At 67.1% G+C, this 67,493-nt stretch overlaps 6 protein-coding genes across 7 annotated transcripts in view; 3 read left to right on the top strand and 3 right to left on the bottom strand.

Moving 5' to 3' along the window:
* The window catches only part of LOC148594144 (vasodilator-stimulated phosphoprotein-like), a 9,474-nt gene extending 7,543 nt beyond the window's left edge, over positions 1-1,931 (bottom strand). Inside the window, 1 exon segment of the mRNA XM_088527713.1 lies at positions 1,833-1,931. Within this exon segment, the coding sequence (XP_088383839.1) occupies positions 1,833-1,837 (5 nt within the window). The 5' untranslated portion in view covers positions 1,838-1,931.
* A 731-nt stretch (positions 1,932-2,662) lies between these two features.
* On the top strand, positions 2,663-12,335 carry LOC148594143 (reticulon-1-A-like). The gene is made up of 9 exons (XM_088527712.1): positions 2,663-2,723; positions 3,760-3,804; positions 3,903-4,283; positions 7,150-7,357; positions 9,280-9,418; positions 10,951-11,020; positions 11,610-11,656; positions 11,738-11,796; positions 12,269-12,335. Exons 1-9 carry the CDS (start codon positions 2,693-2,695, stop codon positions 12,309-12,311), a joined length of 1,023 nt encoding a protein of 340 aa, XP_088383838.1. The 5' UTR covers positions 2,663-2,692; the 3' UTR covers positions 12,312-12,335.
* A 3,323-nt stretch (positions 12,336-15,658) lies between these two features.
* On the top strand, positions 15,659-20,326 carry LOC104577288 (protein FosB-like). Its single transcript, XM_088527710.1, is given in 6 exon segments — positions 15,659-15,834; positions 17,340-17,488; positions 17,490-17,548; positions 17,551-17,648; positions 17,877-17,984; positions 19,874-20,326. Coding segments are annotated over 6 exon segments (993 nt in total). The 5' UTR covers positions 15,659-15,708.
* A 6,158-nt stretch (positions 20,327-26,484) lies between these two features.
* Positions 26,485-35,931, bottom strand: LOC148594142 (exocyst complex component 3-like protein 2). The gene is made up of 11 exons (XM_088527721.1): positions 35,448-35,931; positions 34,036-34,606; positions 32,237-32,351; positions 31,148-31,258; positions 30,033-30,133; positions 29,749-29,856; positions 29,531-29,666; positions 29,038-29,160; positions 28,093-28,248; positions 27,888-28,009; positions 26,485-26,746 (listed from the first exon to the last, which is right to left on the bottom strand). The coding sequence occupies exons 1-11, from the start codon at positions 35,929-35,931 to the stop codon at positions 26,485-26,487; spliced, it is 2,289 nt and encodes a 762-aa protein (XP_088383847.1).
* Positions 35,932-39,290: 3,359 nt separating this feature from the next.
* LOC148594141 (MAP/microtubule affinity-regulating kinase 4-like) lies at positions 39,291-54,758 on the top strand. 2 transcript variants are annotated; one of them, XM_088527707.1, is made up of 17 exons: positions 39,291-39,341; positions 42,871-43,068; positions 44,164-44,217; positions 44,364-44,412; positions 44,635-44,700; positions 44,799-44,869; positions 45,970-46,026; positions 46,110-46,346; positions 47,254-47,373; positions 48,486-48,585; positions 48,659-48,768; positions 48,848-49,004; positions 50,003-50,217; positions 51,339-51,442; positions 51,511-51,777; positions 52,773-52,817; positions 54,425-54,758. In XM_088527707.1, the coding sequence occupies exons 1-17, from the start codon at positions 39,291-39,293 to the stop codon at positions 54,756-54,758; spliced, it is 2,235 nt and encodes a 744-aa protein (XP_088383833.1). The 2 variants fall into 2 exon arrangements, with proteins under 2 accessions (XP_088383833.1, XP_088383834.1); XM_088527708.1 differs by having other exon boundaries at positions 39,291-39,364; positions 42,891-43,068; positions 48,854-49,004.
* Positions 54,759-56,720: 1,962 nt separating this feature from the next.
* LOC104572615 (creatine kinase M-type) lies at positions 56,721-62,965 on the bottom strand. Its single transcript, XM_088527709.1, has 7 exons — positions 62,769-62,965; positions 60,716-60,870; positions 60,268-60,400; positions 59,568-59,739; positions 58,690-58,813; positions 57,673-57,862; positions 56,721-56,908 (listed from the first exon to the last, which is right to left on the bottom strand). Exons 1-7 carry the CDS (start codon positions 62,959-62,961, stop codon positions 56,730-56,732), a joined length of 1,146 nt encoding a protein of 381 aa, XP_088383835.1. The 5' UTR covers positions 62,962-62,965; the 3' UTR covers positions 56,721-56,729.
* Between the last annotated feature and the right edge of the window lie 4,528 nt (positions 62,966-67,493).

The following is a 67,493-nucleotide window of genomic DNA, read 5'->3' as shown; positions in this document are numbered from 1 at the left end:
GCAGCCCTGGGTCATGGGGCACCCCCAAAGTCAAGCACAGGGCACCCTAGGGTATGGGGCACCCTGGGCATGGGGCACCCTCAAAGTCAAGCACAGGGCACCCTCGGGCATGGGGCGGTTTGGGCACCCCTGGGTCATGGGGCACCCCCAAAGTCAAGCACAGGGCACCCTAGGGCATGGGGTCACCCCAGGACACAGGGTCACCCCCGGACACCAGGTCAACCCACTTCTAGACATGGGGGGACACCAGGATGCGAGGGACCCCCAACGCTTCAGGGCATGGGAGGGACCCCCAAATCTGGGCAGGGGGCACCCCAGGACACGGAGTCACCACAGGACATCGGTTACCCCCTCCTCTAGATGCAGGGGGACACTGGGACTTGGGGGACCCCCAAAGCCAGGCATGGGACACCCCAAGGTGCTGCCCCCCCCCATTGCAAGCACCTAGTCCCCATCCCCTGCCCCTCTTCCCCTTTCCCTTATCAGCAGGGGGCCCAGGCGTCCGGGCTCCGCCCCCCCCCATTTCCTCAGGGTGCGCAGAGGGCCCAGGCGTCCGAGCGCAGCCGGCCCCTCCCCCTTCCCTAGGGCAGGACCTGGGACATCCGGGTTGGGCAAGGAAGGGCCGGGGGGGGGGGACGGGGACAAAACGAAACCCGGGTTTGTGCAGACCCCCCCCACAGCCCCCCCCCCCGCCCCATGGAGAGCGCCCGGCCCCGCACCCATGGGTGCCCTCCATGGGGCGGGGGGGGGGCTGTGGGTGCCGGTAACCGGACATGGCGGGGGGAGGGAGCGGGGGGGGCCGCGCCGGCGGTGACCAAATAAGGGCAGGTTTGGTGCCGCCGTGGGGCCGGGCCTGCACCCATGGGTGCCCCCCCCCACCGAACCCCGTTATTTCCCCTAACGCGGTGCTGGGGGGGGGGGGGGGGGGCGGGAAAGATCCCACCCGGACGCCTGGGCCCCCTGGGGTGGGCAATGGTGGGAGCTGCCCCACGTGCTTTGGTGCAGGGTGCCGGGGGGGGCAGTGGGTGCCCCCTTCACCTGCTGTGGGTGCCCCCCCCACACACACACCCGTCGTGGGGCGGGGAAGGAAGCCGAGGGCAAAGAGCACCCGTGGGTGCTGCCACCGGGGTGACGCCCGGCGGGGATGCCGAGGCCGGGGGCACCCAAGGGTGGGGACCCCCCCCCACGGACCGGGTGACACCCACCCTGGGGACCCTACGGGCAGGGTGACACCCACCCTGGGGACCCCCCCACTCCGGTGACCCTAGGGGCCCCCAGGACCCCCCTGCTCACCTGCACCTGGGGGACCTGGTGACCTGGGGTGACCCCCCCCTCCCCACCTTGGGGACCCCCTAGGGCAGGGTGACCCTGGGAACCTCCTTGTCCCCCCTACACCCAATGGGAGCCTCAGGGACCCCCCGCCTTGGGGACACTGAGGACCGGGGGACACTGAGGACCGGGGGACACCGGGGCTGGGTGACCCCCACCTTGGGGACCCCCAGGAGCCCCCCCAGCACCTCGCACCCACGGCGGGGGAGTGAGGGGGGGACTCGGACGGGTCCGTTCCCGGTGTCCCCCGGGAGGCGACAACCCCCCCGTCCCTCCGGTTCCCAACACCGGGACCCCCCGCTCCGGTCACGGAGCCGCTTCGCAGTCCCAGTGTCCCCTCCCGGTATCGGACGCCGCAACCCGGTACCAGGACCGGCCTCGGTTCCGGACCCCGCACCCGGTTCCGGGACACCCGCCGCCTCCGGGACACCTCCCCCCTCCCGCCCGGTTCCGGTCCTGTTCCGCTTTCCCGGTGCCGGTCCCGGTGCTCCCTCCCCGCTCACCTCATGCTGGCGGCGGGTGCGCTCGGCCCGGCCGGGCCCTTCCGGTAGCGGCGGCGGCGGGCGGGGCGGGGCGGGACCGGCCCCGGGGTCGGAGTGGGGGGGGGGGGGGGGGGGGAGGACCGGGAAAGGGGGGGGGGAGCGGAGCCCGCGAGGCTCCGCCCCTTCCCCGCGCGCGCTCGCGACCCCCCCGCCCTTCCCGGTACCGGCGCGCGCCCGCCGGCCACCGCCCTCTTAAAAGGGCGACGCGGCCGGAGTAGGGGGGCCCACCGTGGGGGGGGGGGGGGCAGGAGTGGGAGGGGCCTGGTGGGAGACACGCCCCCTCCCTGACCACGCCCACCTCAGGAGGGGAGGGGGAGGCACCCACGGGGGCACCCGCGGAGACCCCCGGGGCCGGTGGCACCCACGGGGACACCGGGGCTCGTTGCACCCGCCGGGACCCCCGGGACCGATTTCACCTACGGGGATTCGGGGATCCCCGGGGCCGGTCGCACCCGCCGGGACTGCCGGGGCCGGTTGCACCTCGTGTTGCTCGGGGACCCCCGGGACCGGCTGTACCCACGGGATCCCCGGGGCCGGTTGCACCCACCGGGGACCCCCGGGGCTCGTTGCACTCGCGGGACCCCGCAGCGCCGGTCGCCGCCGCGGGCCCCCCAGCGCCTTCCCGCGGCGCTGCCACCGGAGCCGGTGCCGCGTCCGCCCCGCCCCGGCCCCGCCCCGCCGCCGCCGCCGCCGCCGCCCTTTGTCCGCCGCCGCCGCCGGGCCCCGCCATGGCGCCGCCGTGATGCGCGGCCGCACCGGCCCCGGGGGCAGCGGGGGCCGAGAGCGACCGGGAGCCTCATGCGGGCGCCGCCGCCGCCGCCATGGGGCAGCTCCTGGGCTTCGCCCACTGCAGTACGGAGCGGCACCGGGAACCGGGAACGGGGAAGCGGGAGCCGGGGCGGCGCCGGCATTGGGGCGCGGGTACCGGGATGGAGGGGTCTGGGCCGGCGGTACCGGGAAGGGGGGGGTCCGGGATTGGGTACCAGCTGGGGCCGGGATGGATGCACCGGGGATGGGGACACCGGGATGGATGCACCGAGGATGGGGACACCGGGATGGATGCACCGAGGATGGGGGAGCCGGGAGGGGCCGGGATGGATGCGCCGGGGTGGGGGTTCCGGGAGGGACGAGGCGTGGATGCACCTTGGGGGTTGGAACCGGGAGTGGGGGGCACCGGGATTGGGTACCGGGAGGGGCTGGGGATGGAGGCACCGGGATGGAGGTATTGGGTGGAGCCGGGGATGCAGGAACACGGGAGGGGGGAACGGGATGGGGATACCGGGAGGGGGGTCCGGGATGGGGATAGCGGGAGGGGCGTCCGGGAATGGGGGGGGTCCAGGAGGGGAGTATCGGGATGGGAGTACTGGGAATGGGGGGGGGGGGGGGTCCGGGAGGGGGATTCCGGGTGGGAGATGAAGCACCGGGATGGGGACACTGGGTGGAGCCGAAGATGGAGGGACCTGGGATGGGGACACCAAGGATGGGGACACCAGGAATGGGCGGAGGGAGGCACCGGGGATGGAGGCACTGGGAGTACCGGGACTTGGGGCACCAGGGCTGGTAGCACCGGGGATGGGGACACTGGGAGTACCGGGATTTGGGGCACCAGGGCTGGTAGCACCGGGGATGGGGACACTGGGAGTACTGGGACCGGGGCCACTGGGTTGGTGGCACCGGCGACGGGGACAGTGGGGGGAGGAGGGGATGGGGACACCCCCGTGGGACACTGGCAATAAGGGGTCGTTTTGGGGAGGGGGAACAAGTGATGGGGGGGTCCAAGCCCCAGGGATGGGAGCGGGGGGTGTCCCAGCAGGGGACGGAGCAGGTGGCACTTGGTGGCGGCGGGGAGGGGACACCAGGACCCCGCTGACCCCCCCGCCCTTCCCAGAAGAGTCTCCATCCACGGCCTCCACCACGCCGGACTCCACGGAGGGTGAGTGGGGCCGAGCGCGAGTTTCGGCGGGGCGGGGGGGGGACACCGGGTGCTCCGACCCCCCCTCACCCTCCCCTTCGGTGTCCCCCCCCCCGCAGGTGGCACCGAGGACTCGGACTTCCCCGAGCTGCCGCTGGCGCCGGAGCCCCCCGAGGAGGAGGAGGAGGAGGCGGATGAAGGCGGGGGGGCCCGGGGGGACGGGCGGGAACTCACCTTCTCCTACATCGCTTTCGGCGGGGGGGGCGGCGGCGGCGAGGCCCCCCCCCGGCCCCGCCGCGAGCCCCGCCGCCCCCGCGCCCCCCCGCGCCTGAGCCCCGGGCCCGGCGCCGAGCGGGGGGGGCTCCCCCGAGGGCCGGACCCCCGCGCCCCCCCCGCGCCCGCGTCCCCCCCCGCTGCCCCCGGTCCCCCCGAGGGGCCTCCGCGGGTGGGGGGAGCCCAGACGGGACCTCCCGGGGACGGGGAGCAGCCGCCCAGGCCAGGTATTGCGGGGGGGAGGGTTCGGGGGGGGCTTTGGGGTCCTTTTGGGGGGCCTTGAGGGTCCTTTTGGGGGCCTAGGGGCTATTGGGGTCCTCCAATACTATTTGGGGGGGCAATTGGGGTCTCAAGGCACTTCTGGGGGAGCTGGGGCAATTGGGGGGGGACTTGGAGCCCCTTTGGGGGGGTCTGGGGCTGGGTGTGGGGGGTCTCAGGGTCCCTTTTGGGGACTCGGGTTTATTGGGGGGTCATGGAGCCCTTTTGGGGGGAGGTTGGGGCAGTTGGGGGGTCTTGGAGCTCCCTTGGGGGGGGATGGGCTTATTGGGGGTCCATTTTGGGGGGCGTAGGGGGCCACCGTGGATCTCAGGGTCCCTTTTGGGTCAGCCTGTGGAAATCGAGGGGGGGTCACTGTGCCTTTGGGGAGGGCTGGGGGCAACTGGGGGGTCTCAGGAGCCCTTTTTAGGGGGTCTGGGGGCAATTTGGGGTCTCAGAGCTCCTTTGGGAGGGAGGTAGGGGCAACTCAGCGGGTCTTGGGACCCCTTTCTGGGGGTCTTGGAGCCATTGGGGGTCTCAGGGCACCATTGGGGGTCTCAGGGCACCATTTGGGTGGGTTTGGGGTCTTTGGGGGGTCCTGGCACTCCATTCTGGGGGATTTGGTGGCAAATTTACCCCCGTTTTGGGGAGGGGGGTGATTGGGGTCCCGTTTGGGGGGCTCCTTCACCGCCCCCCCCCGCCCCCAACAGCGCCGCCGCCGCTCCCCGCCCGGCCCGCAGGGGGCGCCGCGGCGCCGCCCGCCGCCGCCCGCCCCGCCCCCGCCGGCCCGCCGCCAATCCCCGAGCGCCCCCCGGAGGGCGCCGACCAATCGGCGAGCCCGCTGCCAGCCCAGGTCACAGGTGAGCGGCCAATCGGGGCCTCCCCGCGGCGGGGGGGGGGGGGGAGCGCGCGGGGGGGGGGAGCTCCCGGAGGGGCCCAGGCGTCCGGGCGCCGGGGTGGGCCCAGGCGTCCGGGCGGGATTGGCGACTATAAATAGCCCCCCCCGCACCCCCCCGGGCCCAGCAGCCCCCGCGGCGCCATGGGGAGCCTAGGTGGGTGCGGGGCCCCCCCGGGGGGGGGGGGGGACACCCCCGGTCCCCATTGTCCTGGGAGGGCTGGGGACACTGGGGGACACTGGGGACACTGGGAGGGAGTGGGGACACTAGGAGGGACTGGGGATATTGGGGGGGGGGGCAGTGAGAGGCCATAGGGGACAGTGCAGGGACATGGGGACACTGGTCGGAGGGAGTGGGTGGGTCCTGGGAGGGCTGGGGACCCTGGGGACACACTGGGAGGACCCTGGGGACACTGGGAGGGACTGGGGACACTGGGAGGGACTGGGGTGACAGTGGTGGGGGGAACTGGGGACACTGGGGGGGACAGTGAAAGGCCCTGTGGGACAGTGCAGGGGACATGGGGACACTGGTCAGAGGGACTAGGGGGTCCTGAACGGGACAGGAAGGCCTGGGGACATTGGGAGGAGCAACTTGGGTTCTCTGGGGGGACAGTGAGAGGCATTGGGGGGACTGGGAGGCACTGGGAATACTGGGTGGAAATGGGTTGGGGTGACACTGGGTGGCCCTGGGGGACACTGAGCGGGACTGGACAGCACTGGGGGACACGGGGTGGCCCTGTGGAACACTGGGGTGACATTAAGGGGCCCTGGGAGAACACTGGGTGGCCCTGGGGGACACTGGGGGGACATTGGATGCCACTAGGAGGACATTGCATGGCCCTAGGGAACTTTGGGGGGACATTGAGTAACCCTGTGGGACACTGGGGGGACATGAAGTGGCCCTGGGGGGTCACTAGGGGGACATTGGGTGGCCCTGGGGGACACTGGGAGGACATTAAAGGGCCCTAGGGGACACAGGGTGGCCCTGGGGGACACTGGGGGGACATTGGGTGTCCTTTGGGGCACAAGGAGTCGCCCTGGGGGACACTGGGGGACATTGGGTGGCCCTGGGGGACACTGGGAGGACATTAAAGGGCCCTGGGGGGACATTGGGTGGCCCTGGGGAACTCTGGGGGTACATTGGGTGTCCCTTGGGGCACACGGAGTCACCCTGGGGGACACTGGGAGGACATTAAAGGGCCCTGGGGGACATGGGGTGACCCTGGGGGGCACCGGGGGGACATTGGGTGTCCCTGGGGGACATGGGGTGACCCTGGGCAACACTGGGGGGACATTGGGTGTCCCTTGGGGCACACGGGGTGGCCCTGGGGGACACCGGGGGGACATTAAGTGGCCATGGGGGACATGGGGTGGCCCTGGGGGACAGCGGGGGGACATTGGGTGGCCGTGGGGGATACTGGGAGGACATTAAAGGGCCCTGGGGGACATTGGGTGGCCCTGGGGGACACTGAGGGGACACTAAAGAGCCCTGGGGGACACGGGGTGGCCCTGGGGGACACCGAGGGGACATTAAGTGGCCCTGGGGGACATGGGGTGGCCCTGGGGGACACTAGGGGGACACTGGGTGGCCCTGGAGGACACTGGGGGGACATTAAGTGGCCTTGGGGGACACGGGGTGGCTCTGTGGGACACTAGGGGGACATTGGGTGTCCCTTGGGGCACACAGGGTGGCCCTGGGGGACACTGGGAGGACATTAAAGGGCCCTGGGGGACACTGGGATGACATTGAGTGTCCCTTGGGGCACACGGAGTCGCCCTGGGGGACACTGGGAGGACATTAAAGGGCCCTGGGGGACATGGGGTGGTCCTGGGGGACACCGGGGGGACATTGGGTGGCCCTGGGGGACATGGGGTGGCCCTGGGGGACACCGGGGGGACATTGGGTGGCCGTGGGGCGCGCTGGCAGCCTGTGTCACCCGCAGTGTGGGAGCTGCTGCACTGGCGGGCGCCGGGGCGCTCGGCGCTGGCGCTGGCGCTGGCCCTGGGGACGCTGCTGGCCCTGGCGCGCTGCAGCGCCGTCAGCGTGGGCGCCTACGGCGCGCTGGCCGTGCTGGCCGTCACCGTCCCCCTGCGGCTGCACCGCGACGCGCTGCGGGCGCTGCGCCGCGGCGACGCCGAGCACCCGTTCCGGTGAGCGCCCGCGGCCGGCTCCGTGACGTCCCTGTCCCTGTGTCCAGCTCGGTGCCATCCCTGTCCCCGCGGCCGGCTCCGTGACGTCCCTGTGCCTGTGTCCGGCTTGGTGCCATCCCTGTCCCTGTGTCCGTGTTGGTGCCATCCCTGTCCCTGCATCCGTCTCAGTGCCGTCCCTGTCCCTGTGTCCATCTTGGTGCCGACCCTGTCCCTGTGTCCATCTCGGTGCTGTCACTGTCCCTGTGTCCATCTTGGTGCCATCCCTGTCCCCGTGTCTGTCTTGGTGCCAGCCCTGTCCTTGTGTCCATCTCGGTGCCGTCCCTGTCCCCGCGGCCGGCTCAGTGCCGTCCCTGTCCCTGTGTTTGTCTCGGCGCCGTCCCTGTCCCCGTGTCTGTCTTGGTGCCATCCCTGTCCCCGTGTCCATCTTGGTGCCGTCCCTGTCCCCGCGGCCGGCCCTATCCCTGCGTCCATCTCAGTGCCATCCCTGTCCCCGTGTCTGTCTTGGTGCCATCCCTGTCCCTGTGTCCATCTCAGTGCCATCTCTGTCCCCGCAGCCGTCTCGGTGCCATCCCTGTCCTTGTGTCTATCTTGGTGCCGTCCCTGTCCCCGTGTCCATCTCGGTGCCATCCCTGTCCCCATGTCCATCTTGGTGCTCTCCCTGTCCCTGTGTCCATCTCGGTGCCATCCCTGTGTCCCTGCGGGTGCCATCCCTGTCCTCGTGCCCATCCTGGGGCTCATTTCCATCCCGTTCCTCTCTTGGTGGCATTTCTGGGTCTGTCCCCGTGCTTGTCCTGTGCCATTTCCGTCCCCGTGTCCCCCATGCTGTCTCCACATCCCACATGTCCCCAGTGCCATCTCCATGTCCCCATGCCATTCTCATGTCCCCCGTGTCCCCATGCCGTCCCTGTGTCTGCCATATCCCTCTGTTGTCCCTGTGTCCCCCATCCCATCATCCCCCATGTCCCTGTGTCCCCATGCCGTCCCCGTGTCCCCATGTTGTCCCCGTGTCCACCGTGTGCCCATGCCATCTCCATGTCCCCCGTGTCTCCATGCTGTCCCCGTGTCCTCCCCATGTCCCCATGCCTGCCGTGTCCCCATGCCATCCCCACACCGTCTCCATGCCCCCATGCCGTCCCTGTGTCCCCATACGGTCCCCATGTCCCCACACCGTCTCCGTGTCCCCTGTGTCCCTGTATCCCCCCTGTCCCCATGTCCCCCACGCCGTCCCCATGTCCCCACACCGTCCCCGTGTCCCCATGCTGTCCTCACACCGTTCCTGTGTCCCGTGTGTCCCTATATCCCCCGTGTCCCCGTGTCCCCCATGTCCCCCATGCCCCATGCCATCCTTGTGTCCCCATACGGTCCCCGTGTCCCCACACCGTCCCCATGCCCCCTGTGTCCCTATATCCCCCGTGTCCCCATGTCCCCATGCCGTCCCCATGTCCCCCTGCCCCCCGTGTCCCCACACCGTCCCCGTGTCCTCATGCTCCCATGTCCCCACACCATCCCCATGTCCCCATGCCATCCCTGTGTCCCCATGTCCCCATGTCCCCGTGCCGTCCCCATGTCCCTGTGCCCCCCATGTCCCCACGCCGTCCCCGTGTCCCCACACCGTCCCCATGTCCCCACGCCGTCCCCATGTCCCCACACCGTCCCCGTGTCCCCACACAGTGCCCGTGCTGTCCCCATGCCATCCCCATGTCCCCGTGTCCCCACACGGTCCCCGTGCCGTCCCCATGTCCCCATGTCCCCACACCGTCCCCGTGTCCCCACACGGTCCCCGTGTCCCCACGCGGTCCCCATGCTCCCATGTCCCCACACCGTCCCCATGTCCCCATGCCGTCCCCATGTCCCCGTGTCCCCACGCCGTCCCCATGTCCCCACGCGGTCCCCATCCCCCCACACGGTCCCTGTGTCCCCAGGGCGCAGCTGGCAGCGCCGGCGGGGCTCAGCGCGGAGCAGCGGCTGCGCTGCGCCCGCAGCCTGGGCCGCCACGGCGCCGCGGCCGCCCGCACGCTGGCACGGCTCTTCCTCGTGGACAGCCTGCCCCGCTCCATCAAGGTGACACCGCGGGGGGACAACGGGGACACCGGGGGGGGATGAGGACACCGGGGGGGACAGGGACACTGGGGAGGGACGGGGACACCGGGGGGGACAGGGACATCAGGGGCACAGGGGCACCGGGGGGGACGGGGGCACCGGGGGGGATGAGGACACCGGGAGGCGGGGGGACATCGGGGGGGACGGGGACACCGGGGGGACAGGGACACCGGGGAACAATGGGGGCATCGGGGGGGACGGGCGGCACCAGGGGGAACAGGGACACCGGGGGGGACGGGAACACCAGGGGACAACAGGGGCACCGGAGGGGATGGGGGCACCGGGGGGGACGGGGACACCGGGGGACAACGGGGGCACGGGGGGGACATCGGGGCTATGGGGGGACACTGGGGACAGGGGGGACATTGGGGACAGGGGAGACATTGGGGCTATGGGGGGACATTCCGTTGGGGGGGCACCGGGGGCTATGAGGGGACACTGGGGATAGGGGGGACAGCGGGGCTATGGGGGGACACTGGGGACAGGGGGGACACTAGGAGATACAGAGGACACTGGGGGACATGCGGGCACTGTTGGGGCATTGGGTTATAGGGGGGCGCCAGGGGTACAAGGGGACACTGGAGACAGGGGACACTAGGGGATACAGGGGACATCGGGGGACACGGGGGCACTGTTGGGCACTGGGTTATAGGGGGGCACCAGGGGCTATGAGGGGACACTGGGGACGGGGGGACATTGGGGTTATGGGGGGATATTCCGTTATGGGGGACACCGGGGCTATGAGGGGACACTGGGGACAGGGGGGACACCGGGGTTATGGGGGACACAGGGACACTGTTGGGGCATTGGGGTATAGGGGGGCACCAGGGGCTACGAGGGGACAGTGGAGACAGGGGGGACATTGGGGTTATGGGAGGACATTCCATTATGGGGGGCACCGGGGGCTATGAGGGGACACTGGGACCATAGGGGACACTAGGGGTTATGGGGGCCACGGGGGCACCGTTGGGGCACTGGGTTATAGTGGGGCACCAGGGGCTATGAGGGGACACTGGGGACAGGGGGGACATTGGGGCTAGGGGGGACATTGGGGCTATGGGTGGACATTCCCTTACGAGGGGCATCGGGGGCTATGAGGGGACACTGGGACCATGGGGGACACTAGGGGATATGGGGGACATCGGGGGACACGGGGGCACTGTTGGGGCATTGGGTTATAGGGGGGCACCAGGTGCTACGAGGGGACACTGGGGACAGGGGGGACATTGGGGTTATGGGGGGACATTCCATTATGGGGGGCACCGGGGGCTACGAGGGGACACTGGGGACAGGGGGGACATTGGGTTATGGGGGAAATCCGGGCAGTGGGGCCCAGGGGGGTTTTGGAGGACACTGGGGCTATGGGGGGGCAATGGGGGCATTGGGGGCAGCAGGGACGTGCGCAGCGGGTGCCGGGGGGCAGCGGGGGGCGGTGGCAGCGGTGACAGCGGTGACAGTGGTGACCGCGGGACGGTGACGGGCTCTGGCCGCAGTTCGCCTTCCTGTTCTACCTGCTCACCTACGTGGGCGCCGTCTTCAACGGGCTGACGCTGCTCGGCATCGGTACGGGGACGCGGGGGACACGGGGACACCACGGGGGACACGGGGGACATGGGGACACAAGGCACACGGGGACAGCGTGGGGGACACAGGGACACCGCGGGGACTGCGGGATGGGGGGAAGGAGACAGGAACTTGGGGCTGTGGGGATACCGGGATGGATACAGGGATGTGGGGACATGGGGACACAGAGGACTTGGGGACGTGAGGATGGACACAGGGACATGGAGATGCGGACGCAGAGATGGGGGGAGTGGGGATGGGGGCATGGGGACACAGGGACAGGCCATAGGAACAGCCCCTGTGGGGATGGGGCCATGGGGACACAGGGACAGGCCATGGGGACACAGGGACAGGCCATAGGAACAGCCCCTGCGGGGATGGGGCCATGGGGACACAGGGACAGGCCATGGGGACACAGGGACAGGCCATAGGAACAGCCCCTGCGGGGATGGGGACATGGGGATAAGACACAGTGAGGACACAGGGACAGGGGCGGGGGACAGTTTTGGGGGACGAAGAGTGGAGGGGGTTTGGGGATGGGGACAAAGGGACAGGGGACGTCATGGGGACACTCCTGCTCTCCGTCCAGGTGTCATCTGTGCGTTCACCTTCCCCGTGCTCTACGAGCACCACCAGGTACGGGGGACACGGGACGGGGGACGCGGGCGGGGGACACCAGGGAATGTCCCCAACGGCCCCTCCGTGTCCCCTCCTCAGGCACAGATCGACCAGTACGTGGGGCTGGTGAGGAACCACCTGAGTCACCTCCGAGCCAGGTGAGAGCTGCCCCGAAACTGTCCCCAAAACCACCCTGTCTGTCCCCAAAACCACCCCGTCTGTCCCCAAAATCACCCCATCTGTCCCCAAAATTGTCCCTACTGCCCTCAAATTGTCCCCAGCGCCTGAAAACTGCCCCCAAACCTTGGGGCACCCCTCACTGGCCACGGGACACCTTGTTGTCCCCTATGGGACACCCCACGTCTCAGGACACCCTGGCCCTGCTTGGGGCTGTCCCCTATGGGGCACCCCGGACCATGGGACCCCCTGATGTTCCCCATGGGGCACCCGAAACCCCCAATCTCCCCCCCTCCGCCAGACCCCCAGGGGCCATAGGGACCCACAGGGAGCACCGAGACCCCCCTTTCTGCACCCATGGGGGCACCCACCATCCCGGGGGGGTGGTCAGGGGTGCCCAGCCCCCCCCATGTCACCCCTGTCCCCCCCCATGTCACCCCTGTCCCCCTCCAGGATTCAAGCCAAGCTCCCAAGTGCCAAAGCGAAGCCGCAGTGACGCCCCCCCCCGGCACCCCAGGGTGCCCCTGCCAGGGCTGGGGGGGCAGCGGGTGCCCCCCACCCTCACCCGGGGGCCCCCCCGCGCGGGGCATTTACACTTTAATAAAAACTCTTGTGACAAGCGGGGCTCGTGTGCCTGGGGGGACATGTGGGGACATGGGGACACTGAGAGGACATGGGGGGACATGTCGGGGATATGGGGGGGGATGAGTGGTTGTGGGATGAGGGGACCTTAGGGGCATGTAGGGACATGGTGGGGGGGGTGAGGGGACATCGGGGGCAAAAGGGGGCGCATGGGACAGTGGGGACAGGAGGGACACAAGGATCATGGACATCGGGGGGATATGAGGGGACATGGGGGGGACACAAGGACTACAGGTGCAAGGGGAGACCTGGGACAGAAGGGGACATGGGGGCACGCGGAGAGGATATGGGGACACCAGGGGACATGGAGGACGCCACGATGGGGATAGGGGGGGAGATGACATGGGGACACCAGGGGACATATGGGACAAGGAGGCGCTTGTGGACAACGAGGGGGCGCCGGGACACAGGCACAAGGAGGGGACATTGCGGCGGGGGGGGGACACGAGCCCTGTCCCCTCTTTGTCCCCCGGGTCCTCCCCGCCGGCTCGGCGACCGCGCTGCTGCTCTGGCCCCGCCCCCTTTCCCCGGCCCCGCCTCCTCTCCCCGGCCCCGCCCCCGTTGCCCGGGCCACGGCGGTTGCCGCGCGACGTAAACACTGGGACGCCGGACGTGGTGACGTCAGGGGCATGGAACGCCGTCGCCATGGCGACACGCGCCGTGTTTACTCCGCGCCGCGGGGCGGAGCACGTGGGGCCCGAGCGGCGGCGGGAGCGGCGGGCCCGGGAATGCGGCCTGGGAACAGCGGGAATGGGGCCTGGGAACGCCGAGAACGGCGCGGGACAGCGGGGCTGGGAGCACTGGGAATGGGGACCGGGGGAACACCGGGTCTGGGAACGCCGGGAATGGGGCGGGGGGGACAGCGGGGCTGGGAACACCGGCAGTGGAAACCCAGGGAACACCGGTCCGAGGCCGAGGTGATGGGCACAACACAGTCAGCAACACTGTGTCCCCGGTGTCCGTTAATGCCAGTTATTTCCCTTCCCAAAGAAAAGGAATCAGCCCGAGTCCACGGTGATGGGCTCGGCACGGCCAGCCGGTGCTGGACGTGCGTCCCGTGCCACGGTGTTGGGCACAGGGCACCCGAGAGCCTGGGAATCTCTCAAAACGGAACTGTCCCAAGACCACGGTGATGGGCACGGGGCAGCCGGCAGCCTGGGAATGCCCTGAAACAGACCCGATCCGAGGCCACGGTGAGGGGCTCAGCACGGCCGGTGATGCCGAGCACCTGCCCTGTGCCACAGTGATGGACACGGGGCAGGCGGCGGTCTGGAAATGCCCCCGGAATGGAACCGCACCGAGGCCACAGTGACGGGCTCACGGGGCCGGCAGTGCCGACCGCCTGCCCTGTGCCACGGTGATGGGCACGGGGCGGCAGTGCCGGGGCAGCCAGAATAACCTCCGGGACCGCGGCTGCTCCCGGTTCCGTCCGCAGTTCCCGGCGGCTCGGCCCGGCCCGGCGCCACCGCAGCATCGGGACGGGGACGGCTGTAGTAACTCTCCCCCGTGTCGCCCCCCGTGTACTCCCTCCCCGTGTCATCACGGGGTCATCAGGGTCCCGGTATCTCCCGGCGTCGGCACTCGGGATCCTCCGGGTCTCGGTCCCCCCTCCCCGCGTGCCGGTCTCGCTCCTGGGGTCCCTCGCGCTGCTGCAGCCACCTGCGAAGGGACCAGCGCGGGGGACCGGGACCCTCCGTGGGCTCAGACTCCCGCCGCTCCCCGTGCGGGACCTCCCGCGGGATCCCACTGCTCAATCCCATGTTACCCGGAGGAGATTCCCCGGCCCGGGACATTCCGGTGAGCCGTAACACCCCGCCGGGGGTCCCGGGGGTCCCCCTCGCGCCGGTCCTGCCTCCCTGGTGCTCTGCCGCCCGATCCCGGTAACAGTCCGGTGGGGAGAGCCCGGCCGCGGCGCCACGTGCGCGGCAGCACCGGAGCGGGGGACAATGCCGGTCTGGTGGGGAGGGGGGCGCTACGAGGAGGGGAATTCCCGATGGGGGCCCGGGGGGATCCCGGTATGGGGCAGGGTGACGAGTTACCGCAGGGGGGTCCCGAATGGGGCGGGGGGCAGGTCACCGGAGGGAAAGGGGTGCGGGGGGGAATTACCGATGCGGGCGGAATTACCGGGGGGGGGGGGGGAGGGGTGTCCCGATGTGGGGTGCCCGGTGCCGCGTTGGGGGCGGCGCCGTCCCGGAGGGCTCGGGCCGTTTCTAGAACCGTTGTGCCCATTTCTATTAATACGCGGCGCTCGCGGCGGCGGCGGCAGCGGCCGCGGCGGCGGCGCAGCGAGGAAGGGATTCCCTCTGACGTCATTGCTAGGATACCAAACAAACACAGCCGAGACAAGCCCATATATGGCCATCTGCGTCACAGGAACTCCGGCGGCGCAGGCAAAGGGATCCCCTCCTCTCCCGCCGCCGCCGCGGCGCCTTTTAACGGCGGCCACGGGCAGAGGGGCCGCAGAGCGCGGCGGGCAACGGGCGGCGGCGGCGGCGGCGCCCGGGGCGGCTCGTGGGGGCTCGGGGGCCCGGGGCGGCGGGGCCCGGCCGCCGCGTGACGTCAGCAGGGGGCGGGGCGCCGCCGTATAAATCGGGCGCGCGGTGGCGAAGCGGTTCATTCATAAAAGCGCGTGCGGCGGCGGAGACCGGAGGATACCGGAGAACGGAGATATCGCCGCGGCCTGCGGGACTTTGCAAGAGGAGCCTTAGGGCGGGGGGAAGCGGAGCCCGGTACCGGCGGACGCGGGACTTTGCAAGCGGAGCCGCCAAGAGGAGGGGGAGGAAGAGGAGGGGGCGCCCCGAGGAGTTTACCGGCGCCCCGGGACTTGCACCGGCGCCGCGGGACGTTCCGAGAGGAGCTTTTATTGCACCGGAGACTTGCACCGAGGGGCACTTTCCAAAGAGGAGCTTTTGCACCAGCGGCGAACGGGAGCTTTGCACCGGCGGCGCCGGGACTCGCTGCCGCAGCCTGGGACAGCCGTTACCGGCGTTTTGATCGGCACATTTCCAGCGGGACTTGGTACCGGCGGACCGGGGACTTGGAAGCGGGCGCGCCGCTGCACCGGGACGGGGCTCGGGCACTTGGAGCGACTTTGAACAGCGGCACCGGGCACCGGAGAGGAGCGCAGCAGCAGCGGCGGCCGCGGCCCGGGACAGCGATGCCGCTCGCCTGACGCACCCGCTGCCCGCCGCCCCTCCCGCGCTCCCGGTGCAGCCTTGGCGTGGCCCCGCCGCCCCCGGTTCCCCGGGGCCATGTACCAGGGCTTCCCCGGTGACTACGACTCCGCGTCGCGCTGCAGCTCGTCGCCCTCGGCCGAGTCGCAGTACCTGTCCTCGGTGGACTCCTTCGGGAGCCCCACGGCGGCGGCCGCCGCGCAGGTGAGCGCCGGGGGCGGCGGCGGCGGCGGCGCGCGCGCGGTGGGCGGGGTCGTGCGTAACGCGTGACGTGCTGGAACCCTCCGTGATGACGCAGCGCACGTTCGGCGCGCGCGCGGGTTTTCCTCCCCCCCCCCCCCCCCCCCCCCCGCCCCGCGCCGCGGCGCGCGCTATTTCGGAACGCCGCCGCCGCCCCCGGGGCGCGGGGGCGCGCTCATTGGCCCGCGCGCGCGCTGGGCCCGCCCACTGCTCTGCGCCTCGCGCGCTCATTGGCTGCGCCGCGCGGGGCGGCCAAACCCACTCCTGTCCTCGCCCCCCCCATTTGCGGGGGAGAAGCCGCGTGCGGGCGGGGGGAGCAGCGGGACCCCCCTCTTTTTTGTGAGGGGGGGGGTCACAATGCCCCCCCCCCCCCCCCCACGCACCCGTTTTCGGTGCAACCCGGGCTGGGGGTCCCGGTGCCCGATCGGTTCTGTTACCCCTCAGAAGCCCCCTCGGAGTAGCCCTTTGGGGGGGCTTCTTCCACTGCTCTGGGTGCCCCCCACCCTTGTGGGGTGCTTGGTGCAAATTGAGGGTCCCTGGGGTGCAAGAGCTGTTGGAGCTGAAATGGGGGGGGGGAGCGATGTGACACCCTTTGGGCACCCGAGCTGCTCCCGTGCACCCTTGGGTGCTGCGGAGGCCTCGCATGTTGGTGCCAGGGGGACAGGGACCTCGTGGGTGCAGGTGCCACCTTGTGCTTGGACAGCAGGGGCATCAAGGGGTGCAGGCCAGGTCTTGTGCATTGGTGCTAGGGTGACAGGGACATTGTGTGTGGGTGCTAGCAAGGTCCTGTGTGTGGGTGCAAGTACCATGTCATGCATCAATCCTGGCGCCCTAGGGACATCCTGCATGGGTGCTAGTGAGGTCCTGTGCATGGGTGCAAATACCATGTCATGCATCAGTCCTGGGGTGCCAATGACACCTTGTGCATCAGTCCTGGTGCCCTAGGGACACCATGCATGGGTGCTAGCAAGGTCCCTGTGCATGGGTGCGAGTAGCACCTAATGCATCAGTCCTGGGGTGCCAATGACACCTTGTGCATCAGTACTGGTGCCCTAGGGACCCCTTGCATGGGTGCTAGTGAGGTCCTGTGCATGGGTGCAAGTAGCACCTAATGCATCAGTCCTGGTGCCCTAGGGACACCATGCATGGGTGCTAGTTATGTCCCATGCATGGGTGCAAGTGACACCTTGCACCTCACTTCTGAGGTGCCTGGCACCTTGTGCATGGGTGCAAGGGACACCACATGCCTCAGGTTTGAGGTGACAAAGACTTTGCACACAGGTGCAAGGGCTTGTTGCATGGGTGCCAGGGACCTCATGCCCAGGTACAAGTGACCCCTCCTGTGTGTGGCTTCTGGGGTGACAGGGACCTCGTGCTTGGGCGCAAACCGGGTCTCGCGCATGGGCGCCGGTTACCGCCGCGGCGTCACCCCCGTGCCCGCCCCCCGTGCTGACCCGCTGTCCCCGCAGGAGTGCAGCGGCCTGGGGGACATGCCCGGCTCCTTCGTGCCCACGGTGACGGCCATCACGACGAGCCAGGACCTGCAGTGGCTGGTGCAGCCCACGCTCATCTCCTCCGTGGCCCAGTCGCAGCCGCCGGGGGGGCCCCCCATGGCCCACCCGCCGCCCCCCCCCACCCACCGCGGGCCCCTCCGTGGACCCCTACGACCTGCCCGGTCCAGCTACTCGACGCCGGGCATGGGCGCCTTCGGCTCGGGCCCCTCGCCAGGGGCCACCCGCCCCGCACGCGCCCGGCCCCGTCGCAGCCGCGAGGAGACGGTGAGTGGCGCCCCGGGGGCGTTGGGGTGAATCCGTGGGGTTCGGGGGCTGGTGGCAGCGTTCGGGCTGGAGCAATGGGGTTTTGGGGGTTGCCCGTGGAGTTTAGTGGTGGGACGCTGGGCTCTTAGGTGATGGGTTTTGGTGTCAAATGATGGGTTTTGGGGTGTGAGGGTTTTGGGGTGAAACGCTGGGTTTTTGGGGGTGCTGAAGGTGCCGTTGTCCCAGCAGCTGACGCCTGAGGAGGAGGAGAAGCGGCGGGTGCGCCGGGAGAGGAACAAACTGGCGGCCGCCAAGTGCCGCAACCGGCGCCGGGAGCTCACGGACCGGCTGCAGGCGGTGAGTGCCGGGGACGGCCCCGGGAACGGGGTGACACCGGGGAACGGGGTGACACCGGGGGAACGGGTCTCGCACGGGGTGTCCCTGTGGGTGCAGGTTGTGGACGTGTTGGAGGGGACAGTTGTGTCCCCATGGTCCGGAGACATCGGAGGGGGGCAGATGGCTCCTATGACCACCTTGAAGGCACTGAAGGGAAGGATGTCCCCATCATTTTGGATGATAATGAGGGGACAGCGGTGTCCTCAAGTGTGAGGACATTAGAGGGGGACAGATGGTCCCTATTGGTGCAGATCTTGGAGATGTCAGAGGGGGTGGCTGTCTCCATGGCTTGGTGACACTGAGGGGGACAGATGGCTCTTACGGGTGCAGATCTTGGACATGCTGGAGGGGATGGTGGTGTCCCCAGGTCTTGGGGACAGATGGCTCTGGGCGCAGATCCTTGGGATGGTGTGATGGGACTGCCTGGGTGCAGATCCCAGGGATGGGTGTTTGGAGAGGATGGCAGTGTCCCCAGGACTTGGATGCTGGAAGGGCATGGATGGCTCCTGTGGGGCAGATCCTGCAGATATTGGAGCAGAAGATGTCCCAAAGTCTTGGGGACATTGGAGGGACTACAGTGTCCCATGACCTGGAGATGTTGGAGGGGGACAGGTGGCTCCTATGGATGCAGATCCTGGGGGCACTGGGCAGGGACCTTATGGGTGCTACTGGAGGGGACACTGTTGTCCCCTGGAATGCTGGAAGGGGACAGGTTGCACCTATGGATCAGATTCTGGCAGTGCTGGAGAAGGCAGTGGTGTCCCCTGGTCTTTGGAGGGGGACAGGTGACCCTTAAGGGTGCAGATTCTGGGAACACTGCAGGGACAAAGGGGACAGGGAGACATCGATCCCTGTAAATGTTGATCCTGGGGATGCTGGAGGGGACAAATGTCCCCAGAAATTCATCCATAGGGATTGGGGTGGTGGAGGGGACAGACAATGATGTCCCAGGAGCTGGGGACATTGAAAGGACCATTATCATCTCCAGGGGGCATCGGATGGGGACACAGATGTCCGTGGGATCTGGTGGCACCAAAAGGAACTGGTGATGCCCAAAGCTATTACAGAAAGATGAGGATGTCCCCTTGATGTGTGGACAGCAGAGGGGGACACCTCCATGCCTAGGGACACTGGAGCAGGGTGATAGTGTCCCCAGGAGATGGGGACACTGGGGGGACAGGTCCATGCCTGAGGAGGTTGAATGGGGACAAGAGTACTAAGGGGACACTGCAGGGTTATGCTGATGTCCCTAGGAGCTGATGCCATCAGAGAGGGACAAACCCATGCTTGGGGCCATTGGAGAGGGACAGTGATGTCCCCAGGAGCTGGTGCCATCAGGAGCTGGTGCCATCAGAGACACAGATCTGTGCTTGGCAGTGTTGGATGGGGACGATGATGTCCTCGAGTGCTAGGGGACATCGGAGGACGATCTGCCATCCCCAGGAGCTGACGCCATCGGAGTCAGCTCCATGCTTGGGAATGTTGGGTGAGGACAAGGATGTCTCCAGCAGTTGGGGACATCAGAGGGGGATGCCAATGTCCCCAGGTAGTATTAGAGAAACAGAGCCATGCGTGGCAATGTGTGTTGGGGTCAATGATGTCCCCAGGAGCCACTGGAGGGCCATGCTGGCATCTCAAGGAACTGGTGCCACCAGAGAGGGACAGATCCATGCTTGGAGATGTCTGATGGGGACAATGATGTCCCTGGGAGTTGGGGACACCAGAGGGAATGCCCGTGTCACCAAGAGCTGGTGCCTTCAGCAAGGGAGGGCGGATGGCGTCATCAGACCGGGGCTTCCGCCGCCGGTGGCGCCTTCCTCCCCTCCTCACCATCCTCTTCCCCCCGCCAGGAGACGGACCAGCTGGAGGAGGAGAAAGCGGAGCTGGAGTCGGAGATCGCGGAGCTGCAGAAGGAGAAGGAGCGCCTGGAGTTCGTGCTGGTGGCCCACGCGCCGGGCTGCAAGCTGCCCTTCGAGGACGTCGCCGAGCTGGCCGCCAGCGCCAGCGTCACGGTGCCCAGCGCCCAGGAGGTGAGCTCTATGGGGCTGCCGGGCAAAGAGGAGCCGTTCGGGCCCGCCGCCTTCCTGCCCACGGTGGTGGCCTTCCAGCAGAGCCAGGCCCCCGGCGCCCCGTCCTGCCCCAGCTGCTGCTTCGCGCCCGGGCCGCCGCCTAACCCCTCCTCTACGTCTCCGTTTGTGTTCACCCACCCAGAGGGAGCCTCCTGCGGAGCCTCGCACCAGCGGAGCAGCGGCAGCGACCAGTCCTCGGACTCCTTGAATTCTCCCTCGCTCCTCGCGTTGTAAAAGCCCCCTCCGCGTCCCCCCTCCTGCCCCCTTTTTCTGCCACCGCCGCGTCCACCGAAAGCTCAGGGGGCTGCTGCCCTGGGGAGGGGGGTTGGTTGGTTGTTCTGGTGATGATCCCACCGCTGGATCGTCGGTTGGAAGGGGGTTTGGGTGGGAGCCGTGTGGCATCTCCGTTGTCCCCCCAGGAGGGTCTTTGTGGCCCAGCTCTTGTCCTTGAGGTGTCTAGGCATCCTCTCCATCACCCAAGAGGTGTCCAGCCATCCTCTTCCTTGTCCCAAGAGGTTTCCAGGCATCCTCTTCCTCATCCTGGAGGTGTTTGTGCACCACTGCCATCTTCCATAAACATCTGGGCACCATCTTCTTTGGCCAACAGGTGTCTATGCACCATTTCCATCTTTCCATAAGGGTTTCAGCATCCTCTTCCTCATCCTAGCAGCATCCGTGCACCACTGCCATCTTTCCATAAGGGTTTCAGCATCCTCTTCCTCATCCTAGAGGCGTCCGTGCACCATTTCCACCTTCTCATGAGGGTTTGGACATCGTTGTCCTTGGCTTAGGGGGGTCTGGGCAGCATCTCCCTTGTCCCAGCAGGTTCCTGGGGCCTCTCCATCATCCCAAGAGGGTCCGTGCATCCTCAGCCTTGTCCTGGAGGCTCTGTGCAGTCTCTCTGCTGCCCTCCTGGTTGGACCTCCAGCGCTTTGGAGGCCCTTCTATCCTATTGGGAGGTCCGGCGCATCTCCAGCACCTCTGAGGTGTCTGTGCTGTATCCCTAGCATCCCAGGAGGGTCAGGCCACCTCTCTGTCACCCCAAGAGGGCCTGGGCGGTCGCTCCGCCACCCTGGGGTGTCTCCAGCACCTCGCAGGGCTTCCCCAGCACCCTGGGGTCCATGTAGTATCGCTGTTGCTGTTGTGGGGGGGTCTCCAGCGCCTTGCGGGGCCTCCCTGTCGCTGTGGGGTCCCTGTAGCCTCTTCATCATCCCAAGGGGGTCCATGCAGTGTCTTGGTTGACCCCCTCGGGGGGTCTCTGGCACCTTGAGGGTCATCTCCATCACCCTGGGAGCCCATCCCACGGGCCTGAGGTGTCCATGCAACCTCTCCAGCATTCCTAGAGGGCCCATGTGGGATCTCCATCGCTTTTGGAGTCCATTTGATGCCTCCATCGCCTAGAGGTGTCCATATGACCTAGAGGTGTCCGTATGACATGAAAGGGGGGACATCCCCATCACCCTGGGGATCCTGAGGACATCCCCAGCACCCTGGGGGTCCCAGCACCATCTCCATCCCCCTGGAGTTGCTTGTACCCCATTGCTGCCACCCTGGGTGGCTGTCCCTGTCACTCCGGAGGTGTCTCCGCCACCTTGCAGGAGGTTGCATGGCATCTCTAGCACCTTGGGGTGTCCCCACATCCAAAGGGGGGGTCCCTGCCCTGTCCCCAGGACCCCCTCGCCCTGCGCCGTCCCTCTTGCGTGACCAAGCTTTGCCAGCGTTGACTCTGTTCTCTCTCTCTATATAATATATATATTTTTGTTGCGCGCGGCCGGCTCCGCGGGGCCGCCCGCCACCGGGAGATGTTTAATTTTTTATTATTATTAATATTATTATTGGCTGTGCTGTATTTGTGACTCTGTTCTGGGCGGGGGGGGGCCGTCGTGCGTCTGTCCGTCCTTCCCCACCCCTTCGCCGCCGTGTCCGCGCTCGCCCCATCCGCAACGTGGCCAATAAAACCCGCTTTGGATCGGCTCCGGTGCTTGTGTCTGCTTCCCGCGGCGCTGGGGGGGACATGGAGCTTGGGGGGGGTGACGGACCCCCATGGGGACATGGAACTTGGGGAGGTGATGGACCCCCATGGGGACAGGGAGCTTGGGGGGAGTGAGGAGCCCTATGGGGACATGGAGCTCTTAGGGGTGACAGATCCCCATGGGGACATGGAGCTTGGGGAGGGTCATGGACCCCCATGGGGACATGGAGCTCTTAGGGGTGATTGACCCCCATGGGGACATAGAGCTCTTAGGGGTGACGGAGCCCCATGGGCACATGGAGCTTGAGGGGGGTGACAGACCCCCATGGGGACATAGAGCTCTTAGGGGTGACAGAGCCCCATGGGGACATGGAGCTTGGGGGAGTGATGGACCCCCATGGGGACAGGGACCTTGGGGGGAGTGAGGAGACCTATGGGGGACATGGAGCTCTTAGGGGTGACAGATCCCCATGGGGACATGGAGCTTGGGGGGGGTGACAGACCCCTGTGGGGATATGGAGCTTGGGGGGGGTGACAGACCCCTGTGGGGATATGGAGCTTGGGGGGGTGACAGAGCCCCATGATGGGGACATGGAGCTTGGGGAGGGTCATGGAGCCCCATGGGGACATGGAGCTCTTAGGGGTGATGGACCCCCATGGGGACATGGAGCTTGGGGGGGGTGACAGACCCCTGTGGGGACATGGAGCTCTTAAGGGTGATGGAGCCCTATGGGGACATGGAGTTTGGGGGACAATGGAGCTCTTGGAGTCACCAAGCCTGTGGTGGCACCAAACCCCTGGGAACTCTTGGGGACACAGGGTCCAGCTGCTGGGGACGTGGGAACCCGGGAGCTTCTGGGGACACCAAGTCCTGGGGCTGGAGGGATGCAGGGCCTGGGGATGTGGCACATGGGGACAGGGAGTCTGTGGGTCACAGGACCCAGGGCTGTGTCACTGGTGTCACGGCAGCTACAAGGGACGTGTCACCCATGACACTGTCACCTGGTGTCGTGTCACCCGGTGTCACAGCACCTAAGGATGGGTCACCCCGTGTTGCTGTTGCTGGGGACCTGCCACCCAAAGCGGGGGACAACAATGCGGGTAGGAGGGGATGCTACAGCCCCGCCCCCTTCAACTAACCACGCCTCCATTCCACTTAGCCACGCCCCTTCTGTTAGCCACGCCCCCCTCGTGGCACTGGGTGGGCTCTTAAAGGGGCCGCGCGCCCTCCCCGGGCAGAGGCTGCAGCTCCGCGGGCGGCCGCCAGGTGGCGCTGGCGACGAGGGGACCCGGGGACACCGCGGGCGGGGGGGGGGGGCGGTGCTCGGTCCATTTTTGGGGGGTCCTTGCCCAGTTTTGGGGGAATTTGGCCCAGTTTTGGGGGGATATGGTCCATTTTTGGGGAGATATGGCCCATTTTGGGGGCGTTCCTTGCCCAGTTTTGGGGGGTTCGCTGCCCAGTTTGGGGGATACTGCTCACCTCGGGGGGGTCATTGCCCAGTTTGGGGGAAGTCTTGGCCCGAATTTATTTTTTTGGCCCAATTTAGGGGGTTCCTCCCGCAGTTTGCAAGGACGCTGCCCCATTGGGCATCACCACTCCAGGTTTGGGGGGGGTCCCTTGTCCATCCACCCCCCCCAGCCCTGCTGGCCCCGGTGTCCCCCCCGGGGGGGTTTCCTGCTGGCACCGTCCTCGTCCTCGTCCTCGCACGCGGCCTTGACGTCAGGGGCGGCCGTGAGTCACCGGGGCCGGCCGGGATGTCCCCCCCCGCCGCTGGCATGTGTCACCCCCCTGCCCCGGTGTCACCCCCCTGCCCCGGTGTCCCCTCCCAGCCCCGTCGCCGTGTGGCCCTGCGAAACCGCGGGTGTCCCCGTATTCCCATCGCTGATCCCATCCTGCTCCGGCACATCTGTCCCATGGGAATATAAGGATGGACAGGGCTGGGAGTGGGAATACATCCCCAGTCCTATCCATCCCTGTATTCCCATTCCCAGGCCCGTCCCATTCTAGCATGTCCTTGGCTGGCCCCATCCATCCCTGTATCCCCATTTTTGACCATATCTGTCGCTGTATTCCCATTGCCAGCCCCATCGATCCCCATACTCTCATTCCCAGCCCCATCCCTCCCCAGACCCCCATTCCCATCCCCATCCATCCTCGTATTCCCGCGCCGCCGCCACTTGTTTTGGCGGAAACGCGGCTCCGCTCCGGCTTTTCCTGCCCTTCCCGCAGATAAGCATCGGCGCTCGGAGCGCTGGCGTTTCCGCCGCCGCCGCCGGCTCTGCCCGGCCCCTTCCCGCGGCACCGGGGGGACGGTGGCCCTGGCCGGGCCCGAGGTGGCCGGGCCGCCTATTTTTAGCCCTGGATCCTTCCTGCCCGGATCCGGCACTCGCCTATTTTTGCCACGGCGCCCGCGGGCCCCCGGGGCGGGATGAGGTTGGGAAGGGAGCGGGGGGGCGGGATGTGGAGGTGCTTCATGTCCTTGTCACCGTGGCTCTGCTGTCCTCGTCCCCAGGGTTTGCCCCTTGCCGTCTCCATGGATCTGACATTCCCATGGATCTGCCATCCTACCCCATCCCCCTGGATCTTCCATCCAATCCTTGTCCCCATGGTTATCCGATTGCCATCCCCATAGCTTTTCCATTCCCATGCATCTTCCATCCCATCTCGTTCCCTTCCCATAGTTATCTCATTGCCGTCCCCATGGATGTCCCATCCCATTCCCATTCCCATGGCATCCCTCCCATCTGCTGAGCCCCGACACACTCATGGCAGCAGTGTGTGTGTGGGGGGCCCTATGGAGCCGTGGGGCAGGACACGATGTCCCACGGGGCTCCGGATCCGCTCGGAGCCAGCGCCAGCTCCGGGTGGGGCGGGATGGAGCCGGGCCAGGGTGTCCCAGGGCTTCCTATCCTGTCCTGTCCCCATGTCCCCTGTGTCCCCAGTCCCATTCCTGCTCACATGGAGCCCCCATTCACTCTGGGACCCCCTTGTCACCCCCAGTGCCTGGCACTGCACGTCCCCAGGGGTGGCCATGCGGGAAGCGCTGTCCTCATCCCCGTCCCTGTCCCCCCGGCTCCGGCGGTGGCTTCCCGGCTCCGGCCGCAAGTGACACGCGGAGATTTCCTGCCTCCCCCCGCGGCCGGAGCGCCCGGCGTGCGGGTGGCCCCGGCCTCGCACGTGTCCCCAACCCCTGTGCGCAGGGACAACGTCGCATCCCCATCCCCGAGCACGGGATTGGCTCCGTGTCCCCATCCATGTGCGGATGGATGTCCCCATCACTGTGCATAGGGATGGTGCCGTGACCCTATCCATGTGCACAAGGACAGTGCCGTTTCCCCAGCCCCCAGCAGGGACCCCTTGGGGACACCCAAGCATCCGGAAGAGGCTGCTATTAAATTACAGCCTTTATTCCCGGTCTCGGCAGCGTGATGATCACCGAGGTGACGCACTCAGCCCCAGTGCAATGCCAGCGCCGAATCCCGGTGCAATGCAAGCACTGAATCCTGATGCAATGCAAGAACCGAATCCTGCTGCAATGCAAACACTGAATACTGGTGCAATGTAAGCACCGAAACCCAGTGCAATGCAAGCGCCCAGCCTTGGTGCAATGCAAGCACCAAATCCCGGTGCAATACAAGCAGTGAATTCCAGTGCAATGCAAGCACCGAATCTCAATGCAATGCAAGCAGAGAATCCTGGTGCAATGCAAGCACCGAATCCCAGTGCAATGCAAGCACCGAATCTCTGCGCAATGCAAGCACCGAATCCCGGTGCAAGGTAAGCACCGAATCATGGTGCAAGGCAAGCACCCAGCCCTGGCGCAATGCAAGCACCGAATCCCAGTGCAATGCAAGCACCAGATCCCGGTGCAATGCAAGCAGTGAATCTCAGCGCAATGCAAGCACCGGATCCCGGCGCAATGCAAGCACCGAATCCCGGTGCAAGGCAAGCACTGAGTCATGGTGCAATGCAAGCACCGGATCCCGGGGCAATGCAAGCACTGGATCCCAGGGCAATGCAAGCAGTGAATCCCAGTGCAATGCAAGCACTGAATCCCGGTGCAAGGCAAGCACCCAGCCCTGGTGCAATGCAAGCACCGGATCCCGGGGCAATGCAAGCACCGGATCCCAGTGCAATGCAAGCAGTGAATCCCAGTGCAATGCAAGCACCGGATCCCGGTGCAATGCAAGCAGTGAATCTCAGCACAATGCAAGCACCGGATCCCGGTGCAATGCAAGCACTGGATCCCGGTGCAATGCAAGCAGTGAATCTCAGCACAATGCAAGCACTGGATCCCAGTGCAATGCAAGCAGTGAATCCCAGTGCAATGCAAGCACCGGATCCCAGTGCAATGCAAGCACCGGATCCCGGTGCAATGCAAGCACCGGATCCCGGCGCCGTGCACGCGCCCGGCCCCGCTCAGAGCCGCGCCTGGGGCTCGGGGGGCTGCGGGCGCCGCAGGCGCAGCCGGGACAGGCGCGCCAGGCGCTGCAGGTTGAAGGGCAGGCAGCGCACGGGCCGCGTCACCGCGATCTCGGAGAAGAAGGCGCGCTCGCGGGGCAGCGCCGTCCCCGCGTCCCCGTCCCCCTGCTCCAGGTCCCGCAGCACGGCCAGCACCTCCTGGCGCGCCGCCTGGCTCCGCAGCCCCCGCACGTCCAGCACCGCCGCCACGTGCTTCGTCCTGCGCCGCGGGGACGCTCGTGGGCGCGTGGCACCCGCCGGCGGCGCTGCCCGCGCTGGCATCCGCCCCGGGGATGGGACTTGGCCGCGGGCGCCCGGTGGCTGCCGGCCCAGGCGCTTCCCGGCCCGGAAGGGATGGGAATGGCGGGGGGGCGGGGGGGGGGATGCCGGGAAGGTCGGCGACGGGGACGGTCCCCATGGGGATGCGCCGAGCTGGCCGGCTCTGCGGGGACGCCGCGGGCTCCTGCCTAGGACACTGTGGGGACGTGGGGGTGCCCGGCCATGGGGCACACTGGGGGACATGGGATCTTGTCCTGGCCCCTATGGGTCCTCTCTGGTCCCCATGGGGCATGGGGCTGTCTTTGTGCCACCCCATTGCATGGCCCACTGGGGACATGGGCTCCTGTCCTGCTCCTTGTGGGGACATTGGTTCCTGTTCTGTTCCCTATGGGACATGGGATCTTGTCCTGGCCCCTATGGGGACAGGGGTCCTCTCTGGTCCCTATGGGGCATGGGGCTGTCTTTGTGCCACCCCATTGCATGGCCCACTGGGGACATGGGCTCCTGTCCTGCTCCTTAGGGGGACATTGGTTCCGTTCTGTTCCCTATGGGACATGGGATCTTGTCCTGGCCCCTATGGGGACAGGGGTCCTCTCTGGTCCCTATGGGGCATGGGGCTGTCTTTGTGCCACCCCATTGCATGGCCCACTGGGGACATGGGCTCCTGTCCTGCTCCTTGTGGGGACATTGGTTCCGTTCTGTTCCCTATGGGACATGGGATCTTGTCCTGGCCCCTATGGGGACAGGGGTCCTCTCTGGTCCCTATGGGGCACGGGGCTGTCTTTGTGCCACCCCATTGCATGGCCCACTGGGGACATGGGCTCCTGTCCTGCTCCTTAGGGGGACATTGGTTCCTGTTCTATTCCCTATGGGACATGGGCTCCTTTCTGGGCCTCTATGGGGACATGGGGTGCTCCCAGGCCGTGCCACCCCCCTGCAAGCCCCACTGGGGACACAGCACCCAGCTCTGGCCCCACTGGGGGTCACAACGTCCCCCCCAGCCCACGCCACCTCACTGCGGTCCCCAACCCGCCACCACAACCCGTGTCCCCGTGCTGTCCCCACCGCCCGCGGGCGCTCACCGCACGTCGGGGAAGTCGCGCGCCAGCACGGCCACCTCCATCTGCAGGGACGCCGTGTCCTCCAGCACCAGCAGCTCGCGCAGCCGCGGCACCACCGAGTCCAGCCAGGGCGACGCCGCGTCCTGCGCGCGGGTCGGGGACGCTCAGCGCCGCCGTCCCCACCGTCCCCACCGTCCCCGTCCCCGCGGCGCCGCCGCGCGCTCACCAAGCGCCCGAAGAGCTCGCGGAGCTGGCGGGCCTCGTCGCCCAGGCGCGCGGCCACGCGCGCCCGCATCTTGGCCGAGGTGCACACGAGGCGCGACTGCAGCAGCGGGCGCACGTACTCGATGAGCACCCGCCGGTGCACCTCGTTCACCAGCACCTGGCGCCCACGGGGGACAGGAGGGAAGCGGGGGGTCAAGGGGGTGCCCCCCATGCACGCGGCGGTTGCATGCAGTGGTTGCACCGTGGGCATGTGCTGGGCGCCCCTGTGCACCTACCGGGTGCACACTGTGCACGCGGTTGTTGCAGCCTGTGTGTGCACCACTTGCACCCCATGTGTGTGCCCCATGCATGCACCCCATGCACATGCCACTTACACCCCATGCATGTGTCCCATGCATGCACCCCGTGCACATGCCACTGGCACCCCATGCACATGCCACTTACATGCTATCCCATGCGTGTGTCCCATGCATGCACCCCATGCACATGCCACCCCATGCATGTGCCCCATGCATGCACCCCTTGCACCCCATGAACATGCCACTGGCACCCCATGCATGTGCCTCATGTTTGCACCCCATGCACATGCCACTGGCACCCCATGCCCATGCCACTGGCACCCCATGCACGTGCCCCATGTATGCACCCCTTGCACCCCATGCACATGCCACTGTCACCCCACGCATGTGCCCCATGCATGCACTGCTTGCACCCCCTGCATGCACCATTTTCACCCCTTGCAATCACCAGTTACACCCCATACAAGCATCAGTTGCACCCCATGCACGCACCAGTTGCACCCCTTGCAATCACCAGTTACACCCCATACAAGCATCACTTGCACCCCATGCATGCACCAGTTGCACCCCACGCATGCCCCAGTTGCACCCCACGCATGCACCCCACACAAACACCCCCCTGCGGGTGCCGGGTGCCCCCCGCTCACCTGGTAGGGCTCGGGGCGCAGCGGGCGCAGCCTCTGCGCGAAGCTGGTGAGGAGCAGCACGATGGTGTCGAAGGGCTCCGAGCTCGTCAGCCACTTGCGCTTCATCAGCTTGTGGAAGTAGGGCTGGAGGGGGGCAGCACCCATGGGCGACAGCCCTGGCACCCATGGGTGACCGCCCCCTGCACCCATGGGCACTGTCCCCTGCACCCCTGGGCACCAGCCCCGGGGATCCCATGGGCACCATCCCCAGTATCCTATGGGCTCTTTCTATAGGGCATCCATAGGCACCATCGCTAGAGCAAGGATGGGCACCCATGGGTCCAGTTTGGGGCCACCCGAGGTGGGACATCCATGGGCTCCGTCCGGTGGCACCAATGGGCACCACCCAAGCTCAGTCCCCAGGTGTGGACGGGCACGGTGACAACCCCATCCCCGTCCCTTCCGCGGGGGACACGTCCCTGTCACCCTGTCACCTCCCTGCCCGCGCGGGCACCTTGAGGTCCTCGAAGAGGCGCTGGGTGAGGACGTGGTTGCAGAGCCGCGTCACCTTGTCCAGGGTGGCGTGCGCCTGTCGCCGCGGCTCCTCGCTCTCGGCGTGCCCGAACTGCGCCAGCCGCTCCGCGAAGGCCCTGGGCGCGCGCGGTGACACCGGTGGGCGCGGGGCCGCGGTGCCACCCGCGTGTCCCCCCGGGGGGTCCGTCCTGTCCTCACCTGAACGGGGGGCAGCAGTTGACCAGGGCGATGGCCCTGCCGGTGGCACCGTCTGCGGGGGTGGCATCGCCAGGGGTCTCCAGGAATCGCTCCACTTTCCGCTGGAAACTGCAGGTGACGTGTCCCCACGGTGTCCCCACCATGTCCCCCCAACTCACCCCACGTCCTTCCGGTGTCCCCAACCCAACCCATGTCCTTCTGACGTCCCCATGCCCCCCATTCTCTTGCCCATGCCGTGCCCCCGCCGTGTCCCCTCGTGCCACCGCCAGCGTCCCCGTGCCCACCTGTGCAGGAAGGCCACCAGGACGCCCAGCAGGCTCTGTGCCATCGCCATGCCGAACTCGGGGGTGATCTGGGGCGCCCGCTCCGCGTGTGCCCGCAGCAGCTGCGGGGCCACCGGGGCGGCTCAACACCACGGGGATGGGCGCCCCGAGGGGCCCGGCCACCCCAGCGTCCCCATGGGCCACCCCGGCATCCCTATGGGGCACCCAGAGACTCTGGCATCTCTATGGGGTATCTGGCCACCGCAATGTCCCCATGGGGCAACTGGTCACCCTGGCATTGCTATGGGGCACCCAGTGACTGGCATCTCTATAGGGCGCCTGGCCACCCCAATGTCCCCATGGGGCAACTGGTCACCCCGGCATCCCTATGGGGCACCCAGAGACTCTGGCATCTCTATGGGGTATCTGGCCACCCCAATGTCCCCATGGGGCAACTGGTCACCCTGGCATTGCTATGGGGCACCCAGTGACTGGCATCTCTATAGGGCGCCTGGACACCCCAATGTCCCCATGGGGCAATTGGTCACCCTGGCATCTCTATGGGGCACCCAGTGACTCTGGCATCTCTATGGGGCACCCAGTCACCCCAATGTCCCTGTGGGGCAACTGGTCACCCTGGCATCACTATGGGGCACCCAACCACCTCAGCCATGGGGTTACTGGTCACCCTGGCATCTCTATGGGGTATCTGGCCACCACAATGTCCCCATGGGGCAACTGGTCACCCTGGCATCTCTATGGGGCACCCAGTCACCCCAATGTCCCTGTGGGGCAACTGGTCACCCTGGCATCACTATGGGGTATCCAACCACCTCAACATCCCCATGGGGTTACTGGTCACCCTGGCATCTCTATGGGGTATCTGGCCACCACAATGTTCCCATGGGGCAACTGGTCACCCTGGCATCTCTATGGGGCACCTGGCCACCCTGGTGTCCCTATAGGATACCCGGCCACCCTGACCTCCCCATGGGCCACCCTGGCATCTACCAGGCCACCCCAGTGTCGCTATGGGGCAGCCGGCCACCCCGTCGTCCCTATGGGGAGCTCCAGGCCATGTCCCCGGGGCTGTGTGTCCCCAGGGCTGGGGACAGCGGAGCGGGTGGCTCCTGTACCCCGATGACGCGGGTGGCCAGGCCCTCCTCGAGCTCGTCGCTGGTGGCCTCCTCGGCCCACGTGTCCTCGCTGAGCTGCAGCTCCTGCGCCACGGCCACCTCCACCTTGGCCTGGGGACACGCGGTGCCCGGGGGGACGCACAGGCTGTGGCACCTGTCCCCGTCCCCATGCCCATCCCCATGGTGTGGGGACCCCAGCCGGGTCCCCGTCCCAAATGTCCATCCCAGTCCCACCGCAGGGCCATCCCAGTGTCCATCCTGGCCCCCGGCCCCGTGCCCATCCTGGTCCCATTGTGTCCCCATTGTGCCGCCATCCCAGTGCCCATCTTGTCCTCCCACATCCCAGTGTCTATCCTGGTACCCATCCCATTCCCGTCATGGTGCCCATCCCAGTGTCCATCACATCCACATCCTGTCCCCATCCTGTCCCCATCCCATTCCCATCATGGTGCCCATCCCAGTGTCCATCACATCCACATCCTGTCCCCATCCTGTCCCCATCCCATTCCCATGCTGTGCCCATCCTGGTGCCCAGCCCATCCCCATGGCGCTGCCATCCCTGTCCCCATGGTGCCCAGCACAGTGTCCATCCTGTCCCTGTGCTGTCCCCATGCTGTCCAGCGCAGTGCCCATCCTGTCCCCACGCTGTCCCTGTGCTGTCCTCACCACATCCCCACGCTGTCCCCATCCTGTCCCCATGCTGTCCCCACCACATCCCCATCCTGTCCCCATCCTGTCCCCATGCTGTCCAGCGCAGTGCCCATCCTGTCCCTGTGCTGTCCCTACCACATCCCCATGCTGTCCCCATCCTGTCCCCGTGCTGTCCCCGTGCTGCCCAGCACGGTGCCCATCCTGTCCCCGTGCTGCCCAGCGCAGTGCCCATCCTGTCCCCATCCTCCCCATGCTGTCCCCATCATGTCCCCATGCTGTCCCTGAGCTGTCCCTACCACATCCCCATGCTGTCCCCATCCTGTCCCTGTGCTGTCCCCGTGCTGCCCAGCACGGTGCCCATCCTGTCCCTGTGCAGTCCCCATCCTGTCCCCATGCTGTCCCCATGCTGTCCCCACGCCGTCCCCATCCTGTCCCCACCTTCACGGCCGCGATGCAGGAGCTCTCGAGGCCCCGCTGGGTCTCGGGGTCCAGGAGCGGCCCCAGCTCCTGCTCCTGCAGCAGGGCCCCCACCTCAGGGTCCCCCAGCACCTCCCTGCGAGGGGACAGGGTCACAAGAGGGGGACGGGGGTGTCACGAGGTGCCACCATGCAGCGGGGAGCTGCCATGGAGATGCCACCATGCAGCAGGTGCCACCATGCACTGGCAGATGCCACCATGCAGCAGGAGGAAGCCAAGGAGATGCCACCATGCAGCAATCACCACGCAGCAGATGCCACCATGCAGCACATGCCACCATGCAGCAGGTATCACCATGCAGCAGATGCCACCCTACCGCAGATGCCACCATGCGCAGGTGCCATCATGCAGCAGATCCCACCATGTCGCAGTTGCCACCATGCAGCAGATGCCATCACGCAGCAGATGCCACCATGAAGCAGGTATCACCATGCAGTGGCAGATGCCACCATGCAGTGGCAGGTATCACCATGCAGCGCCACCATGCAGCGGATGCCACCATGCAGTGGGTGCCACCACGCCGCAGATGCTACCATGCAGCAGGTGCCACCATGCAGTGGCAGATGCCACCACACAGCAGGTGCCACCACGCCGCAGATGCCACCATGCAGCAGATATCACCATGCAGTGGCAGGTATCACCATGCAGCAGATGCCACCATGCAGCAGGTGCCACCACGCCGCAGATGCCACCATGCAGCAGATATCACCATGCAGTGGCAGATGCCACCACGCAGCAGGTGCCACCATGCAGCAAGTGCCACCATGCAGCAGGTATCACCATGCAGTGGCAGGTATCGCCACGCAATGGCAGATGCCACCATGCAGCAGGTGCCACCGTGCCGCAGATGCCACCATGCAGCAGATGCCACCATGCAGTGGCAGGTATCACCATGCAGTGCCAGATGCCACCATGCAGTGGGTGCCACCACGCCGCAGATGCCACCATGCAGCAGGTGCCACCATGCAGTGGCAGATGCCACCATGCAGCAGATGCCACCACGCCGCAGATGCCACCACGCAGCAGGTATCACCATGCAGTGGCAGGTATCGCCACGCAATGGCAGATGCCACCATGCAGCAGGTGCCACCGTGCCGCAGATGCCACCATGCAGCAGATGCCATCAGCCAGCAGATATCACCATGCAGTGGCAGGTATCGCCACGCAATGGCAGATGCCACCATGCAGCAGGTATCACCATGCAGTGGCAGATGCCACCACGCAGCAGGTGCCACCGTGCCGCAGATGCCACCATGCAGCAGATGCCATCAGGCAGCAGATATCACCATGCAGTGGCAGGTATCACCACGCAATGGCAGATGCCACCATGCAGCAGGTATCACCATGCAGTGGCAGATGCCACCATGCAGCAGACGCCACCACGCAGCAGGTGCCACCATGCAGCAGATATCACCATGCAGTGGCAGGTATCGCCACGCAATGGCAGATGCTACCATGCAGCAGGTGCCACCATGCAGTGGCAGATGCCACCACACAGCAGGTGCCACCATGCCGCAGATGCCACCACGCAGCAGGTATCACCATGCAGTGGCAGATGCCACCACGCCGCAGATGCCACCATACAGCAGATATCACCATGCAGTGGCAGGTATCACCATGCAGCAAGCGCCACCATGCAGCAGATGCCACCATGCAGCAGGTGCCACCACGCCGCAGATGCCACCACGCAGCAGGTGCCACCATGCAGTGGCAGATGCCACCACGCAGCAGGTGCCACCATGCAGCAGATGCCCCCTCACCGCGGGTAGCCGTTGGCGTGCCAGTCCAGCAGCGCGTAGAGGTCGGGCGCGGGCAGCGGCCGCCGGGCCATGGCGGCGAGCTGCAGGGCCAGCGCGCGGTGGTAGGCGCGCGCGTAGACGCCGAGCGCGCCGAAGTGCGCGGGGTAGACGGGCGCCACGTGGCGCCGCACGGCGCCCATGTCCCCGGCCAGGCGCGCGCCCAGCGCCGCCAGCCGCGCGGGCAGCGGCGTCCCCGAGGCGGCGGCGGCCACGCGCTCGGCGGCCGCGCGGGCCACCGCCTCCTGCCAGCGCCGCCGCAGGTGGCCGCGGGGACCCGCGCGGCGCCCGTCGGCCGCCTCCTCCCGCTGCAGCACCCGCACGGCCGCGCGCAGCGGCGGGTACGGCCGCCCGGCCGGCACCGCCTCGGCCACCACGGCCCAGAGCTGGCCCTGCAGCGCCTCGTGGAGCAGCGCCACGTCCCGCGCCTGCCGCTCGCCCGCCGCCGCCGCCGCGCACTCCGCCTCCAGCGCCAGGATCTGCTCGTCGGCCGCCACCAGCTCCCGCCGCTGGATCAGCTCCAGGATCTCCAGCACTGGCACCGAGGGGCGGCGGGGGCGGCTCCGTGTGTGCCCGGCGCCCCCCGCCTCGCCCGGACACGTGTCCCCGGGTCCCCATGTCCCGTGTCCTCCAGGTCCCTCATTCCCATGTCCTCCTGTTCTCCATCCCACATTCCCCATTGCCGTGTCCTCCATCCCATATCCCACGTCCTGCATCCTCGAGGTCCCCATGATCCCACGTCCCCATGTCCTCCATCCCATATCCCATGTCCCACATCCTCGAGGTCCCCGTGTTCCCACATCCCCGTGTCCTCCATCCCATATCCCATGTCCCACACCCTCCTGGTCTGCTTGTTCCCATCTCCCCATGTCATCCACCCCCGTTCCCATTTTCCCACATCCCCATGTCCTCCATCCCATATCCCACATCCCGCATCCTCGAGGTCCCCATGTTCCCATGTCCTCCATCCCATATCCCACATCCCACACCCTCCTGGTCCCCATCTCCCCATGTCATCCACCCCCATTCCCATTTTCCCACGTTCCCATGTCCTCCATCCCATATCCCACGTCCCGCATCCTCGAGGTCCCCATGTTCCCATCTCCCCATGTCCTCCAACCCACATCCCACGTCCCACACCCTCATGGTCCCCGTGTTCCCATCTCCCCATGTCCTCCATCCCATATCCCACATCCCGCATCCTCGAGGTCCCCATGTTCCCACGTCCCCATGTCCTCCATCCCATATCCCATGTCCTCATGCCCCCCATGACCTCCACGTCCCCACGCCCCCCATCCCCATGACCTCCACGTCCCCACACCCCATGTCCCCACGTCGCCACCCCCCTGTCCCCATGTCCCCCGTCCCCTCCTCACCCGACAGCGGCTCCCTGCCACGCGCCTCCTGCCTCCGCCCCTCCTCTCCGCCGCCGTCCCCTTCGTCCCCGCTGTCCCCGAGGCCACCGCGGGGTGGCTGAGCCCCGTCGGGCCGCTCGGCCACCGAGGACCTGCGGGGACGGGTCCCCAGCGCCAGGCGCAGCAGGGACCCGCGCTTGCCGGCCGGCCGCTCTCCGGCCACCTCGGTGCCGCCGCCGCCGCCACCGCGTCGCTGCCAGCGCCGCAGCAGCCCCGCGTCCTCGGAGCGCCGCCGCAGCCCCCGCGCGCGCCCGCCGTCCCCGCCGTCCCCGTTGGCCTTGGTGGCCCCGGGCGAGCGCCGGGCACGGCCGAAGGGCGCCAGCCCCACCAGGCGCTCCAGGGTGGCCCTGCGCCGGTAGCGGCTCTCGGGGCTGGCGGCGAAGGGGTCCCCGGCGCCGCTCTCCTCCTCCTCCTCCTCCTTGCACGCTTTCTTCAGCAGAGGCATGGCCTGGGGACAGGGACACGCCGTCGGGGAGCGTGCAAAAACCCCCGGGGAGCGTGCAAAAGTGCCAGGGAGCGTGCAAATGTGCTTGGCGTGCAAAAGCTCTTGCAAAAAGCTCTTGGAAGCGAGCAGAGGTGCTTGGGAGCGTGCAAAATCCTCGGGAGCGTGCAAAAAGCCCTTGGGAGCGTGCACGCCGCTCCGGGCACATCCCGGGCGCGTGCACACCGCTCGCGAGTGTGCAAATCGGCCGGGTGAGCGTGCAAACCGCTTGCGGACGTGCAAAACCAGCTTGTGAGCAGGCAACCCCCTCCTTGGAGCGTGCACCCCGCTCCGTGCACATCCCCGGCGCGTGCAAACAGCTGGCGAGTGTGCAAGCCCCCCCGTGAGTGTGCAAGACCCCCCCGAGGCGCGCACACCCCACCGCCTCCATGCAACCCCCCCCCAAAACGGGCAAGGCCGGGGGGGACCCAGGCGTCCGGGGGGGACCTCAGAGCCCCGAGGAAACGGCCCCCGAGCCGGGCAGGAAACAGCTCGGGGTCCCCCCAGGTGCCACCCGGACCCCCCCGGGCACCGGGGGCTCCGTCCCCAGCACGTTGGCACCACCCGGACGCCTGGGCCCCTCCGGTTTGGTGGCGACGGCGGGGGTGTCCCTGGGGTGTCCCCGGGCGCCACCCCCGGCGGCGCTGGCACGGCTCGCGGGGGGCGCGGGTGGCCTTACCGTGGCGGCGCGCGGTGGCAGCGCGGCGGTGGCAGCGGTGGCCGCGGTGGCCGCCCGGGGGGTTTCCTGAGGAAGCGCCTCCCCGCAGCGGCCTCCCGCCCGGGGCAGGGTCAGGATCCGCTGCGCCGCCACCGCGGGCGGGGGGGGGTGACAACGGCGGGGGGGACGGGGACACTGGTGCCACCACCCCCAGGGTGCCGGGAGCGCGTGTGGAGCCGGGCACACGTGTGTGTGCACCGAGGGGTGCACGTGCTTGTGCACACGCGCGTGTAGGGGTGTTTGTGTGTGCACACGCGTGTGTGTGCATGTGTGCCAATGGGTGTGTGTGCCAATAGGTGTTTGTGCATGCACACACGTGTGTCTTTGAATGCATGTGTGCCAATGGGTGTGTGTGCATGCACACACGTGTGTGTGTGTGTGAGTGTATGCATGCATGTGTGCCAATGGGTGTGTGTGCATGCACACACGTGTGTCTTTGAATGCATGTGTGCCAATAGGTGTTTGTGCATGCACACACGTGTGTGTGTGTGTGAGTGTATGCATGCATGTGTGCCAATGGGCGTCTGTGCATGCACACGCGTGTGTCTTTGAATGCATGTGTGCCAATAGGTGTTTGTGCATGCACGTGTGCCAATAGGTGTTTGTGCATGCACACACATGTGTGTGTGAGTGTATGCATGCACGTGTGCCAATGGGTGTCTGTGCATGCACACGCGTGTGTCTTTGAATGCATGTGTGCCAATGGGTGTTTGTGCATGCACACACGCGTGTGTGTGAGTGTATGCATGCATGTGTGCCAATGGGTGTCTGTGCATGCACACGCGTGTGTCTTTGAATGCATGTGTGCCAATGGGTGTTTGTGCATGCACACACGCGTGTGTGTGAGTGTATGCATGCATGTGTGCCAATGGGTGTCTGTGCATGCACACGCGTGTGTCTTTGAATGTATGTGTGCCAATAGGTGTTTGTGCATGCACACACGTGTGTGTGTGAGTGTATGCATGCATGTGTGCCAATGGGTGTCTGTGCATGCACACGCGTGTGTCTTTGAATGCATGTGTGCCAATGGGTGTTTGTGCATGCACACACGCGTGTGTGTGAGTGTATGCATGCATGTGTGCCAATGGGTGTCTGTGCATGCACACGCGTGTGTCTTTGAATGCATGTGTGCCAATGGGTGTTTGTGCATGCACACACGCGTGTGTGTGAGTGTATGCATGCATGTGTGCCAATGGGTGTCTGTGCATGCACACGCGTGTGTCTTTGAATGTATGTGTGCCAATAGGTGTTTGTGCATGCACACACGCGTGTGTGCGAGTGTATGCATGCACGTGTGCCAATGGGTGTTCGTGTACACACACGCGTGTGTGCATGCATGCATGTGTGCCAATGGGTGTGTGTGCATGCATGCGTGCGCGCCAATTGGTGTTTCTGCACGCACGTGAGTGTGAGTGCATGCATGCACACGAGTCTTTGTGCACACACACACACGTGTGCGCAGGGATGTTTGTGCATGCATGCATGTGCACCGATGGTGTTTGTGCATGCACATGCGTGTGTCTTTGAATGCATGTGTGAGCACTGGCACGTGTTTGTGCATGCACACACGTGCTCGTGCTTGCACACGTGTTTGCGCTTGCACACATGTGCTCGTGCTTGCACACACGTGCTCGTGCTTGCACACGTGTGTGCGCAGTCGCTCGTGCTCGCACACACGTGTGCTCCTGCAGGCCATGCGCGGGCCTGCGCACACGCGCGTCCCCGTGTCCCGTCCCCGCGTGTCCCCGCGTGTCCCCAGGGCCCCACGTGAGGCCCCGCCCCCGCGCCTACGTCACTCCCCCTCCTTCCCCGGGCACTCAGGGGTTAACCCGCCCCCGGGGCGGCTCCGATTGGCTCCGGCGGCGGCCAATGGCGGCGGCGCCCCGGGAGGGGCCACGCCCCGCGGTGGGCGGGGCCGCCCGGCCCTTGTCTCCATGCGCCGGCGCGGCCAATGGGAAGGGGCCGCGGCCGCACCCGGCCGCCGCAGGAGGGCGCTGATTGGCTGCCGCGCCGCGGGGGGGCGGGACGGGCCCCGCCCCTGACGCGGGGCTTAAAGGGCAAAGCGGAGAGGGGGGCGCCCCCCAGTGTCCCCAGAATCCTCCGATGTCCCCGTTGTCCCCAGTGTCCCCAGGGCCCCCCGGTGTCCTCAGGACTCCCAGTGTCCCCAGTGCCCCCAGTACTCCCCAGTTCTCCCAGGATCCCCAGTGCTCCCCATTGTCCCCAGTGCTCCCAGTATCCCCGAATGTCCCCAGTGCTCGCAGCATCCCGCAGTGTCCCCTAATGTCCCCAGTGCTCCCGGTGCCTCCCGCATTGTCCCCATCCCTCCCCACGCAGCGTCGCGCGCGGCGCCTTTAAGGGGCGTGGCCGAGCGGGCCCGCCTTAGCCCCGCCCCCTCCGCCCCGCCCCGCCCCTCCCGCCGCCGCCGCCGCCGCCGCCGCACCGGGCCCGGCCCCGGCCCCGGCCCCGCCTTTGTGCGCCCGGCCCGGCCATGGGCCGCCGCTAGCGCCGCCCGGAGCCGGTTCGGGCCCCGGTCCCGGTTCGGGCCCCGATTCCGGTTCCGGCCTCCCCCGCCGGTGGGGCCCGGTGCCGCCGCCGGTGCGTGACGATGTCTTCGCGCTCCGCCCTGGCGCCGGGCAACGAGCGCAACGCGGACACGGTGAGCGGCCCGGCCGGGTGCCGGTACCGGTACCGGCGGCACCGCCGGGGGCACCGCGAGCGGCGGGCGGAACCGGGGGGGGATGCGGCCTGGAGCCGGGGGGGGAGGAAGTCGGTACCGAGCGGGGCCGGGGCCAGCACCGAGGCGGCACTGGGGGGTACCGGGAGGGATGGAGGCCGGTACCGGGGGGCCGGGGCCGGAACCGGGGCGGGTCTAGGGCCGGTACCGGGAGGGTTTTGGAGCCGGTACCGGGCGGGGGGGGGATGGGGCTGATATGGGGACATACGGGCCCCGGGGGGGGGTCGGTTCGCCGCGGGGGGGCACGGGGGACACCGTGGTCACCGCGTGGGGGGACATGGGTGACATGGTGGCCTGGGGGGGCGCTGGGGACGCGGTGCCCGGGGATGGTGACACCGTGACTGTGTTGGGGGGACATTGGTGACCCCGTGGCACGGGGGGGACGTTGGTGACCACGGCCACGCGCTTTGGGGGACAGCAGTGACACGGCTCCCCGTGTACATGGGGACAGCGTGGGGACATCTGTGACCCCTCGGTGACAATGGGCGGGGGGACACTGGTGGCTGGGGACCCTACGGGCAAGGGGACATCGGTGACCCCGTGGCTGCCATGGAAGGGACATTTGGTGGCCCTGGGCCTGGGGGGGGGACACGTTTGTGACCTTCTGCCACCCACATGGTGGATCCTTCACGCGTGTCCCCATCCCCACAGTGGCCTTGTCCCCCTGGGGACCCTGTCCCTGTCCCCACGGTTGCTGTGGCTGTGTCCCCATCACCGTGGTGGCCCTGTCCCTATAGTGGCTCTGTGTCCCTGTGGTGGCCGTGTCCCCTCCCCATGGTGGCCCTGTCCCAATGGTGGCGCTGGCCATAGCCCTGTCCCCGTGGTGTCCCTGTCCCCATGGTGGCCTGTGGTCGTCATGTCCCCATCTGCACAGTGGCTGTGGCCCCATGGTGGCCGTGTCCCCATCTCCGTGGTGGCCCTGTCCCCATGGTGGCGGTGGCCATGGCCCTGGCGCCTGTGTCAATGCGGTGGCCGTGTCTGTGCTTGTCCCCCCTGTGGTGTCACCGTCCCCACGGTGGCCATGTCCCTGCGGTGGCAATGGCCATCGCCATGTCCCCGTGGTGTCCCCGAGCCCGCGGTGGCTTTGTCCCTGACCCCGGGGTGGCCTCGTCCCTGTGGTGACCATATCCCCGACCCCGCGGTGTCCCCAGCCCCACGGTGTCCCCAAGTCTTGTCACCCACGCTGGCTGCCAGCCCCCCGGGTGCCGGTGACAGCGGCCAGGTGTCCCCGGGAGGGGACGGGGACGCCGGTGCCGCCGGCGGGCGAGGCCGGGACCTGGGGACGAGCCGGTCCGGCCGGATCCCGCCCGCCCGACCGGCCCGGCCGGCGTCCCCGCGTCCCCGGCCCTGTCCCCAGTGTCCCCCTGTCCCCAGGCCGGGCCGGGGGGTGGCACCTGGGGAGGAGGGGGACGAGGGAGGTGGCTGTGGGTGTGCAAGGAGGGGTGTGCAAGGAGAGGGTGTGCACGTGGGTGTGCAAGGAGGGGTGTGCACGTGAGTGTGCAAGGAGGATGTGCAAGGGCTGCTCGTGCATGTGAGTGTGCAAGGAGGGGTGTGCAAGGAGAGATTGTGCATGTGAGTGTGCAAGGAGGATGTGCAAGGGCTGCTCGTGCATGTGGGTGTGCAAGGAGGGGTGTGCAAGGAGAGATTGTGCACGTGAGTGTGCAAGGAGGATGTGCAAGGGCTGCTCGTGCACATGGGTGTGCAAGGAGGGGTGTGCAAGGAGGGGGTGTGCACGTGAGTGTGCAAGGAGAGGTGTGCACATGAGTGTGCAAGGAGGATGTGCAAGGGCTGCTCGTGCATGTGAGTGTGCAAGGAGGGGTGTGCAAGGAGGATGTGCAAGGGCTGCTCGTGCACATGAGTGTGCAAGGAGGGGTGTGCAAGGAGAGGGTGTGCACATGAGCATGCAAGGAGGGGTGTGCAAGGAGGGGGTGAGCACGTGAGTGTGCAAGGAGGGGTGTGCAAGGGCTGCTCATGCACATGAGTGTGCAAGGAGAGGGTGTGCATGTGAGTGTGCAAGGAGGGATGTGCGAGGAGAGGGTGTGCACGTGAGTGTGCAAGGAGGGGTGTGTAAGGGCTGCTCGTGCACGTGGGCGTGCAAGGGCTGCTCGTGCGTGCGAGTATGCAAGTGAGGGGCATGCAAGGAGGGATGTGCATGTGGGTGTGCAAGAAGGGAGTGTGCACGTGAGTGTGCAAGGAGGATATGCAAGGGCTGCTCGTGCACGTGGGTGTGCAAGGAGAAGTGTGCAAGGAGGGGCATGAACGTGAGTGTGCCAGGAGGGGCGTGCACGTGGGTGTGCAAGGAGAGGTGTGCAAGGGCAGCTCGTGCATGTGGGTGTGCAAGGAGAGGCGTGTGGAAGGAGGGATGTGCACGTGGGTGTGCAAGGAGGGGTGTGCAAGAGACCGGTGTGCACGCGGGCGTGCAAGGGAGCGCTCTGCACACACGGGGGTGTTCGAAGGGCAGCACCATCGCTGTGATGAGCTCGCCCGGCCTCAGCCCTGAGCCCAGCATGTCCTTATGGGCCATCTCATTGGTGCAATGAGCTCGTCCGGCCTCAGCTCTCACCCCAGTGCGTCCCTTTCGGCCCTCTCATTGGTGTGATGAGCTCACCCGGCCTCAGCCCTGACCCCAGCATGTCCTTATGGGCCATCTCATTGGTGCAATGAGCTCGTCCGGCCTCAGCTCTCACCCCAGTGCGTCCCTTTCGGCCCTCTCATTGGTGTGATGAGCTCACCCGGCCTCAGCCCTGACCCCAGTGCATCCCCATGGGCCCTCTCATCCATGCGATGAGCTCGCCCAGCCTCAGCTGTCACCCCAGTGTGTCCCTATGGGCCCTCTCATCACTGTGATGAGCTTGCCCGGCCTCGGCCCTGACCCCCAGCGTGTCCCTACGGGCCCTCCCATCGCTGTGATGAGCTCGTCTGGCCTCAGCCCTCACCCCAGTGTGTCCCTATGGGCCCTCTCATTGGTGCAATGAGCTTGTCCGGCCTCAGCTCTCACCCCAGTGCGTCCCTTTGGGCCCTCTCATTGGTGCGACGAGCTCACCCGGCCTCAGCTCTCACCCCAGTGCGTCCCTTTGGGCCCTCTCATTGGTGTGATGAGCTCACCCGGCCTCAGCCCTGACCCCAGTGCGTCTCTATGGGCCCTCTCATCAGTGTGACGAGCTTGCCCGGCCTCAGCCCTGACCCCCCCAGCACGTCCCTTTGGGCCCTCTCATCCATGTGATGAGCTCGCCCAGCCTCAGCTCTCACCCCAGCGCGTCCCTATGGGCCCTCTCATCACTGTGATGAGCTCGCCCGGCCTCGGCCCTGACCCCAGTGCATCCCCATGGCCCCTCTCATTGGTGTGATGAGCTCACCCAGCCTCAGCCCTGACCCCAGTGCATCCCTATGGGCCCTCTCATTGGTGCAATGAGCTCGCCCGTCCTCGGCCCTGACGCCCCCGTGCCCGCAGCTGGCGGGGCTGGCGGGCAGCCGCTCGGAGAAGGGCTCGGCCTGGTCGAGCCGCTCGCTGGGCGCCCGCTGCCGCAACTCGCTGGCCGCCGGCGCCGACGAGCAGCCCCACATCGGCAACTACCGCCTGCTGCGCACCATCGGCAAGGGCAACTTCGCCAAGGTCAAGCTGGCCCGGCACATCCTCACCGGGCGCGAGGTGCGCGGCTTGGGAGGCCTGGGGGGCTCCTGGGTGCCCCTATGGGGAGATTTGGGGGCTATGGGCATCCCTGGGACCTCCTGGGTGCCCCTATGGGGGGTTCTGGGGGGCTACGGGCATCCTTGGGGGCTCAAGGGTGCCCCTATCGGGGGATTTGGGGCTACGGGCATCCCTGGGGACTCTATGGGGGGGAATTTGGGGGCTACAGGCATCCCTGGGTGCTCCTGGGTACCCCTATGGGGGCATTTGGGGGCTACGGGCATCCCTGGGGCCTCCTGGGTGCCCCTATGGGGGAATCTGGGGGGCTATGGGCATCCCTGGGGCCTCCTGGGTGCCCCTATGGGGGAATCTGGGGGGCTATGGGCATCCCTGGGGGCTCCTGGGTGCCCCTATGGGGGTATTTGGGGAGCTACAGGCATCCCTAGGGGCTCCTGGGTGGCCCTATGGGGGGATCTGGGGACTATGGGCATCCCTGGGGGCTCCTGGGTGCCCCTATGGGGGCATCTGGGGAGCTACAGGCATCCCTAGGGGCTCCTGGGTGGCCCTATGGGGGGATCTGGGGACTATGGGCATCCCTGGGGGCTCCTGGGTGCCCCTATGGGGGGATATGGGGGCTATGGGCATCCCTGGGGCCTCCTGGGTGCCCCTATGGGGGGATATGGGGACTATGGGCATCCCTGGGGGCTCCTGTGAGGAGATTTGGGCGCTATGGGCATCCCTGGGGCCTCCTGGGTGCCCCTGTGGGGGTATTTGGGGAGCTATGGGCATCCCTGGGTGCTCCTGGGTGCCTTTATGGGGGGATTTGGGGGCTACAGGCATCCCTGGGGCCTCCTGGGTGCCCCTATGGGGGGATTTGGGGGCTATGGGCATCCCTGGGTGCCCCTATGGCGGGGATTTGGGGGCTATGGGCATCCCTGGGGGCTCCTGTGAGGAGATTTGGGCGCTATGGGCATCCCTGGGGGCTCCTGGGTGCCCCTGTGGGGGGATTTGGGGGGCTGTGGGCACCCTTGGGGGCAGATGGGCACCCCGGGGGGCCGGGCGGTGGTGGGCAGCGCTGGGGGTGCCCCCCATGCCCATCGCCCCTTCCCTTCGCAGGTGGCCATAAAAATCATCGACAAGACGCAGCTGAACCCGACCAGCCTGCAGAAGGTGGGGGGCACCCAAGGGTGGGGGGCACCCGAGGGTGGGGGACACCAGGGGGACGTTGACCCGTGCGCAGGGGGCGCCGGGGGCAGGACCTGTCCCCTGTCCCCACTGTGTCCCCTCGGCCCCCATCCCGACCCCTTTTCCCGCAGCTCTTCCGGGAAGTCCGGATCATGAAGGGGCTCAATCACCCCAACATCGGTGAGTGGCACCCCGGGGTGGGGGGCACCCAAGGGTGCCCTCAGGACCCGCCCCCCCATGCGGTGACACCGCGTCCTGGTCACGGGGACACCGGCTCCGGTGTCATCCGCACCCGTGGGAACCGCCCCCCGCACACCGTATGGGCATGGTGCCACCCTGCGTGGTGACACGTTTGGTGACACGGGGTTGGGGACACCCGCCGATGCCACCGTGTCCCCGCAGTGAAGCTCTTCGAGGTCATTGAGACGGAGAAGACGCTCTACCTGGTGATGGAGTACGCGAGCGCCGGTGAGCCCCCGCGCCCCGTCGTGTCCCCACGGGTCCCCAGGGGACCCGGGGGACGCCGGGGGGTGTCCGGGTGCTGTCACCCATGGGCGTCTCCGCAGGGGAGGTCTTCGACTACCTGGTGTCCCACGGGAGGATGAAGGAGAAGGAGGCGCGGGCCAAGTTCAGACAGGTCGGAGGCACCGGGTGGTGGCACCGGGTTGGGGACGTCGCGGGGGATGAGGGTCTGTTGTGTCATGGGGCTGGGGACATCGTGCCTGGGGACACGGCACCGTGCCGCGGTGGGGTTGGGGACACCATGGGGGACACGGCAGCACCCTGGTCTGGGATTGGGGACACCACTGGGGACACGGCAGCACCCTGGTCTGGGGGTGGGGATATCATGGGGGACGTGGCACCGCCCTGGCATGGGGCTGGGGACATGCCGAGGACATGCTGGGGACATGGCACCGTGCCGCGGTGGGGTTGGGGACACCATGGGGGACACGGTACCACCCTGGTCTGGGGTTGGGGACATCATGGGGGACATGGCAGCACCCTGGCATGGGGCTGGGGACATGCCGAGGACATGCTGGGGACACGTGCTGGGGACACGGCACCGTGCCGCGGTGGGGTTGGGGACACCATGGGGGACACGGCAGCACCGTGGTCTGGGGGTGGGGACATCATGGGGGACGTGGCACCACCCTGGCATGGGACTGGGGACATGCCGAGGACATGCTGGGGACACATGCTGGGGACATGGCACCGTGCCGCGGTGGGGTTGGGGACACCATGGGGGACACGGCACCACTCTGCCATGGGGCTGGGGACACCATGGGGGAGGTGGCACCACCCTGGTCTGGGGTTGGGGACGTTATGGGGGACACGGCAGCACCGTGTTCTGGGGGTGGGACATCATGGGGGACATGGCATCACCCTGGCATGGGGCTGGGGACATGCCGAGGACATGCTGGGGACACATGCTGGGGACATGGCACCGTGCCGCGGTGGGGTTGGGGACACCATGGGGGACACGGCACCACTCTGCCATGGGGCTGGGGACATACCGAGGACATGCTGGGGACACGTGCTGGGGACACGTGGGCAGGATCAATCCCCCCCAGGGCACCCGGCTGTGACATCGATCGGGGCCAGCGAGCGGCTGGGGAGGACGCGACGGGTCCCAATGGCCACCTAAGGGTGCAGGGGGCACAGTGGGCACCGGGGGGGGGTTGACAGGCCACCAGGGGCCACCAGGGGCCACCGGGCTCACGCCAGCCCTGTCCCCAGATCGTCTCGGCCGTGCACTACTGCCACCAGAAGAACATCGTCCACCGGGACCTGAAGGTGAGCGCGCCATCCCCGCGGCGTCACCCGCGGTGCCCCGCGGCGCCGTCCCCGCGGCGTCACCCGCGGCGCCGTCCCCGCAGGCGGAGAACCTGCTGCTGGACGCCGACGCCAACATCAAGATCGCCGACTTCGGCTTCAGCAACGAGTTCACGCTGGGCTCCAAGCTGGACACGTTCTGCGGCTCGCCGCCCTACGCGGCGCCCGAGCTCTTCCAGGGCAAGAAGTACGACGGCCCCGAGGTCGACATCTGGAGCCTGGGCGTCATCCTCTACACGCTGGTCAGCGGCTCGCTGCCCTTCGACGGGCACAACCTCAAGGTGGGCGCCTTGGGCATCTCCATGAGGGGCTGGTTGGTGTTTGTAGATGGGCACGACCTCAAGGTGGGCGCCTTGGGGGACATCCTGGACCCCTTGGTGGGCTGGTTGATACTTGTGGATGGGCACAACCTCAACATGGGTGCCTTGGGCATCTCCATGAGGGGCTGGGTGGTGCTCGTGGATGGGAACAACCTCAAGGTGGGCACCTTGGGGGACATCCTGGACCCCTTGGTGGGCTGGTTGGTGCTCGTGGATGGGCACAACCTCTAGGTAGACGCCTTGGGCATCATCCTGGGTGTCCTGAGGAGCTGAGTGGTGCTCATGGATGGGCACAACCTGAGGGTGGGCGCCCTGGGCATCGTCCTGGGTGCCCTGAAGGGCTGGTTGATGCTTGTGGATGGGCACAATCTCAAGGTAGGCACCTTGGGCATGATCCTGGGTGCCCCAAGGGGCTGGTTGATGCTCGTGGATGGGCATGACCTCAAGGTGGCCGCCTTGTGCATCTCCATGAGGGGCTGGTTGGTGCTCGTGGATGGGCACAACCTCAAGGTGGGCACCTTGGGGGACATCCTGGACCGCTTGGTGGGCTGCTTAATGCTCTCAAGTGGGTGCAATGTCAAGGTTGGCACCTCGGGTGTTATCCTGGGTGCTCCGAGGGGCTGCTTGGTGCTTTTTGATGGGCACAACCTCAAGGTGGGCACCCTAGGCATGGTCCTGGTTGCCCTGAGGGGCTGGTTGATGCTCGTGGATGGGCACAATGTCAAGGTGGGCACCAAGGTGGATGCCCTTCAATGGGCGCAGCCATGGGGGTCTGCGGGGGGCCCGAGGGTCCCATTTGGGAGCAGGCAGACAAGGGGGCTCCCCCCACGCGCGGCCGTTGGCAGAGCTGTCCCCGTGCCACCTGCAGGAGCTGCGGGAGCGGGTGCTGCGGGGCAAGTACCGGGTGCCCTTCTACATGTCGACCGACTGCGAGAACATCCTGCGCCGCTTCCTGGTGCTGAACCCGGCCAAGCGCTGCACCCTCGAGGTGAGGACGCGGCGGGCACGGCGGCGTGTGACACCCGGCGGCATCGGGCCACTCCCTGGTGGCATCTGTGCCACCTCTGGTGGTGCCCATGAGGCCTCTAGTGGCATCTGTATGACCCTAGGGAGATCTGTGCCACCTCTAGTGGTGCCTGTGTGCCCCCCGGTAGCATCTGAATGACCCTAGGAGCATCTGTGCCACCTCCAGTGGTGCCCATGAGCCCTCTAGTGGCATCCGTATGACCCTAGGGGTGTCTGTGCCACCTCTAGTGGTGCCCATGAGCCCTCTAGTGGCATCTCTATGACTCTTGTGACATCTGTGCCACCTCTAGTGGTGCCGTGTGCCCTCTAGTGGCATCTCTATGACCCTAGGAGCATCTGTACCACCTCTAGTGGCATCTGTATGACCCTAGGGACATCTGTGCCACCTCTAGTGGTGCCCATGTGCTCTCTAGTGGCATCTCTATGACCCTAGGGACATCTATGCCACCTCTAGTGGTGCCCATGTGCCCTCTAGTGGCATCTCTATGACCCTAGGAGCTTCTGTGCCACCTCCAGTGGTACCCATGAGCCCTCTAGTGGCATCTGTATGACCCTAGTGGCATCTGTGCCACCTCTAGTGGTGCCTGCGTGCCCTCTAGTGGCATCTGAATGACCCTGGTGACATCTGTGCCACCTCTAGTGGTGGCCATGTGCCCTCTAGTGGCATCTGTATGACCCTAGTGGCATCTGTACCACCTCTGGTGGTGCCCATGTGCCCTCTAGTGGCATCTGTATGACCCTAGGGACGTCTGTGTCACCTCTGGTGTTGCCCACGAGCCCTCTAGTGGCATCTCTATGACCCTAGTGGCATCTGTGCCACCTCTAGTGGCATCTGTATGACCCTGGGAACATCTTTGCCACCTTTAGTGGCACATATGCCACCCTTAATGACATCCCCATCACCTTTAATGCCACCGTGCCCCCCTAACGATGGCGGTGGCACCCCAGTGACATCCCGAATGCCAACCCTAACGATGCCCACGCCCCCCCAGTGCCACCCTCTGTGCCATCCCGGCCCCCCCTAACGGTGTTTGTGTCGGTGCCACCCTAACGTCCCCCTCGGCTCCGCCGCAGCAAATCATGAAGGACAAGTGGATCAACATCGGCTACGAGGGGGACGAGCTGAAGCCCTACAAGGAGCCCGAGGAGGACTTTGGGGACGCCAAGCGCATCGGTGAGCGCCCGGGGCCACCCGCGGGTGCCCCTCGCAGGGTGCCCGGGGTGCCCCCTCACCCGTGTGCCCGCAGAGGTGATGGTGGGAATGGGCTACAGCCGCGAGGAGATCAAGGAGTCCCTGAGCAACCAGAAGTACAACGAGGTGACGGCCACCTACCTCCTGCTGGGCAGGAAGAACGAGGTGAGATGGGCGCCCGGGGGCACCCGTGGGCGCCGCGGTGGCCGGGGTGGCCCGTGACGGGCGCTCGGGGCTCCCGCAGGTGGAGGCGGGCGAGTCGCGCACGGGCAGCACCCTGTCCCTGGCCCGGGTGCGGGCACCCAGCGAGGTGGCCAACGGCACGGGCAAGGTGGCCGCGCACGGCAAGGGCCAGCGCGGGGCCGGCACCTACCACCGGCAGCGGCGGCACAGCGACTTCTGTGAGTGCCCCGTGGGCGCCCCGCGGCGTGGGGCGGGCACCCGGTGTCCGTGGGGTGCGGGGTGGCGCCCAGTCCCGTCTCCGTTGGTGCAGGGTGGGCATCCCATGTCCATGGGGTGTGGAGCATGGTGGGCACCCAGTCCCATGGCTGTGGGGTGCAGGTCGTGGTGGGCACCCAAGCCTATGACCCACTGGGTGCATGGTGGGCACCAGGTCCTGTGTCCCACTGGCACAGGGTGGGCACCCATTTCTACATCCATGGGGTGCAGCTTGTGGTGAGCACCTAATGCCACGTCCATGGGGTACAGGTCATGGTGGCCCCCCATTCCCATGCCCATGGGTTGCAGGTCATGGTGGGCACCTATTCCTACGCCCATGGGATGCAGGTCATGGTGGGTACCCAACCTGTGCAGGTCATGGTGGGCACCCATTCCTACATCCATAGGGTGCAGGTCATGGTGGGTACCCAACCTGTGCAGGTCATGGTGGGCCCCATTCCCACGTCCATGGGGTGCAAGTCATGGTGGGTACCCATTCCCACGCCCATGGGGTGCAGGTCACAGTGGGTACCCAACCCATGCAGGGCATGGTGGGCACCCATTACTGTGTCCATGGGGTGCAGGTCACGGTGGGCACCCATTCCTACATCCATGGGGTGCAGCTTGTGGTGAGCACCCAATGCCACATCCATGGGATGCAGGTCATGGTGGGCACCCATTCCCATGTCCATAGGGTGCAGATCATGGTTGGCCCCATTCCCACATCCATAGGGTGCAGGTCATGGTTGGCCCCATTCTCATGTCCATGGGGTGCAGGTCATGGTGGGTACCCATTGCCACGTCCATAGGGTGCAGGTCATGGTGGGCATCCATTCCCACATCCATAGGGTGCAAGCCATAGTGGGCACCCATTCCTGCACCCACGGGGTGGGCGCAGGTCCCGGTGCTCCCCGGGGACCCGCCGGGCGCCCCGGCGCTGAGCGGGCCCCGTTGGCGGCAGGCGGCCCCTCGCCGGCGCCCGCGCACCCCAAGCGCAGCCCCACGAGCGCGGGCGACGCGGAGCTCAAGGAGGAGCGGCTGCCGGCCCGGCGCGCCAGCGGCAGCGTGGGCGGCGCGGCCCGCGCCGGGCCCCCCTCCAGCCCCATGGTGAGCAGCGCCAACAACCCCAACAAGGCCGAGATCCCCGAGCGGCACAAGGACGGCGCCGCCAACACGGTGGGCACCGCGCGAGGGCGAGGGTGGCACCGGGACCGGGCGAGCGGGGCGGCAGCGTCCCTGGGACCCAGCGAGCAGGGTGGAGGCACCTCCAGGGCTGGAAATCAGAGTGCTGGTACCCCTGGGACCCAGAGAGCAGGTGGCAGCACCCCTAGGACCAAGCAAGCAGAATATGGGCACCCCTGGGACCAAGCAAGCAGGGTGACAGCACCCCTGGGACTGAGCGAGCAGGGTGGCAGCACCTCCAGGGCTGGCAATTGGGGTGCTGGTACCCCTGGGACCAACCGAGCAGGGTGTGGGCGCCCCTGAGACCAATCGAGCAGGGTGGCAGAATCCCTGGGACCAAGCGAGCAGAATATGGGCACCCCTGGGACCCAGCGAGCAGAGTGTGGGCACCCCTAGGACCAAGCCAGCAGGGTGGCAGCACCCCTGGGACCCAGCGAGCAGGGTGGAGGCACCTCCAGGGCTGGCAATCAGGGTGCTGGTACCCCTGGGACCAAGTGAGCAGGTTGGCAGCACCCCTGGGACTGAGGGAGCAGAGTGTGGGCACCCCTAGAAGCAATCGAGCAGGGTGGAGGCACCCCTAGGACCGAGCAAACGGGTGGAAGGACCCGTAGGACCGAGCCAGCAGGGTGGCAGCACCCCTGGGACCAAGTGAGCAGGGTGGAGGTACCTCCAGGGCTGGCAATTGGGGTGCTGGTACCCCTGGGACCGAGTGAGCAGAGTGTGGGCACCCCTGAGACCAATCGAGCAGGGTGGCAGAAACCCTGGGACCCAGTGAGCAGAGTGTGGGCACCCCTAGGACCAAGCGAGCAGGGTGGAGGCACCTCCAGGGTTGGCAGTTGGGGTGCTGGTACCCCTGGGACCGAGTGAGCAGGGTGGCAGCACCCTTGGGACCGAGCAAACAGGTGGAAGAACCCGTAGGACCAAGCGAGCAGGGTGGTAGCACCCTTGGGACCCAGTGAGCAGGGTGGTAGCACCCCTGGGACCCAGAGAGCAGAGTGTGGGCACCCCTGGGACCCAGCGAGCAGGGTGGTAGCACCCCCATGGCTGGGCACCCTGGGGCCCGCGCGCGCGGGGCGGCAGCACCCCGGGGTGCTGAGCGCGCCGGGGCCCTGCAGAACAACATCCCGTCGAGCGTCATGGCGCGCCGCAACACCTACGTGTGCACCGAGCGCCCGGGCGCCGAGCGCCACTCGCTGCTGCAGAACGGCAAGGAGAACAGGTAGGGGCACCCATGGGTGCCGTGGGCGCCGCGTCCCCGCGCGCGCCGCCCTCACCGCGTCCCCGCAGCTCGGCGGGCGGCCGCGTGCCGCCGGTGTCGCCCTCGAGCCACAGCATCGCGGCGGCCGCCGCGTCCTCGGAGCGCGCCCGCCTGGCGCGGGGCACCGCGGGCCGCAGCACCTTCCACGGCGGCCACGTGCGCGACCGGCGCGCCGGGGCGCCCAATGGGCCGCCCGCGTCGCCCACGCTGGCGCCCGAGGCGTCGCCGCTGCCGCAGAGCCGCTCGCGGGCCACCTCCAACCTCTTCAGCAAGCTGACGTCCAAGCTGACGCGCAGGTGAGCGCGGGCGCCCGCGCCCGCCGCGCTCGCGCCGCCCGCCCGCTCGCTCGCTCACGCGCTGCTCCTCTCTTCCAGGGTCACTCTTGACCCCTCTAAGCGGCAGAGCTCTAACCGCTGCGTCTCGGGCGCCGCCACGCCGCAAGGAGCCAAAATCAGTAAGTGCGGCGCCCGCGCGGCGCCCGCCTGGCACCTGCTTGGCTGCTCTCCCTTCCGTCTTTCGCTGCTCTCGCTGCTGCCGCCGGGGGCTGCTGGGGGGGACGGTGCCACCCCCATGGGGTGGCCTCTGAGAAAGGCATCGACCGGGGTGATCGGTGTCACCCGGTGTAGGGTTGGCGCCACCCAATGTGCAGATGGTGGTGGCCTCCAAACCACATGGACCAGGGCAGTTGGTGCCACCCAACGTGTGGATGGTGGTGGCCTCCAAACCACATGGACCAGGGCAGTTGGTGTCCCCCCAACATGTGGATGGGGGTAGCCTCCAAATCATATGGACCAGGCCAGTTGGTGCCACCCAATGTGTGGATGGTGGTGGCCTCCAAACCGCATGGACCAGGGCAGTTGGTGTCCCCCCAACATGTGGATGGTGGTGGCCCCCCAAATCACATGGACCAGGGCAGTTGGTGCCACCCAACATGTGGATGGTGGTGGCCTCCAAACCACATGGACTAGGGCAGTTGGTGCCACTCAACATGTGGATGGTGGTGGCCCCTCAAACCACATGGACCAGGGCAGTTGGTGCCACCCAATGTGCGGATGTTGGTGGTCCCTCAAACCACATGGACCAGGGCAGTTGGTGCCACCCAACGTGCAGGTGGTGGTGGCCTCCAAAGCAGTTGTGGTCCATGATGCGGGGGAGATGGTGCCCCCAGTGTGCACTTGACGTTAGAGGGGACAACAGTGTCCCCAAAATGGGGGTGGTGCCCCCCAAAGCAGGCCTGGAGACAGTGCCCCCCTGGCACCCCATGGGTGACGGTGCCCTGTGTCCCCCCTAGGGTCGCAGACGAACCTGAGAGAATCGGGGGACCTGCGCTCACAAGGTAGGTGCCACCACCCTGGGGTGTCCACCCCCTCGGGTGTCACAGTGGTGATGCCCAGGCCATGCCCAATATATGTCCCTAATGCCCATCCCGATGTCCCTTATGTCCATGCCATGCCCAACGGGTGTCCCCCATGACCACCACGGTGTCCCCAATGACCATGCTATGCCCTATGGATGTCCCCAGTGCCCACTACAGTGTCCCCAATGCCATGCCATGCCCAATGGGTGTCCCCGATGTCCATGCTATGCCCACTGGGCAGCCCTATGCCCAACGGATGTCCTTAATGCCCATCTGGTTGTCCCTGCTGCCCATGCCCTGCTCAGTGGGTGTCTCCGATGCCCAATGGGTGTCCCCGATGCCCTGTGGGTGTCCCCAGTGCCCATGTCCTGCCCAACGGGTGTCCCCAATGCCCCATGGGTGTCCCTAACCCCCATGTCCTGTCCAATGGGTGTCCCCAATGCCCAACAGGTGCCCCCCATACCCCGTGGGTGTCCCCAATGCCCCATATCCTGCCCAATGGATGTCCCTGATGCCCAACGGGTGTCCCCCATGTCCCGTGGGTGTCCCCAAACCCCATGTCCTGCCCAACGGGTGTCCCTCATGCCCTGTGGGTGTCCCTAACCCCCATGCCCTGCCCAACGGGTGTCCCTCATGCCCAATGGGTGTCCCCCATGCCCCATGGGTGTCCCCAACCCCCATGTCCTGCCCAACGGGTGTCCCCAATGGTCAACAGGTGTCCCCCATACCCCATGGGTGTCCCCAGTGCCCATGCCCTGCCCAATGGGTGTCCCCGATGCCCCGGGGGTGTCCCCAATGCCCATGTCCTGCCCAATGGGTGTCCCTCATGCCAATGGGTGTCTTCCGTGCCCCGTGGGTTTCCCCAACCCCCATGTCCTGCCCAATGGGTGTCCCCCATGCCCCATGGGTGTCCCCAATGCCCATGCCCTGCCCAACAGGTGTCCCCAATGCCCTGTGGGTGTCCCCATGCCCTATGTCCTGCCCAACGGGTGTCCCCCATGTCCCGTGGCTGTCCCCAAACCCCATGTCCTGCCCAACGGGTGTCCCTCGTGCCCTGTGGGTGTCCCCAATGCCCATGTCCTGCCCAATGGGTGTCCCTCATGCCCCATGGGTGTCCCTAACCCCCATGCCCTGCCCAACGGGTGTCCCTCATGCCCAATGGGTGTCCCCCATGCCCCATGGGTGTCCCCAACCCCCATGTCCTGCCCAACGGGTGTCCCCAATGGTCAACAGGTGTCCCCCATACCCCATGGGTGTCCCCAATGCCCATGTCCTGCCCAATGGGTGTCCCCGATGCCCCGGGGGTGTCCCCAATGCCCATGTCCTGCCCAATGGGTGTCCCTCATGCCAATGGGTGTCTTCCGTGCCCCGTGGGTTTCCCCAACCCCCATGTCCTGCCCAATGGGTGTCCCCAATGCCCTGTGGGTGTCCCCATGCCCTATGTCCTGCCCAGCGGGTGTCCCCAATGCCCAACGGGTGTCCCCAACCCCCATGTCCTGCCCACCACGGCCACCACCTGCCCACTGGGGACCCCGGGGCTGTCCCCGGCCCCCCACCCACAGGACTCCCCCTGTCCCCCCCCGCAGTTGCCATCTACCTTGGGATCAAAAGGAAGCCGAACCCCGGCTGCTCCGAGTTCCCTGGCATGTGAAGGTGACGAGCGGGCGGCCGGCGGCGGCCGTGGTGGCGGCGCTGCGGCAGGCGGCGGTGGCCGCGGGGTGCCGCGCGCGCCAGCCCCAGCCCTTCGTGGTGACGGTGACGCGCGAGCGCGGCCCCGGCGCCGGCTGCCACTTCGAGGCCGAGGTCTGTCGCCTGCCGCCCGCCGGCCACGTCACCGGGGTGCTGTTCCGGCGCCTGGCCGGCCCCGCGCCCGCCTTCCGCGACGCCCTGGCCGACGTGGCCGCGCGCCTGCAGCTCTAGCGCCCGCGCGGCGCCCACTGCAACGGCACCCATGGGTGCAGCAGTTTTGGGTGCAGCAGCACCTGTGGGTGCAGCGGTTTTGGGTGCAGCGGCTCCCATGGGTGCAGCAGTTTTGGGTGCAGTGGCACCCGCGCCTGCAGCTCTAGCGCCCGCGCGGCGCCCGCTGCAACGGTGCCGGGTGCAGCGGCACCCATGGGTGCAGCAGTTTTGGGTGCAGCGGCTCCCATGGGTGCAGCAGTTTTGGATGTAGTGGCACCTGCGCCTGCAGCTCTAGCGCCCGCGTGGCGCCCGCTGCAGCGGCGCTGGGTGCAGCGGCACCCATGGGTGCGGAGCCTCCGAGTGCAACGGTGCTGGGTGCAGCAGCATCCATGAGTGCAGCAGTTTTGGGTGCAGCAGCACCCGTGGATGCAGCAGCTCCAGGTGCAGCAGCACCCACGGGTGCAGCGGTTTGGGGTGCAGTGGCTCTGGATGCAGCGGCACCCGTGGGTGCAGAGGGTCTGAGTGCAACGGTGCTGGGTGCAGCGGCTCCCATGGGTGCAGCGGCTCCGGGTGCAGCAGCACCCATGGGTGCAGCGGTGCCGACTGCAGCGGCACTGGATGCAGCAGCTCCCATGGGTGCAGCAGCTCCGGGTGCAGCGGTGCCAGCTGCAGCGGCACTGGATGCAGCAGTACCCATGGGTGCAGCAGCTCCGAGTGCAGTGGCACCGGGTGCAGCAGCACCCATGGGTGCAGCAGTTTTGGGTGCAGGGGCACCCACAGCTGCAACGGCTCCGGGTGAAGTGACTCCGGGTGCAGCGGCACCCGTGGGTGCAGCAGTTTTGGGTGCAGCGGCACCCGTGGGTGCAGCAGCTCCAGGTGCAGGGGCACTCATGGGTCCAGCTGTTTTGGGTGCAGTGGCACCCACAGCTGCAGTGGCTCTGGGTGCAGCAGACCTGGGTGCAGCAGCACCCATGGGTGCAGCAACTCTGGGTCCAGGGACTCTGGGTGCAGCAGCACCCTTGGGTGCAGGGTCTCTTGAGGGGGTGTATTGGCACCCTTGGGTGCACCGGCTCCACCGAAGGCACTTGCACCCAGGGGATGCATTGGCTCTGGCGGCGCAGCGGCACCCTTGGGCGCAGGGTCTCTTGGCGGGGACGCAGCAGCACCCTTGGGTGCACGGGCTGCAGTTGCACCCAGGGGTGCGCTGGCACCATGGGCTGCACCAGCCCTGGCGATGCAGCATCTCCGGGGGCTGCACCCGCTCCCTGGGTGCGTCGGCACCCTTGGGTGCAGGGGCTGGTGGGGATTGCATGGATTGCACCTGGGGGTGCTGCAGAGGGGGGCTGCACCAGCACCCATGGGTGCAGCGGTACCACAGTTGCACTGGCACCCACGGGTGCACGAGTCGCGCGAGCCCCAAGGCTGCACTGGCCTCGGCCACCCATGGGTGCACCAGCTCCAGGACCCCCTAAGTGCTGCACCGGCACCCATGGGTGCACCAGGACCTGCCAAGGCTGCACCGGCACCCATGGGTGCCCCGCACCGGACGCTGCAGCGGCCCCAGCACCCCGGGAACCGTCAGGGACCGTCGGCGATTCCGGGGCTCCCACCCCTGCACCCATGGGTGCCCCGCGGCGGCACCCAGCCCTGTACATAGCGGCCCCGCGGGCGCTCCAGCCCATTTTTAAGTTATTCCTGCCCCGGTCTGTACCTGAGCCCCCAATAAACATAGGAAACCTGTGACGTGGCACCCGTGGCACCCACGGCACCCGCCTCGTGTCCCCCCGCTCCGGGGCCCAGGCGTCCGGGAGAGCTAAGGGGACGCCGAGGACATCCCGGGTGCCCCATGGATATGGGGTGAGGGTGGTGACGCAGCCAGGGCACCCCTGGGTGACACCCCCACCTTGGGGCGCCGTCCCCAGCGCACGTGTCCCCAAGAGGCTCGGAGGCCGGTGGCGTTTATTGAGGTGACACCGCGGGGCCGGGCGGGCCCTATTTCTGCGCCGGGATCATGTCGTCGATGGGCTGGTTCTGCTCCAGCTTCTTCTCCATCTCCACCATGAGCTTGACGCCGTCCACCACCATCTGCACCTGCTCCACCTCGGAGAAGCCCAGGCGGTCGGCGTTGGAGATGTCGAAGACGGCGCCCACGGCCGCCGTGTCCACCCCGCCTGCGGGCACCGGCTGTCACCCGCGGGGGCCCAGGGCTGTCCCCAGCCCCTGCCCGACCCGCGGTGGCACCGGGGAGGAGGCTGCGTGTGGCCATGGGGGGCCCTGTGGTCACCCATGTCCCCTGTAGCCTCCTGTGCTCTTTGTGGCTCCTGTAGTGTCCTGCGCCCTCCAGGTCTTCTGTGGACCATGTGGCCACCATGTCCCCTGTTCTGTGTCCCTTATGTCCCCTACGTCCCCTGTAGCCTCCAGGGCTCTCTTGTATCCTCCATGGGCAATGTGGCCCCTGTGTCCCCCTTGTCCCCTGTAGCCTCCTGTGCTCTTTGTGGCCCCGTAGTGTCCTGCGCCCTCCAGGTCTTCTGTGGCCCATGTGACCTCCATGTCCTCTGTGCTGTGTCCCTTATGTCCCCTATGTCCCCTGTAGCCTCCAGGGCTCTCTTGTATCCTCCATGGACTATGTGGCCCCTGTGTCCCCCTTGTCCCCTGTAGCCTCCTGTGCTCTCTGGGTTCTCCATGTCCCCTCCAGCCTCTTGTGCTTTCCAGGCCTGCTGTGGACCTTGTGGCCTCCATGTCCCCTGTGTCCTCCATGGCCCATTGGTCCTCAGTGGTCCCTGCCAGCCCTGCCCGTGTCACCTACATCCTCCTTGGTGTCCCCAGTGTCACCTACATCCTCCTTGGTGCCCCCAGCTCCCTCCTGGGCTCCCCCCCGCCCTCCCGGTCCCCATGTCCCCGTGTCCCCCCCATGTCCCCCCGTGTCCCCACGCACCGGTGCCGCGTTTCTGCAGGCGCAGGCGGCCCAGCACCTCCTCGAACTTGGGGTGCTGGCTCAGCTTGGGCAGGCGCACGTGGACGCCGCCGCGCAGCCCCGTGCCCAGGTTCGAGGGGCACGTCAGGATGTAGCCCAGGTGCTCGGTCCACATGAAGGGGTGCCCGGCCTTGCTGAAGATCTCCTCGATCTGCGGGGGACGCGCGCGGGCGCCCATGGGCGACCGAACGGGGCACCCGGCACCGGAACGGCCCACGGGCCGCTCAGGAGCCCCATGATCCACCCAGGACCCTCCCCAGGATCCCTCATGATCCCACCAGGAAGCAGCCCATGATGCTGCCAGGATCCCCCTGTGATTCCTCTAGGAATCCGCCTGTGATCCCTCCAGGAAGCAGCCCATGATCCTGCCAGGATCCCTCCAGTGATGCCTCCGGGATCCCTCCAGGAATCTCCCTGTGATCCCCTCTGGAATCCCACTGTGATCCCACCAGGAAGCAGCCCATGATCCCTCCAGGAATCTCCCCATGATCCCTCCAGGAATCCCACTGTGATCCCTCCAGGAAATCCCCTGTGGTCCCACCAGGAAGCAGCCCACAATCCTGCCAGGATCCCGCTGTGATCCCTCCAGGAATCTCCCCATGATCCCTCCAGGAATCCCTCCAGGATCCCCCCTGGATGTAGCACCCCTTGGCCGACCCCCCCCTCTTCCCTCCATGGGACCCCCTGGACCTCAGCCCATGCTGAGACCTGCCCCCCCCCCCCACCAAGACCTGGCACACCAAGGTCCCCAGTGTCCCCATTGTCACACATCCCCCTCCAGCCACCAGGACCACCGTGTCCCAGAGTCCTCCCATGTCCCCAGGACCCTCCCTGTGTCCTCCAAGTCACTCGCACCTCTCTGTGTCCCCCAAGACTCTCCTGTGTCCCCACACCTCCCACGTCCTGCACTGCCCCTCAGTCCCCATGGCCCTCAGTGATGTCCCCACCCTGCCCGTGTCCCCACCGTGCTGTCCCCACCTTCTTGAGGCCGACGCAGAAGCGCCGGAACACCTCCTTCATGTTGCCGCCCTTCTCCATGGAGATGACGCGGAGATGGTCCTCCTCGTTCACCCACACCAGGAAGGTCTTGTTGTCATTGTGCCTGCGGGGACACGCTCAGCGCCTGGGGACACCGGCGCCCGGCCACCCGCTCCGGGACCATTGCCCCCCGCCCCAGCAGGGGGACCCAAGTGTCCCACCAGGGTGGACATTGCCATTGGGGTGTCCCCATGGGCATGGACCACAACCCACATGGGATCCAGGTGTCCCCACTGGGGTGGACATCGGGGTCGAGGTGTCCCCATGGGCATGGACCACCACCCAGATGGGAGCCAGGTGTCCCACAAGTGTGGACTTCAGCATTGAGGTGTCCCCATGGGCATGGATCACTACCCACATGGGATCCAGGTGTCCCACCAGGGTGGACATTGCCATTGGGGTGTCCCCATGGGCATCGACCACCCACCACATGGGACTGAGGTGTCCCATGAGGGTGGACATTGGGCTCGAGGTGTCCCCATGGGCATGGACCAGCACCCACATGGGATCCAGGTGTCCCATTGGGGTGGACATTGCCATTGGGGTGTCCCCATGGGCATGGACCACCACCCACATGGGATCCAGGTGTCCCACAAGGGTAGATATCAGCATTGGGGTGTCCCCATGGGCATGGACCACCATCCACATGGGATCCAGGTGTCCCACCGGGGGTGGACATCGCCACTGGGGTGTCCCCATGGGCATGGACCATCACCATATGGGATTGAGGTGTCCCCATGGGCATGGACCAGCACCCACATGGCATCCAGGTGCCGCACCGGGGTGGACATTGCCATTGAGGTGTCAATGACACCCACCAGATGCCGCGGGCGTCGGGCCAGTCGCGGGCCATGCCCGAGGCGAGCAGGAGCGGGGACACGGGCTTGTCGAAGAGGAAGTGGTCGTCGATGAGCTGCTGCTGCTCCGCCTCCGTCATGGCCTTCAGCGGGTAGTAGCGGCCCTTGAACTCCCCTTCCAGGCTGTTCAGGGCTGCGCGAGAGGGGGCGGGGTCAGCGCCAGGCCACGCCCACGCGGACGGGCCACGCCCACGTCGCCGGGCCACGCCCACTCGCAAAGCCACGCCCGCATTTCCGAGCCCGAGTGCCCCCTCCCACTCATGCAGCACCCACGGCATTTCCAGGCCCCGCCCACCCAACAGGCCCCGCCCATATTCCGACCAGGCTACCCCCACTCTCCCAAAGCCCCGCCCATTCCCGCACCAGGCCCCGCCCCACACCCCGCCCACAACAGCCCAGCCATTCTAGACCTTCTTGGCCCCGCCCCCTGTCGGCCCAACCCCGCCCCCATCCCGGAGCCCCGCCCACAAAGCCCCGCAGGCCCCACCCACCTCCTCAGGCCACGCCCACTCCCCCGCACCCACCCCCCCCCCCCCCCGCGCAGGCTCCACCTACCCCCCAGACCCACACCCCCCGGCGGCGCCAAACCCCGCCCCTTCGCCAGGCCCCGCCCCCTCGCGGCGGCAGGCCCCGCCCCGCGGCGGCAGGCCCCGCCCCTCACCGGTGACCGAGAGCTTCTCGATGGCGCGGCGCTCGCCGCGGCTGCAGTGCGGCGGCAGCGAGTAGCCCTTGATGCTGCGGCCCGTGCGCACGCGGCTGCTCAGCACGTACTTGGGGTCCAGGTCGTCACCCCCCTGCAGGCGACCGTCAGCGGGGGCCCAGGCGTCCGGGCGCCTCCCCCGCCCCAGCCAGACCACGGGGACTCCCCCTCCACCCCGGCGTCCGGGTCACCTTGGTCCCCATTCCCAGCACCCGTGAGGATCCCGGTGACCTTCATCCCCATCCAACATCTGCACCCGCTTCCAACTGTGCACAAGGGACCCAGGGTCACCTATGTCCCCGCCAGCCCCTCGCGCGCCCATGAGGGACCCGGGTCTCCTTGATTTCCACCCATTCCAAGCACCCACGAGGACCCCAGGCACCCACGAGGGGCCCCGGCGTCCGGTCACCTTGAGGTTCTCGTGGTTGAGGTCGGTGCGGTGCTTGTCGGTGGGCTTGTAGCCGCCGTGGCGGTCCTGGATGACGGGGTCGAAGAGCTCCTTGAAGACCTCGTAGGACTCCTCGTCGCCGGCCACGCAGCCCACCGTCATGATGAACGGGTGCCCTGCGGACGCGCGGAGCGTCAGCGGGTGCTGGGGATGCGGCGGGTGGCCAAGGGGACACCCAGGATGGTTGGGAGACCCTTGGGAAGGGCCAAGGGGATGCCCAGGAAGGTTGAGGGGCCTCTAGGGTGGGTTGAGGGGACCTCAGGGCTGGCTGAGGAGCCGTTGGGGTCTATAGGGATGGCCAAGGGGACCCTGGGGCTGGTTGAGGGGCCGTTGGAGACCCCAGGAGTGGCCAAGGGGACCCAGGGCTGGCAGAGGGGCCATTGGAGACCCCGCAGGTGGCCAAGGGGACACCCAGGATGGTTGAGGGGCTGCCAGAGACCCCACTGGTGGCCAGGGGGACCCCAGGGCTGGCGGAGGGGCCATTGGAGGCCCCACGGGTGGCCAAGGGGACCCCCCAGGGCTGGTGGAGGGGACATTGGAGATCCTGTGGGTGGCCAAGGGGACCCAGAGCTGGTTGAGGGGCCATTGGAGACCCTGCAGGTGGCCAAGGGGACCCCGGGGCTGGTTGAGGGGCCATTGGAGACCTCAGGAGTGGATAAGGGGGATCCTGGGACTGGCTGAGGAGCCATTGGGGTCTACAGGGATGGCCAAGGGGATCCCAGGGCTGGCGGAGGGGCCACTGGGGACCCTGTGGGTGACCAAGGGGACCTCAGGACTGGTTGAGGGGCCATTGGAGACCCTGCGGGTGGTCAGGGGGACCCTGGGGCTGGTGGAAGGGCCATTGGAGACCCCATGGGTGGCCAAGGGGACCCCAGGGCTGGTGGAGAGATCATTGGAGACCCTGTGGGTGGCCAAGGGGACACCCAGGATGTTGGAGGGGCTGCCAAAGACCCCGCTGGTGGCCAAGGGGACCCCGGGGCTGGTTAAGGGGCCACCATAGACCCTGTGGGTGACCAAGGGGACCCCGGGGCTGGTTGAGGGGCCATCGGAGACCCCGAGAGTGGCCAAGGGGACCCGGGGCTGGCGGAGAGGCCACTGGAGACCCCGTGGGTGGCCAAGGGGACCCAGGGCTGGTTAAGGGCCCACTGGAGACCCCATCGGTGACCAAGGGGACCCCAGGGCTGGTTGAGGGGCCATTGGAGACCCCAGAAGTGGCCAAGGGGACACCAGGGTTGGTCGAGGGGCCATTGGAGACCCCACAGGTGGCCAGGGAGACCTTGGGGCTGGTGGAGGGGCCCCTGGAGACCCTGTGGGTGACCAAGGGGACACCCAGGATGGTTGAGGGGCTGCCAGAGACCCCGCTGGTGGCCAGGGGGACCCCAGGGCTGGCAGAGGGGCCATTGGAGACCCTGTGGTTGGCCAAGGGGACCCCGAGGATGGTGGAGGGACCATTGGAGATCCTGTGGGTGACCAAGGGGACCCCAGGGCTGGTTGAGGGGCCACCATAGACCCCATGGGTGGCCAAGGGGACCCTGGGGCTGGTTGAGGGGCCATTGGAAACCCCAGAAGTGGCCAAGGAGACCTCAGGGCTGGTGAAGGGACCACTGGAGACCCCATGAGTGGCCAAGGGGGACCCTGGGGCTGGTGAAGGGGCCACCATAGACCCCACAGGTGGCCAGGGGGACCCAGGACTGGTTGAGGGGCCATTGGAGACCCCATGGGTGACCCATGGGGCCCAGTGCTGGTTGAGGGGACATTGGAGACCCCAGGAGTGGCCAAGGGGACCCCAGGGCTGGTGGAGGGGCCATTGGAGACCTCAGGAGTGGACAAGGGGACCCCCAGGGCTGGCAGAGAGGCCACTGGGGACTCTGTGGGTGGCCAAGGAGATACCCAGGATGGTTGAGGAACTACTGGGGACCCTGCGGGTGGCCAAGGGGACCCGGGACTGGTTGAGGGGCCACCGTAGACCCCATGGGTGGCCAAGGGGACCCTGGGGCTGGTGGCCGGTCCCCACCGGGGTTGTCCACGCCGGTCTGGATGACGTCATCGAGCGTGAAGCCGCTGGGGGTCTCCTTGTCGCGCAGGCGCTGGTAGATGGCCGGCGTCAGCACCTTGGCCATGTGGTTGTTGTGCTTGGAGAGGTCGGGGAACTCCTCCTCGGCCGAGTACTTGAGCTTGTACTTGTTGTGGGTGTTGCTGAAGGGCATGGTGGCGGCGGGCCTGCGTGACACCGTCCCCGCGTCACCACGGCCACCGGGGATGGCACGGGAGATGGCATAGCAAGGGACATGGCCATCAAGGATGAGTGATGGGCACCGGGAATGGCATGGGATGTAGCTGTGGGACATACCGTGGGAGATGGGACAGAGCAAGGAGTGGCACAGGATGGGACATGACATGGGGCATGTCACCTGTCACGCCATGGGACACTTCATGGCACTGCATGGGGCACGGTGTGCCATGGGGCACAACCAGCAGGGACAGGTGCCATGGGGCACAGCAAGGCATGGCATGTGGCATGGACATGGGACACGGGGGACATGGGGGACACAGGGGACAAAGGGGCCATGGGGGGACACAGGGGACCAGCACCGGGGAGGGAAGGGACACAGGGACACAGAGGGGACAGGAGGGACAGACACAGGGGTCAGAGGGGACACAAGGTGGGGGGAGGAGAGCACTATAGGCGTGTCCCCGAGTGGGCGTGTCCCGGGCGGGGGCGTGGCCTGTCCTCAAGGGGGCGTGGCCTGGGACAGGTGCCGGTCCGGGCTATATTTGGCCGGGCCGAGCCCGGGGCTATTTATAGACCCGGGACCGAACCGGGAGGGGGGAGGGAGCAGGGGAAGGTCGCGGGGGGAGGGGGGGCAGATAATGGGGACACCGGTACCGGTTCCGTCCGATCCGGTACCGGCGCCTCCGGCCCGGTGTGCACGGCTTGGGCCGTCCCGGAGGGGTCGGAGCCGCCTCGGATCGGTACCCCAGGGGTTGGGTTCGGTGCCGGTACCGGAGGAGTCGGGTGCGGTTCGCCGGTACCGGCGGGATCTGGGCACGTTCGGTTGGGTTCGCGCGAGCAGTGGTGGATGCCGGTGCCCGGGGGGGGGTTACCTGAGTGGCTCGGTTCGGTTCGGGTAGAGTCAGAGGGGTCGGACCGGCGGCGGCGGCGGTGGCGGCGGCGGGACCGGGCACCGGGCAGCGGCTTTTATAGCCCCGGCGCCGCGCCGCCCCCCGGCCCGGCCCGCCCCCGGCGGCACCGGGGGGTCCGGGGGTCCCGGGGGGAGCGGCGAGGCCGGGGGGGGCCGGGGAGGGTCCCGGGACAGCGGGGGACGGGGGGAGGTGGGACGGGGTGGGGGTCGGTACCGCCCGCCACCGCGTTACATTGATCCGGACCGGCTGCTCCAAATCGGGACCGGATGAGAAGAACCGGGACAAAAGCGGGACCCGGGTCGGGGGAGAAACCGGGACAAGAGGAGCAGAACTGCGACCGGGGACGGCGGGGCTACAAAACCGGGCCCGGGGCGTGAAACGGGGCGGAATTGGACCGGGGAGGCGGCAGAACCGACCCGGGGGTGCAGGAGGGAGCCGGGGGGTCGGAACCCCCCGCGGCGCCCCCCGGATCCGCCCCCCGCCCCGGGGCTCGGGTGTCGGGCGGGCGCCCTGCCCGGCAGCTGCCGGGCCCTGAAATACGGCGGCGGGGGGGGCAGCGCCTGGCACGGGGTCCTGTGCGCTGTATGGGCGCCCTATAGGGTGTATGGGCACCCTATAGGGTGTATGGGCTCCCTGTAGAGTGTATGGGTGCCCTATGTATTGCATGGGCACCCTATAGACTGTATGGGCGCCCTATAGACTGTATGGCTGCCCTATAGAGTGTATGGGTGCTCTATAGACTGTATGCGCTCCCTATAGAGTGTATGGGCGCCCTATAGGGTGTATGGGCACCCTATAGGGTGTATGGGCGCCCTATAGGGTGTATGGGTGCCCTATAGGGTGTATGGGTGCCCTATAGACTGTACAGGCACTCTATGCACTGCATGGGTGCCCTTTAGACTGTATGGGCGCCCTATAGACTGTATGGGCTCCCTGTAGAGTGTATGGGTGCCCTATGCATTGCATGGGCACCCTATAGACTGTATGGGCGCCCTATAGACTGTATGGCTGCCCTATAGAGTGTATGGGTGCTCTATAGACTGTATGGCCTCCCTATAGAGTGTATGGGCACCCTATAGACTGTATGGGCACCTTATGCATTGTATGGGTGCCCTATACGCTGTACAGGTGCTCTGCACCTTGCATGGGCGCCCTATAGAGTGTATGGGTGCCCTATAGACTGTATGGCTGCCCTATAGAGTGTATGGGTGCTCTATAGACTGTATGGGCTCCCTATAGAGTGTATGGGCACCCTATAGACTGTATGGGCACCTTATGCATTGTATGGGTGCCCTATACGCTGTACAGGTGCTCTGCACCTTGCATGGGCGCCCTATAGAGTGTATGGGTGCCCTATAGACTGTATGGCTTCCCTATAGAGTGTATGGGTGCCCTATAGACTGTATGGGCTCCCTGTAGAGTGTATGGGTGCCCTATGCATTGCATGGGCACCCTATAGAATGTATGGGCGCCCTATAGACTGTATGGCTGCCCTATAGAGTGTATGGGTGCTCTATAGAGTGTATGGGCTCCCTATAGAGTGTATGGGCACCCTATAGACTGTATGGGCGCCCTGTAGAATATATGGGCGCCCTATAGGGTATGTGGGTGCCCTATAGACTGTATGGGTGCCCTACAGACTGTACGGGCCCTCTGTGCATTGCATGGGCGCTCTATAGACTGTACGGGTGCCCTATGCGTTGCCTGGGCCCCCCTATAGACTGTATGGGCCCCTATAAACTGTATGGGCGCTCTATGCATTGCATAGGCACTCTATAGTCTGTATGGGTGCCCTATAGACTGTATGGGTGCCCTCTAGACGATATGGGCATTGCATGGGCGCTCTATAGACTGTATGGGTGCCCTATAGACTGTATGGGCGCCCTATGCATTGTATGGGCGCCCTATATGCTGTAGGGGTGCCCTATGCACTGTACGGGTGCTCTGCACCTTGCATGGGTGCCCTACACATTGTGTGGGTGCCCCGTACCTTGCACGAGCGTCCTGGTGCCTGACACTGTCCTGGGCGCCTTGTGCCTTTCATGGGTGCCCTGTGTCTTGCACGGGTGCCCCACACCTTGCACAAGTGTCCTGTGCCTTGCACGGGCACCCTACACTTCGTATGGGTGCCTGGCACTTTCATGGGTGCCCTGTGTTTTGCTTGGGTGTCTTGCACCTTTCACGGGTGCCCCACACATTGCACGGGCACCCTATACATTGCATAGGTATCCTGCGCCTTGCACGGGTGCCCTGCACCTTTCTTGGGTGCCTGGTGACTTTCATGGGTGCCCTGAGCCTTGCACGGGTGCCCTGCACATTGCACGGGTGCCCTGCACTTTGCATGGGTGCCCTGCGCATTGCACAAGTGTCCTGCACATTGCACGGGTGCCCTGCACATTGCACAACTGTCCTGCACTTTGCATGGGTGCCCTGCACATTGCACGGGTGCCCTGTGCCTCCATGGGTGTCACACACCTCCCATGGGTGTCACACACCTCCCACGGGTGTCCCGTGCCTCCCACGGGTGTCACACACCTCCCACGGGTGCCCTGTGCCCCATTCTCAGCTTTGCCCTCGCTCCCACCCGCTGCACCGTGTCCCCAACCTGCACCCAGCTCTGGGGGTGTCCCCAGCACCCGGCGGGTGTCCCTGGCCGTCCCCGTCCCCAGAGCGGCACTGGGAGGTGGCACCAGCAGTGGGGACGGCGAGGGCACCGCGGGGAGAAGGACGGGGACATGGGGACACCCAGGCGAGGAGGGGCCGGCCACAAACCCCTCCCCCCCCAGCACCCATGGGTGCCCCTTGGGGACACGGTGGCACCAGCCGTCCCCGCGTGGGGCCCGAAATAGCCGCGGCGGGTGCCAGCGCCACCCCCCCGTGTCCCCGCTGCCCCACAGCGCGGGGGTCCCCGGCGCGGGTGCCAGGGGGGTCGGGGGCGCCCAGCGGGTGCCGCGGCCCCGGGGGGCGGATCCGCTGGATCAGGGCAATTCTAGCCGGGGGTCAGCGCCCCCCTCCCCGCCCCTCCCGGTATTTTTAGGACGGCTCCGGTTACGGTGGGATCCGGTGTCGGGGCCGGAGCCAGGGACCCCAGCGGGGGGGACCGGGAGGGCCGGGCGGTTCCGGGCACCCAGGAGTGGGTGCGGAGGGGACCAAGGCGGGGACTTGGGGGCCAGGAGCCCCCCCAGGGTGGGCACGGGGGTATTAAAGACCCCCGGGGGGTGCTGGGGACCCCCAGGGTGGCTAGAGGGGGTGAGGAGCCCCCCCTGGGCGCCCCCCGCCTTGGGGATGTCCCTTGTCCATGGGGCGCCCCATAACCCCATGGGATGACCCCATGGGGTGCCCCACACGCCCAGGGTGCCCCAGACCGACGGGCTGCCCACGGGACGCCCCGTGACCTTGCACATTTCCCTTGTCCTTGGGGTGTCCCCAGGGCCCATGGGTGCCCCACAACCCCAGGGTGCCCCATAACCCCATGGTGCCCCATAGAGGCAGGGTGCCCCAAGCCCTATGGGCGCCCCACCACCCCCTGGGGCTCCCCATAACCTCGGGGTGTCCCGCACCTATGGGGCACCCCATAACCACACGAGGTACCCTG

Source organism: Tinamus guttatus, unplaced genomic scaffold (genome assembly GCF_059628265.1).
Source record: "Tinamus guttatus ecotype Peru unplaced genomic scaffold, ASM5962826v1 Tinamus_guttatus_pri_ptg000289l, whole genome shotgun sequence".
Taxonomy (NCBI): Eukaryota; Metazoa; Chordata; class Aves; order Tinamiformes; family Tinamidae; genus Tinamus; species Tinamus guttatus.
Note: the sequence above shows the minus strand (reverse complement) of the source record. Positions and strands in the feature narration are given on the sequence as shown.

Coding starts and splice junctions, on each gene's coding strand:
- LOC148594143 (XM_088527712.1), top strand. CDS start 2,693: ATGGGGCAGCTCCTGGGCTTCGCCCACTGCA. Junction 11,021..11,609: donor GCTGACGCTGCTCGGCATCG/GTACGGGGACGC, acceptor CTCTCCGTCCAG/GTGTCATCTGTGCGTTCACC. Junction 11,657..11,737: donor TGCTCTACGAGCACCACCAG/GTACGGGGGACA, acceptor TCCCCTCCTCAG/GCACAGATCGACCAGTACGT.
- LOC148594142 (XM_088527721.1), bottom strand. CDS start 35,931: ATGCCTCTGCTGAAGAAAGCGTGCAAGGAGGAGGAGGAGGAGGAGAGC. Junction 29,161..29,530: donor GCCTCTTCGAGGACCTCAAG/GTGCCCGCGCGG, acceptor GCCCCCCTCCAG/CCCTACTTCCACAAGCTGAT. Junction 28,010..28,092: donor GCGAGCTCTTCGGGCGCTTG/GTGAGCGCGCGG, acceptor ACCCGCGCGCAG/GACGCGGCGTCGCCCTGGCT.
- LOC148594141 (XM_088527707.1), top strand. CDS start 39,291: ATGTCTTCGCGCTCCGCCCTGGCGCCGGGCAACGAGCGCAACGCGGAC. Junction 43,069..44,163: donor ACATCCTCACCGGGCGCGAG/GTGCGCGGCTTG, acceptor TTCCCTTCGCAG/GTGGCCATAAAAATCATCGA. Junction 48,586..48,658: donor TGGGGACGCCAAGCGCATCG/GTGAGCGCCCGG, acceptor GTGTGCCCGCAG/AGGTGATGGTGGGAATGGGC.
- LOC104572615 (XM_088527709.1), bottom strand. CDS start 62,961: ATGCCCTTCAGCAACACCCACAACAAGTACAAGCTCAAGTACTCGGCC. Junction 60,871..62,768: donor GACCGGCGTGGACAACCCCG/GTGGGGACCGGC, acceptor GCGCGTCCGCAG/GGCACCCGTTCATCATGACG. Junction 57,863..58,689: donor TCTGCGTCGGCCTCAAGAAG/GTGGGGACAGCA, acceptor CGTCCCCCGCAG/ATCGAGGAGATCTTCAGCAA.